A 70244-nucleotide genomic window follows, 5' to 3' on the forward strand; every position below is an offset into this window, starting at 1 on the left:
CACTCTACCCACTCTCTTGAACTCTGATCAAAACAAATAAAAAATCATATTTTAAAAAAGCGCTGCACTATTGTTTTTTTTCCAGGGTCTGTTTCTCAAAGGCAAGTGGTGGGAAGCCTGGGGAGCAAGTTCTCTGGGCGTTGGGCTTCCTGCACAGCTGGAGAGTTTGTCCCAGTGGTGAGCAGGAAAGCTCCCTGGGAAAAAATAAGTATTTCAGGGGAAAATATTCCCTGACTTCCATCATATCATGTTTAAAATGCTTTCCTTTCCAATGGCAGGGGGGTGGAGGGCACAAGATATGGTTGAGGCCGGTTGGCTGGGGAGCTGGGGGTCTGACCCAAAGCTGGGAGGATGGTGTGAGAGCTGGGGTGTGCATGTTCCCCCCAGTGCTGCCTGTGGTTAGACTTTGGTTTTTTAGTAAAACTCTCTGGCATTTCTCCGCATACAACATGAACGAAGCTTTCTGCTGCTCTAGGGGTGACCAGAAAAGGCTTTGCCCAAGACACTGGCTTATACCACCCACCATGTACGCTTCTTCAGCTAAATCATGCCTTAGGGAGACCCTGGTGGGAAGAAGGACACAGGAGGCCCTCAGCCCAAATGTCCGTGGCCATGCGGTAGAGGGAACACATGCCAAGGACAGGTTGGAGGCAGCTCGACCCACACTGCTGCGCTGCTCAGCTGTTACAACGACCTCCAGCATCACTTTGGTCACCCACGCAGCTTCCAGGCGTGACTTAGGATTTACCCCGGTCCAGACACCTTTGCAGCAGGGAGTTTTGGTTGTGGCAACCCTGGTTCTAGAGATTTAATAGCACCTAGCCGACCGTGCCATGGCACTCAGCCAGCAGCCGTGTGTGTCCAGGGGACCGTGCTGTCTGCTAGCAAGGAAATTTAAGGTGTAGGGACTTCATTTGGACCTCCCACCCCAATTACCAGTGGGAAATAGCAGGAGAAGGAAATAATTCCAGTGCCATAGCCAGTTGTTTTTCACTCCTGAAGGAGTGAAATTCCTTCCCCTCTTCCCTGGGTTCCCTGAGCACCATCTGGAAGCTGCACCAGGGACTTGCCAGCGGGACAATCCCTCCAAACATATTGCAACCTTGAGAAGGAAAGTTGCACGCCTGAATTTGCTGCTTTCAGCTGAATCCTCCCTCTCGCTCAGAGAGTCGGAAGACAGAGGAGGCTTGGGAGCAGCGGGCTCGCAGCTGCCGTGGCAGATGGATGGTTATCACGGGTCTTGGTGGTACAGGCTGCATACTTATGTCTTCCCGAGGAAGGAGCATATCTTGTGACCTCGTCGAGAGCATGTGAGGAAGAATCCCACAATGTTTTCAATGACAAAAGCTGGAACCCGAAGCCTTCACCCCTTTCCCCGAGTCCTCCCTCCACCAGAACTGCACAGGGTTGGACCCAGCCTGAAAAGATCTTCCTGACTCAGGAGACAAAAATAAACAGCGATGTAAAAAGCTTCCCTGCATTATCACTTCTCTATTTGAACCTGGAACAAGGGCCCTGAAGAGGAACAGAGTGTAATTGCAGTGTCCACAGAAAAGAAATACTAATGAAAACAGGCAGAGCCAGGAGAATTCGCGAAGAAGAGGCATAGCAGAGCAAGTATTTATTACCCTGGCACTTAACACTCCGGCTGACAGGTGTCTTAGGGAAGCAATAGCCAGCTTTTATTATTAGGTGCTTATACCACAGCAGCGCTCAGAGGGGGAACTGTTGATGTACGGCTCCTGCAGTGAAGGACATTTGGGAGCAGATAAATGTGTCTCCTGTGCCCGGACGGCCGCACAGCCCAGAGCCCCACTCAGCCGGGTGAAGGAAAATGTCCCCTGGGATGCAGTGCTCTTCCTCTGCCCTTCAAGGGTCCTCAGCCCCTGTGGCTATTCCAGAAACCTCTTCTACAAACCACCTCCTCCTGGGGTGGGGCAAGAGCCCCAAAGCCAGCCAGGAGTTAGCATTTGTGCATTTGGGTGGTGGGATCGGAAACCCCAACACCAAATCGGGGTTCCCCCTGTGGAAGGAGCTCTCAACTCTGCTTCCCTCTCCCCATGATGTGAGTAGGTCTGACACTGCAGGATTCCCACTCATGGGGCTCTTCCATCGCCGTGCTGCTGCCTGTGAGTGAACGGCACTTTTTTCCTGCAAAGCCCGGTTCCTCCTGACCGAGCTCATCCATCAGCAGCTTGTCGGCAGGAACATGATTTGAGACTTTGCGGTCGCCCCACTCCACGGAGAACGTTTGCGCTTGATGGATTTGTGGCTTGCTGGGATTCACTCTCCCTTAAGCTGTCACACGTTGGCAGGCCACGGGGGCCCCGCAGGGGGTCCCGGGCTTTGGCACCTGAAACACACGCTCCTGGGAACTGGAGGTGGCAAAAAGTGGCTGCGGCTTCTCTCCTGCCTGCCCCCAGCACCTTCACTTTTCACGTTAGGAGTGCAGGTGCAGCAGCCCAAGAAGCAAGGCGGGCTACTTCCCAGCATGGGCTTGCTCAGCTCCATCTGCGGATGCTCATGTTCCTTTGTCAGGCGGTGTGCCCGGAGTTGTGGGCATGGGTTTCAACCACAGGAAACCTCCTGGCAGAGGGAAAGCCACCCTTTCAGCTCCCAGAGAGAAAACATCTGAAAAACAGCACTGGGTGGTTTCATTTGGAAGGGGAGAGGCGTTGGAGCTAGCTGAGCATTAGGCATTTTATAAAAGCACTTTGGGATCCCTGATAAATAGCAATCTAGGAATTGACAGCAGTGGTTTCAGCAGAGGCGGTATTGCAGCCGTGATAGTCTAAGGACATAAGCGAGGCAAGGCTGGTAGGAAGCAGCAGTATTTTTTTTATTACCCAGATAGCACAGCCAGGGAAAAGAAGCCAGGCTTTCAAGACCACAAACTCCTCTTCTGATCTGGTGCCATAAACTTCAGGCTTAGGCCTATGAAGGGCTGGGCTGGGCTGGCTTTGGTAATGAGGCAACTGGGGAGAAAAAGCTCCTTGCTCCATGCAGCCTGGCGAGTTGCTTATAAGGGAAAAGGTATTTCTTAGGCTTTTGTGGGGAATGGGAGAGAACAGGAGGCATAATGGCACTGCTGAGTTTATTCAGAAAAAGAAAGAAAATCATGTGATGTTCATGATTTAAAACTAAATAAATAAAAGAGGGAGATAAAAATACATAGGGTACAGACAGAAACCTCCTCTAAAGTTGATGTGTAATTTTTCCAGCACACACAGGTTTTACATTTGCACAAGGAGCAGTAAGTCTCTGGTCGGATCCCAGCTCAGCTATACATCAGGCCAGCCCCATGCTGGAAAGGACTGTAATTCATCAGCCTATCTCCCGGCACTCGAGGGCAGTTGTTTAGGCTCCTCTTACAATTTCTCCTTGCTGTTGTGAATCTTTAAGTATCTGCGCCAGACTGTAATCCCCAGTTCGAGCGTAAAGCTGGCCTTTACCTTCACACTGCCTTATTACATCCAGCTTAAATTACAAGGGGCATTGAGACAGGGTTGATAAGGAGGATTTATTAAGCTTGAATGACCATCTACAGCAATGCAGCGCTCAGTGACTCCCACTCCCACTGCAATTCCAATTCCAATTCCAATTCCAATTCCTTCTTCTGCCTCTCCCGGAGAACAGCTGCTGCCAGAATACACTCGTTATCAAGTGTGAACCCTCAAGCAACCGGTGTTGGAAGGCTTCACTGAGAAGGAGAGGAGAGGATTGGGTTCAGCTGACTGGGGTTATAAAGGGAGGCATCTCTGTAAGCAGCTGGTTTGGGAGAGCCCTGCCCCAGAGGTGTGGGGTTTGTAAATGGTCCTGGGCAGAGGAAATCCTGGAGGTTTGTCATCTCACGGAGGTGGTGTGGTGGCCTGGGTGAGGAGCAGAGACGTGCAAAGTCTGGGTACTGGGGTAGGAAGCTTGGGTGGATTACGTGGTGGTCACAGGAGCTCAGGGTGGTGAGGAACAGCAAAACGCAAACCAGCTCCTGTGTGCTGGGCACACCAGTGGCCATCTGCTGGGACGTGCAGGTGGCTGTGCCACGTCCCAGGGTGGAAAGGAAGCCTGTGGCAGGGCAGAGCTGCTCCTCTTCTGCACCCCATCAGGGGTGCTGAGAGGAGGTCGGCCTCCTCCGTAGGGTTTTAAAGAATTAATGAGTAGGATTTGGGTGACATTTCCCTTCCTGTGCTAAGTTTGGAGTGTAATTGTTCTGCTGCTTGTTCGGGCTTTTTGCAGCCCTGCTGTCTGGGGAGCTCGTTTGCGTAATTTTGTTGGGTCCCGGCTAATAATGACGTCACTTAAAAACAATTCATTTTGCTGGACCGAGAGTGGGCTTCGTTGTCATGGCAACCTTTGATTCGGAGACTTGCGGGAAGGAGACAGGTAAGTGCTTGAAATTGCCGTATTTCAGCACGGTTTCAAATGCCTCAGAAGTCTAAGACTGGTTTTCCATAAATGAAATTTATGTGTTGAAATACTTTGTAAACAAAATTCATTTATTGCCTGAGGAAAATGGGGTGGAATTTAGTTGGAGAAAACACTTTTCTAAAAATGAAGGTTTCGTGAAGCGTTCTGCCAACTAACAGGAGTTTAATGCAATCAGGATGCTCTGATGCCACCTTGCTCCCCAAAACAGCTTGGTAGAGGAGAAATCCTTTTCCTGTGAGGGGTGACAGTCCCCCCTACGGCTGCCCAGGGAAAGGGATTTACCCTGTGTGCTGTGGGGGGCAGCATCTCCGGAGGTCATGGAGAGGGATGGATGCAGGTCTGATGGGAGAAATCCTTAATTGCTTTCAAAAGCAACCCCACGTTTGCTGTGCTTTCTATTATCTGGATCAAAGAAACTCTCTGTTCCCAAAATTTGGATCAATGTGCGTTACCTTAGCCAAAGTACTTTGGAAGGCTCCCTCATAGCCAGATATCTACGTGCTTATTACACAGTATTCTGATCATGAGTGCTTGTGGTTTCTGTGAAAATCAAACCTGGACGATGGTAGCCCCTGTGAATATGGGGTAGCCTGAACTGGGGTTTCAGAGAGACGCTTCTGCCAGGGAAGCCCTGGGCTTCTGGTGAGAGACTCCCAGTTTGGAGATGCCATGTGCCATCAGCAAAAGCTGTGTTGTGCTGACTTAATTTCAAAGTGAAAATCACTCTGGCCATTTGGTCAGGGGCTTTGATTCTGCAGCCCCCTAAAAATTGGCTATGGGGGCACCCAAAGGTCTGCAGGTGGAGTTGTTTGTGTAAGGAGAAGCCGGTGCACTGCTACCACCAGGATGTGGGTTGAGCATTTATCTGGACCCCCCTCGGGATAGCTGGCACCTGTCTGAAATCCTGCATCTCCTTCTTTGCCTGGAATAAGGTGGTCATTTGGGGGCAACTTTCCTTCAGAGGTGAAAGAATCATTTGGCACCTAAACTCAGGCACAGAAAGTCAGCCTTTAAGGCACAGGGCAAAGGCACAAGGTGCTATTTCAGCTCCGTAATCTGGCATCCCCAGGAAGCAGATGATGCTGTGAGGATTATGTCAGAGCTGGCATCCGCTCCTGCCTGTTCAAGACCCTTCCCCAACCGGACGGATGCTCAGGGCGGCTCCAGAGAACTGCACCGGCCACAGCAGGACGAGACCGTGTCCTGCAGCAGTGGTGGGGAGGGAGCTCTGGGGGCACGTAACTCCAGGGAGGGCAGGGAACTGGGTCTGCACCTCTCATGCTTGCAGGGAGCCTCTTGCTAGTGTATATAAAAAGTGCCTGAAATAGAAGCTTTTATGGAAATAGCGACAGAAAGGAGCATTTCAGAAGGACTCCAACCCTTTTCCATGTGATTTGCCCAACCCTTCAGAACAGTTGTTGCTTTTTTTGGTGGTGGAAGCTATTCAAGGAATTTGACCTGGATTTTTGCATCACTTTGGGTGCCTGGAAATTGCATGTATGTAAAGTAAATAAGTCATTTGCTGAGAAATTATTGCCCAGCTATGTGTGTGGGGAAGACAGGTATTCCAAAACTTAACCCAGCTTTAGTGCAGGTGATTCCCGTGCTCACAATTTATGGGCACAGAAGAGCTGATATACTGGGAGAGCCAAAATGCTTGTCGCAAGAGTATCCGGTTTCTGATAGCAGTCAAACAGCATATGCATGACAGTGAAAGCCTGAGATTATAGGAAGCATCTTGCAGAGCTTCCCTGGGGTTCTTTCTCAGCTTCCAGCAATCTGTGGCTCAGGGATTTGCCAGTAAAAGACGTGTCCTCGTGCTTAATAATTCTCACTGGATTTCCTGCTGCTGTTCTGTCAGTTGGCCCAGTAGCTTTGTAAACTCATAACAGCCATGACCACGTCTTGCAGAAAGGAGTTTCCCTGCTGCTTTGTGGTATGAAGAACCTTCAGTTAGGCTTTGGGTCTGTTTGTTACCTTTTCATTGCATGGCCACTGTTGAGCTTGCATTAGAAAAGAAGGTGAGCCCTGGATCCCTGTCCATCCTTTCCCTGCTTTGTGCAATCACGCACTTGGACTTGGTGCCCTATCCCCATGTGAGAGCTCTTCCAGCTGGAAGAGTCATGGCTCTGGGGGCTGAGGGAGCTGCAAAGCCACAGCTGCAGGATGTGACCGGGCAGGGACAAGCTGTGCTGAGCACGGCGCACAAAGGCACAGTGTGCTTCTCTTCGTACCTCTGAGTACAGCTGCTCCTGAGCAGAAGCTGAGAGGTGTGGAGCAGCAACATGACGGACATGTGCCCAAAAAGGTGGGGTTAATGTGGTACCAGTTCTGTACCGTTCAGGTGTGTACCTGTTGCCCAGTGTCCAACTTAGGGCTTCCTGGAGTGCCTTTGGTGATGTTTGCTCCAAGCAGAGCACTTGGGTGCTCCCATGCCAGGATCCTCTTGTGACCAGTGGGATGTGCAGTGCACCTGAGCACGGGTTCTGTGAATGGCAGCACTTCCAAAAATCAGACTGGATGACTCCAGAGCATACTGAGACCTCTCATGAGCTCAGTCCACAGGCTGTAGGAGCGTGCCCTGTAGCATCTCGGTGCTCTCCACCCCAGAAGGAGCTATAGAAGAGCAGAGCCTGTTCTGCAGAGTGCTGCTTTCTGCAGAAGCCGACTGAGTGTTGTCAGGCTGCAGCTCTCAGTTAGCAGCACTTGAAGTAAATGATATTTACATAAAGGAGGGACCAATGAAAGCTCCATGGGGGCAGCGGCGTGCTCGGAGCTGCCATCTCCAAGCCTCCCTCTGCAGCTCTGCCCTGACCCCAGCTTCCCTGCTGTCCTGGTCGGGGCTGCTAATGGTGCTGTCAGGCCCCTCCGTCCCCATCAACACCCAGCTATTCCCATCCTCCCCTTGCCCTTGCTCTGCTCAGCAGGGGCACTTCCATCTCACACCAAAGGGGTTTTACTGTTTTGCTCCTGGCTGCTGGCTGCCAGTCGTGCCCAACAATAGCAGGGAGTTTTAATGATGTAGATAAATATTTCTTGAGAGCAGAGAATTCGCTTTATTAGTGATCAGGACAGCTTTTCAGGGACAAAACATGGATTTAGAGCTTAATCCCTTGCTCTTGCTGTGTTGCAAGCACTCTCTAAAACCTTTGTGGACACCAAGGCCATTTTGGAGTTTCAAAGTTAAACAATCCCTCTCTCCCCTCCTTGTAATCACCAGGAGGAGGATTGGAGAATCAAAGCCTCAGATGTGAATATATTCAGCTCTTAAGGTGTCTCTCCGCCTTGAACCTGCTTGTATGGCCTGTCTCCAAATCTTTCTAGCTTATTTCCTGCGCTAAGGGCTTGAGCCGGTCAGGGAAGTTCAATCTCTGATGCATGGTATGTTGCAAATAAAAGTGACGATGCATTTTAGCATAAATAAATATTAATTTGTTTTTTCACCATTTCATTTATTTGCCATCTGTGATTCTCCTGATTAGAAAATCATAGCGTCATCTAATCAAGGACAGGAAAGGATGCGCTGGGGCTTCACTGGCCGATCCTGCGGCACAGAGATCACCTTGTGGATGGATGAACCCAGTGGCTAGTCTGTGGCTGAACACTGGTTATCCCAAGTACTGGGAAAAGAGTTAAAAATTTGCCTCGATGGATTCCAGTGATGTGGTCCAGCTCCAGAGCAAAGTTAATGGACCCCTTAGAAGTGGGGGTTCAGCTCCGGAAAGCCCTGGCTTTGAATGGCCCTCTCCTGGCCAGCACTAAACTTCTGGAGTTATTCTCCAAACTTAGTAATGAGATGCTTGGGAAGAGAAGGGAAAACACAAAAGGTAACCAATAAAGTAATCTGCAAGGAAAAAAAAGTCAGTGGACAAAAGGCTTTGCTGTGCCAGCAGTGGAACCACTCAGGCGGCCACAATAGCGTGCTGCCTCCCCATTCTTTGCGCCCCAGCTCTGTACGTTTGTGGTTATTATCTCGCCTGGACCAGATGGGCGTTGACAAACAATAGACCAGGTAGCTCTGATTTTCCTTGTGTGCATGGTCAAAGGGAAGGAGCCATCTGCCCTTCGGAGTCTGATTTGTCATTGTCCTCACACTGCTTTACTTCCTCTGCTCCACAGTGCGGAACAAAGACCTGAATTATGGCAGGAGATGAATGGGGGCTTTGGGAAGCCATTAGAACAATTAGGCACCGAAGCACAGCACGGAGGGAGGGCAGAGGGGTTGCCACTTCAAGAGCCTGAGTCTGGTGAGATCTGGGAAGGTTTGGAGCTGCTCCTCCTGAGGGAAAGCAGGAGAGGAATGCAGAGGAAGGTCTGGAGCGGTGGCAGCAGCTGCAATCAGCTGTCCTGTGACCAGACGGATGGATCAGGGAGCCCGAGGGCAGCCTGACTGAGCTGGGTGCTGCTGTGAGATTTTTTTTGGCTCTGCACCTCCATCCTGGGTGACCTGAGCCATGGTGGGAAGCATGGCTTGGGGGGCGGGGGGCAGAAACAAGGAGGTAATTTGCTGCTAGAAAGAAAGCAGGGATGGTGAAAAGCTAGAAAAGGGAATAAACCCCATTATAGCTCTGCCATTAATTTAATGTTCATCCAATGTGATGGGAGATGGAGTGGTTTACACGTTTCCCTTCTGCATTATCCCCAGGATGTAGCCTTCATCCATTAGTCCCGGATTGGAGAGGAAATTTTATTCCCCCCAAACCGGGTTTTGTGGCAATGGAAAATGAGCTCATGACTCTCTTGCTGGCAGAGTGGTGTGAAACAATGGTGATATAAAAAAAAATAGTCATCTCTTTAGAAAATAAAGGCCTGGTCTCGCTTGGCAGGTGTTATTTATTTTTCCTAGCAGAGGGAGCAAGGAGTTGCAGCTGGAATCTCTGGTTGGCTTCCCAAGATACTGCTGTGACATTTTAATGATCTAATTCCCTTCAAAGGTGGCATTTTCACTTGTTCTCCTGACCCATCGCTGTACATTTGGTGTGAGACAAACTGCGCCGCTATCAGCCCTGACATCTCAGGCCCAGAGAAAAAAAACTAAGGCTGCGATACTAATGCAGTGGATGGACTCTTCACCCTGCTAATCCCTCCGAGGATGTCTTCTCACCGTGCTCTGCGGCCACGGGCTCTTCAGGAGCACGTCGGTGCGATGCTGCTCGTCCTTGCAGCTTCCACTGGCGGAGGCTGTGCCTCGGTGCATCCGAGTGGTGTTTCCTGGCCCATTTACACCCTGCTCCTGCAGAGCTAGAGGTGATGTTTGTGCTGATGAGACCCTTTTCTCACTCTGTAGCGTGGCTCTACTCCATCGGATGAGCTGCACCAGGCTGAAGCTCTGTCAGAGATGGGCACGATTTGCGTGCAAGCCCTTCCCGTATGTCCCAGCCCCTCTGCCCAGCTGAGGATGGGGCTTGCAGAATGTCCTACAGCCAGGCTCCACTTTCCGCTCTCCTGAGATAAACTAGTTCACACGGGTGTAAAGTGCGTGCAATGAATAACACAACTGCAGCAAAATAGTTTATGTAAAGCACCGACGTGGGAGAAATTTCATAAGAGGTTTCATACCTCAGAAAGTCCCTTTGTCAAAAATAGAAGCATTTTCTCTAAGGAAAAAAAAAACAACACAAGTTTCTTGCACAGTCTTCCTGTTGTGCTGGTGTTCTTCTGACTGCTGTAGGGACCCTTTTTGGGAGTGAGAGCCGCTGTCACCACTCTTTTCTGGGAGCAAACAGGAGCGCAGCAGAGCTCCAGGATGGGGTTGTGGTGTTCCTGCTCCGGAGGCATGGGGTGGCTGTGGGGACCGGGAGAATCCAGGCGGAGAATCCAGGCCATGGAAATCAATGCAAATGACTCTGCTTGCTGAGTTTCAAGCCCATTTGCTCTGTAGGAAGCACGGCTGTCAGCAGGGACAGGCAGCGAGAGGGGTGGGATCTCACAGCTTGCGAGATGAGATGGGGAAGGCAGCAGATGCGGGTTTTTCTGGCTTTGGAGAGGGCGGCAGCTCCAAGCGGGCAGGCTGGGTGCAGAGGGACACGAGCAGGGATGTGGTGGGTCCCGCTGTGAACAGCAGCCAGCCGTGTGGGCAGGGGGACCAGTGCCTGCAGATGGGCTCTGTGCCCCGATAACTGCCCTGCCTGGTTCCCTTGTGCTGGGAAAAACTCTGCTTGTGTTGCAAATGATCATTTCTAGGTGTTGTAAAGAAGAAATCCCTTTTGGGAGGGGCTCTGTTTTCATTTGGAGATGCATGTGACAGGGTGTGTGCCTCAGCCCTCACTGTTATAGGTTGATTATTGTTAGCAATTAATGACCACTGCTCTCAGAAAGGCTTTTCCCTGCTGGTCAGGATGCATACAAGCCGTTCACAGCTTTTTCCTTAGGGACTTCTCTGGCCCCAGCAGGTGCCTTGGACTGTGGCAGGGGGTCTGAATAGTCCTGTGTGGTGTCTTTTAAAATTTATAATCTAAATACAGCTAGTGAACATCTCTCCATACTTGTGCAAAGCTTTGGGCAGGGTCTTCTAGACTAAGTCATGTGGATTTTGTCCTCCTTTTCATAAGCATCCCGTGCAGGGAGGCAGCTGGAACAGACCCGGTGAGGTGTTCAGTGGTAACACACCAATTTTCAAAGACGCAGCTGAAAAGCCTGACACCCGTAGTCATTGCCTTTGCTATGCTTACAAAAATGAAGAGGGGGAAGGAGGTATCAGGAGGTTCGTGGTGAGGCCACCGCAAGGATGGAGAGCCCCCAGGAGACCTGCTGGCCTCGGAGCCAGGCAGACTTGGGCACGGCCATCCTCCTGCCAGGAGACACTTCCAGCACTGGCCTCTCCACAGTATTTTTTTCCTTTTTTTTCCCTTTTTTTTCCTGGCAGATCCAGTCGCCAGCTCCTAAAATGGGGTCAGGCATATGGGATCATGGCAGGAACGAATCCGCCTGGCTCGAGTTCAAGTTCGTAAGAAACTCAGTTGCCTTTTTATCTTTTTTCAAACCAAATCCCAAGCATAAATGACGTGGACCAGGCGCTTCCTGGCACCTGCAGCTGCTCCCCAAAATTGACTTTCCTGTCCCCATTCCCGCTGGTGGCGCAGAGCTGCCAGCTGAGCGCCAGCCCCCGCCGCAGCCCCGCGTTGGCATCCAACAAAAGTTCAGCCAGCTCCGAGCGCTTCAGACTCAGCGAATTATTTTCTGACAAAATGTTGGTTTATTGGGAAATTTCCGGCTGGCTCTAATTGGGACAGCTGTTGAGGCGGCAGTTTTCCCGAGAACTAAAAGTCGCTTTCAGATGAGCGCAGCTCTTAAAACGGCTGCTGCTTTGATAACTGCTCGTTGCCTTTCTTGTCTGATTACTGAGCTTAGTATCTTCCTGCAAGCTTAAAAAAAATCCACTTTGCCTGTCTGATCTTTCTTTTCTCTTTTGTAAATATTATCTTCAGCCCCCCCTTCTTCCTTCAAGGAGAATGTGTCAGTTCAAATTTTACCCTAAACTTGAGCTTTGCAAAAATTAATGTATGTAGCATTTCAGATTAAGAGGGTTATTTTTTTAACCCCAAGCTTCCCAGTGTTCACAGACTCTGTCAAAAAAAAAAAAAAAAGTAAAAGCAAACATTTTCGTTGTTGTCTTAGTATGGGAGATCCTGCCAAGAAAATTAACGGGGCCTGTCTCCACAAAGGGAACAAGCTCATCTCGGTCTGTTGGTGGTACTGAGATGTGTAGCCTGCTAGTTTTCTGTAATGACATTTTTTTTAACGTAATTGTTTTTCCTTTCTAATCCTACGTGCATTTTCACCACCAAACCAAAGAAGTTGGTTAAAGCTTGCGAAGGTTCCCAAATAGCTCGTACAGTCCCGGAGTCTATGAGCTGGAAACTTGGTATTCTCGGGGAGCTGGGAGGTGCAGGGCTCGATGAAAGCCCTTGATAAAAGAGTATTATGAGTCTTGCTCTGATCTGCCAGCTCTCCCCGAGCTCATGCCAGGAACCAGATTGCCCCAGGCACTCTGCCGAGCCGCTCAGCTGTCCCCTTCACTCTCACACCAAGGGGCTGCAGTGAGCGGCTCCCTGGGGAATGCCCATTATGGATGTGGAAATTGCTCCAGAGCAGAGTGCGGGATGGAGTGAATTTGGTTCAGATTGAATTAAAAGCTTCCCCCCCCCCCCAATATGGCTTTCCTGTGAAATGGGGAAAAAATGAAAAAAAAATTCATCTTGTCATCTTGGTATTTTGTTCAAACCTAAACAGCGGTTCCTTTTCTACCCTTTTTATTTAAAGAAGGTCGGGTTTTAAATGAACGATGGTGTGCTGAGGTGGAAAAACTTGAAGCAATTCATTTAGAAAATGGGTTGGTGGGACATTTTGGTATTCTTAGAACGTTTCATTTCGAAACAGATTGGAAAAAAATGTTTTGCTGCTCTTTTTTCTTGGATTGTGGTTTTGTTTGTTCTGCTTTTAGCTTCAACTAATTGCCAAATTCTGCTTAAGTTTGCTAATTGTTTAAACGCTGCAAGCCTCTGTTGTGCACCAGATTTGTGGTTCATTTAAAACCACAGAAATGTCTGACTGCAAACCGCACGTATGCAAGGAGCTAACAGGAGACTCCTTACTCTCGGGTCCCTTGTGTTGCTTGCACCAAGAATCACTACCTGACAGCACTGCAACCTTTAACTCCCCTACAGGCAACGTGCAGTGTCGCCCTTGTTCCTAAACAGGCTGCTAGAAGCCCATGCGATGCCATCGCCACCTCCCTGGGCCCCGTGCTGGTGCCCCTGCTGCTCTGTGGCTGTTTCCCATGGGGAAAGAGCCCAGCAGCCCCCCTGGGGTCCCCAGCTGGTGGGAGACCCTTCTGCATGACCCCAGGACCTACGGGATACGCGCAGCGCCTTGTGCCCAGCCGCTGAGCACCGTCCTACCCTCGGTGGCAGAGGGAAGGGATTTAAATGAAGAGGAGTGAAGTTTATATTTAGAGCCGGAGGATGCTCCTTCATCAGATTACTACAGTTTTAAGTAGGTCAGGCTGGAGACCCGAGATACCCGAGTCCCCTTCAAAGGCATCCGTCCGTCACTTATTATTCCAGGCATTTCCCTTTCGCTCTGCCTTCCTTTCACAGCCCTTTGTCGCTGCTTCTGGGCTGCGCCGGCCCTTGCCGTGCTTCCCTACGCTTGCTCCTTTCACTGCCTTTCCTGTCCCTGTGTCCCCCTTGGCCCTGGGGCCTGAGACTTCAGTTCAACAAGGACGAGAAGGGTTTGCAGGGCTCACATTGCCAAGCTCCTATCCCCAGCCCTGTTGCTCTCATTTCCTGAAAAAAATGAAATTCCCCTCTCCTTTCTCTCCTTCGGCACGGGCAGGTCTCACACGGGAGCACGGCTCTGACCCTTCTGTTCTGGCACCAGAATCAGCAGCGAGCAGCACCCGCTTGTTTTCGTTGAGCCCTTCCCTCTATCTCAGCCTGTTACATTTTTCAACTCTCGGTGGGATTTTTTTTATTTTTTTTTAAACTCAAGGCCTCCTTCGAGCTGATCACAAGAGAACGCTGAGTGCTTGTTTTTTAATATTCTGACAGGTGCTATTTTGCTATTTGCTTGTGATGATTCAGGACATTTGCATCTCTTTGTCCTTAATTAAAAAGCGCTTCACCCTTGCTGCAGGGATATGGCAGATTTCTCTTGATCTATTCATTTTTGGGGATTTTTAATCAACATATCCACTCCATCAGTGCGGGTGCATTTCTGACAGGGGGGTGAAGCTTAGCGCAGTGTGTGGAGAGCTGTGTGGGTGTAATTATGGCTTGCTTTTTTTTTTGCCTTTTTTTTTTTTTGGTGGATTTGACTGCTGTTGAAAGGCATTCTCTAACAGCCTCCTGGAAGGCAGGAGTCCCCTGTCCACCAAACCCATGTGTGAAGACAAAGGGGAATTTGCTGCCAAGCTCCCCCAGGAGCTGATGGTTTGCCTTCCCAGGCTTCCCAAAGTACCCGTGGCAGGTGATGAGTACCTGGCTCTGGAATCCACCTCTGTTGCAGGGTGCTGGCTGTTTGGGAATACCCGGAGGAGAGAGACCCCAGCACTGCACCCCATGGGGAGCCTGCTGTGTGCTCCCACACCTACTTGTCCACCCCATAACCCCACTGCCCAGCCTGGTATGCTTGGTTCCCATTGCCGCTTTCCGATTCCAGCCTCAAATCGTCTCTCTCAGAAAACATCAGGCTAAGAAACAAGCCCTGCAAGGCTCCGGCTGCTTTCGCAGTGTTTATCTGTGCAGCTCTTGCAGGTCAGGGTGTGCGGGCTCGTGGGAACCTTTGAAGATTATTTCTCTTCGTTTTTTTTTTTTTTTGAAGAGGCTTCAGTTTCCTCTCGAATCTTTTTACTTCATCTCCTTTCAGCGCATCGGCCCGGTTTCCTGAGACCTGACAGCAACGAACAAGATTAAGATTGGAGCTTAGTGAGTATTAGGGGAAGATCTCTCATTCCCGACGTGCTGGCAATTACCAGGTCCGGCAGCCTGGCAGCAAAGGGCAGCCACCTCCCCGGTGAGCTCTCACTAACCCCTGTTGGGGTGGCTCTGTGAACAGCACCGTCCCACGTGCTGCCTCCCTAAGGCATGACAAAAATCAGCCCCTCCTAAAAGCATCCCTCAAGTTCAGGCACTTGAGAGAAAAGGGCATCAGGACATTTCCCTCCTGCTGGCGTGACACCAGAGCTTCGCAGGGAAGGGAAGCAAAGAGACCCTGCTGTGCCTCGTAGCTTCCAAGAGGAAAAGAGGTGTGAGAACGTGGGCTCGCTGCGGGCATCCGAACCCTGCCACACAAGTGAGCATTATTTACTACTGGATAAACATTCCCGAGGCAGTGTAGAAAGAAATCCCCACATCTCCAGGCAGAAATGCCCTAAGGGTATTAACGTAAAATGTAACTGGGACTCCCTCTCTGCCTCCCTCAAATCCTGCCAGGCTGGCGGATGACGGTGTGCCTTGGCTTCCCGGCAGGCACGGAGAGAGTCGGGCAGGGTTAGGGACTGCATGGGATTTGGTCCTGAGCACCATCTTCTGTCCTTGACCTTCCTGGTTTCTTTTCCCCTACCCTGAACTGATGTGGTGCAGGTTGACAAGGAGCTAGCTTGTCTCGGTCCAGAGGCAGGTGCCTTTCTGCAGTGACGAGGAGAAATTGCTCCTGCAGCTGCAGGAACCTTGTCCCCAAAGTTTGTGTCAGGAGTTGCAAACTATTTGGAATACCCTGCCTGGGAGCGATGCTGGTGGTTGCTCACCAAACTACCAGCTCCTGGTCCTGTGCTGGACGCGTGGCATCCCATGGACGGATGGATGGCATAGCTGCAAATTCCTGTTTGAAACTGCACTGAGGCACCTGGTGCTCAATTTGCTGAGATTTTCCCTTTTTTAGTTTTTAGCCAAGTACTGCCAACTCTCTTCCCCTCCCCACCCTCTCCTATGTACATTTTCTCTTCTCACGTATTGATCCCGAGGAGGAATGTAACATTTTAAGCCCTGAGCTGGGGAGCCTGCCAAAAGAGCAGAGCCATAAAGAAAAAGCAGGCAATGGCATCTTTCCCATCCCGGGATGACAGCAAGAACCGTTTTGACACCCAGGATCGGATCACATATCCATTTGGTGATCTTTTCTAACAAAGTAGCTTGAATGAGGGACTGTCTGTGGTGGAAGGGGATGTGGGGGCTCCTTCGGGCCTGGCCTGATGTAGCAGCCAAGGCTGAAAGCAAAATTCTTGCTCCCATCGCCCTCCAGGACAGCATGCACAAACTCTTGCTATGGCCTGGGCTGTCCTCCCACTCCTTTCATTCTCCTTGGAAAATGTTCACGTCACATTTGTTCAGGATCCAAACATTTTTTTTTTTTATCCGCAAGCACTGCCAGTTCACTCCTGCACCCAAAAATCAAACCGTGTCCTGTCTGCTTCATATATCATCGCTGTCCGTGTCGGTGGGAAGCCAGAGCCCAGCTGGAGCGGTTATGGATGTCGTGTGAGCCCAGATGAGCATCTGCTGCTGTGCCTGGTGAGCCTGAAAAGACAAAACCTCGGTGGTGTTGAACAAATGCCCTGGTACAGTAAACAAATGTTTCTGGTGTACAGGATGTGCCCCAGTTCGGAGAAGAGAGTTTAGGCTTATGGATGGGGTTTTATCCTAGAAGTTTTCCGAAGAGGCCCTGTAACCAGCTTCTCCTGGGACGTCTCCCATAACAGAGGGAGGAGGCCCACAGGAAGCCCCGGGGTGGGAAGCTGCGTGGCTCCCAGAGGACAGCACACGATGGCCAGGTCACAGCACAACCCTGTTTCGTTACCACGAGGAGAGCGAGCACCAAGGACAGTGGCTGGGTTGTCCAACAGCACCAGAAGGGACAAAAAGCATCTTGAATGAAACATTTTGTCTCCCGTTTAAGTTGGGAGAATCCCGTGATGGAAGACCTTGAAACAAATGTCTCTTCAAAGTGGAAAACAGGGACTGTTTCCTCCCCAAACACTGGTGCAGGACATCTCGTGCTTCTCGGCGTTCAGACTGAGGGTGGTTTGTTCCTGTTCAAAATAATTCACTGAATTTGAAAAAGCTTTCTGCCTGCCTCAGCCTGCGCTGTTGGTAAATAAGGTGTTTGTCTGAAAAGCAGCGCCCTCCTCTTGCTCTCCTACACACGCCATCGACATGTTTCCTTCTTCCCTTTGGTGCAAGTAGAAACCGAACCGGTGCAGTGAATTTCCCCACGTGCCACTTCACATCCTGCGTCTTGAGGGGGAGCTGAGAGCACATGTACGAACCCCTGGGTTTTCTCTGATCCGTTCAGGACCACAACCTCCCAACAGGTACGTCCTCCCTGCGGCTACTGATGCATCCCTCCCAACTTCAGCTTCATCTGGATCCCTGCAAAACTTCTGGGGCAATCGGGTGCCTCGCTTTGAAGTTTAAAGGGTTCTTTCACCTTTGCTGTTGCTTTGATTTCGTTATTTACTCTTTTGACATGTGCTTCCTATAAACCCACCATCCCAGAGCAGCTCCTGTGCTTGCACTAACGAGAAACATCATCTGCAGCTGCTCCGCTCCAAGGAAATTCCATTTGGGAGCTGCGCTGCCTGCAGCTGGCTCCTACGGCTTCGATGCTGCTCAGATCTCATGCTTGAGGGCTTAAGGTGATCATTGCTAGAATCGGCAAGGGAGAGCCTGCGTAGGAAGAGCCTTGAACAATCACCCAGGTGTGCTGCTGTTATTTACTGTTTGTGCTGCTGTAGCCCCCTCGTCCTCACTGAGACCGGCCCTGGCTATTAGACACTGAATGCGCGTGGGGAAGGGACATCTCCCCGTTCTCCCTGTCCTGCTGAGCAAACGAGGCAGTGGTTACACGCACGATGCAGAGAAAAGGAAGCGATTTGCTTGTGCTTGTGTGGGAAAGGCTCTGGCAGGGCCGGGAGAGCCACTTGTCCACGGTGCCACTGCAGTGCATCAGATGGCATCAAGTCCCCAGTTGTGAGTGACGGTACCAGATCCCCCGGGAGAGGCAGGACCATGCCCCTTGGGGGACAGGCTCCTGCGTCACACGGGCTGTAACCAGATGATGAAGGACAATTATTGCTCCTGCATGTAGCTGTAACAAAGTTGGGTCCCAGTAACTCTCACCCAAAGCACGCCGAGGAGGAATCTGCTATCCCTGTTTACAAGCTGGATGCCAGCAGTGAAAAGAACTGCCCGAGGCTGCTTGGAAACCGGGGGGAGCAGGAGCAGAGAGCTCAAAAGCCCCCCTGCAGCCCCGTCCACCCCCTGCTCCTACCCACACCCTCCCACCCTTTTTCCTCGGGCCAGCGGCCCTACAGGTGGGGAAGGACCCGCTGCGGGCTGCGTCTCCTCGGCGGCTCAGCGTTGCGTGCTGTAACAATAATTACCCTAAATTGTTTCTTTTAATTAGCCTTATTCCGTACGTATCGACAACAAGCGAAGCCTCCCGGCTCTGCAGAGGGGCAGGGCGAGCACCGCGCCACCCCCCGCTGCTCGCTCCTTGGGGGCGCAGCGCCGGCAGGTTTTTTCGGGGGGGGGAGGCTCGGCGCTGCCCGGCCCTCCGGGGGCGGGCACGGGCCCCCGAGCGTGGAGCTAGGACCCCGCACGGAGCCCCTCCTCCCCTCGCCGAAGAGATGCCCAACTTTCCCCTGCCTCCCCGGCGGCGCCGAGCGCGGAGCCGGGGCGGGAGGCGGCGGGGCTGGAGCGCGGCGCAGCGGGCACGGGGGGGGCCCCGCCGCCGCCTCCGCCGCTCCCCCCCCCCTCCCCGCCCGGAGCCGGTCCTCGCCTCGCCGAGATGCCCGGGACGGTGCTGCTGCTCTGCCTGGCCCTCGGGCCGGCCCTGCGCCCCGCCAGGTGAGCACCCCGCCGGCCGCGGTGCGCCCCGCTCCCCGCCTCAGTTTCCCCGTCGCGGAGAGGTGGTGGTGAGGGGGGGGGTCACCGGGCTCCGCGCCCCCGGCCGCTCCAGCCTGCCCGCCCCCGAGGCTCTGCGCCTCCTCCGGGAGATGCTTCGCACTTGGGGTCCCCGCTTTGGCTGCCCAGAACCGCGGGGACGCCCCGTTTCCCGACGCCCCGTTTCCGACAGCCCGCCGCCTCCTCGCTGGCCCAATCCTGCCGGGGGCTGAGCCCCGTCCTGGGGGGCAGCCGGGGCACGCCCGGGGGCGGCTCGGCACCTCCTGGCGACTCCGGGGCTCCGCGCATCGCCGGGGCATCCCCACGCGGAGCTGCGCTGGGTGGCAAGGAGCCCCTAGCCCCTCCTCGCGGCACCCCAGCCCTCGGCACCCCAAAAGCCCACCCCGAAACCCAGGCTCCTGCCGTGCTCCACAGGTTGGCCCCGGGTGCCGAGGGGGCGAGCGGGGGCGTGGGGCTGGCACATTACGGTGCTCGCCCAGGGCCAGCGGCTCGGAGCGCTGTAATGCAACCGGTGACGAAGGGCCCCACGCACAAGGGGTTTTTCGAGTTTCTTTTTTTATTTTTATTTTTTTTTTAACAATTGCTAGCCCTGCTGGTGAGTTTAATGGCTGGATCGGGGAAAGAACATGTTGTCAGCAGATTGTTGCCCCCGGGGCTCCGGGGAAGAGGGATTTCACTGGCTGAAGCTAATTGGCAGAATAAGCCGCCTTAAAGCCGATCAAATCCCATTACAAATGCAGGCAGGGGCAGGGAGCATGAATCCTGCTCCTGACGGTCTGCTCTGCCAAGGTTTCCCCGAACTCGGGTGCGAGCAGCCCTGTCCCTGCCGCTCCACTCCAGCGTGGAGGCAGCGAGAGCTGCCCCGTGGCTTGTACGCTGGTCCTCAGCCTCTCCAGCATGCAGGAATTGGGGGGCTGAGGGCTGCGAGGGGCTCATGGTGGTCCCGGCTCCTGTGCCCTGCTGTTCCTGCAGCACGGTGCCACCTGCTCTGCGTTTTGATGGGGTGAGTTGTAAGCGGTAAAATCAGCTGGCGGTGCCCTTAAGTCCTGTATTCACGTGCCTTTGAGTGGGAAGCTTTGCCCCATAACTGGCCCAGGTTCCCTTCTGCCCTCTCCCTTGTGCCTGCTTCTTCACCGAGCTGCCAGGAGCAGCGCCTGTGCATGGTGTGGAGGTGATGGAGCGGCAGAGGAAGCCTGGGGGAGAAAAAGGAGAAAAGGAGCAAGTTGTACCAGGGTCCCGTCCTGCATTTGCTGCATTTTCCTGGGTGCAGGCTGCTCTGCACTTGGGTGGGTGACCGGGCGGAGGAGCGTGGTGCAGGTACCACACCGAAGCAGCGTGTGCAAGCTCTTCTCCAGCATGTGCTGCAAGACCTGTCCCTGGTGCTGGGGTGGGCTGCATGCCCTGTGCTGGGTGACTCAGCACTCCCCAGACGATTTCCCCACCACAGAGGTTAATTCACCAGCGTTTCCCAGAGCACTGCCCCAGCTGGGACCGGGACGCCCAGCTCAGAGCCCTGAAGGCAGGACCCTGCACGGCATTACACCGCCAGAAAGCTGGGCTTGATGGATGGCTGGAGCTGTGCAGGCTTGACCAACAGGGCTTCGCTGAGCGAGCTGTGAAAGGAGAGGTATGCTGACATGTGAAACAGGTAGGGTACCGTTTAGTGAGCCCTCAGTCCCTAATTTTTCTGCCTGCTTCTAATTTAGATTAATTTGCCTGAACATTCCTTTGCCTGCAAGCCCTTGGAGGCATCAGTATGGGTGACAAGGACACATTAGCATGCAGTAATTGCGATTGAGCACCGTGCTTTTCACCCAGGTGAAATGTCCTTGCTTTTTGTCGCTGTCTGTTCCTGTAGAGCAGGTGAGGCTTTGAGCTGTTGGCAGAGAGGTGGGACAGTCACAGCCTGGGGTCAGCATCTCCTCCCGGACCTTCCTGCCAGGAGGTGGCTGCCAGCAGGGACAACTTCTCTGGCCCTGCTTTTAATCTGCCCATCGGTGTGCTCGGAGCCAGCAGTAAAACAGGTGCCTGCTCGCGTAACGCCCAGTTCAGGAGGCAAGGCAAGCAGTGCTGTCTTGTAGTGAAGCCCAGGGCTGCCCAAAGAGGGTTGTCCAACCCCATCTGTGCACCTGGACACATCCAAAAGGACACCTCCATGCCATGCTGCCTTGGCCAGACCAGGGCTGTCCCCGCACAGTCCCCTGCCCTGCCCTGCGGTGCCCCCAGCCCTCCCGTGCCTGCTCTCCTCCCAGCTGCATCCCGGCCCTGGGGCTGTGTGCGGCAGCAATGCAAGGTGTCTGTTTTGACATTTCCACAAGCAGAGGTGAGGAAACACTGCTCTGCCTCTCCTCCTGGCTGCACGGAGACATATGGAAGCTGGCTTTCCCCTGTCATACAGCCAGAGTCGCTTTGTGCAAGGAGACGGAGCCACCCGGACAGCAAGTGTTCACGGGGCATTGCTGTGGGTTTGCAGTGTGACGTTCCCAGATGCAGCTGGAGAGACACGCAGAGCCCTCTGTCCCTCACTTCTCTCCTCTGCAATAGCTCCTGGACTCTTCCCTTCTTGATTTGAACTGGGGAGGAGGTAAGGGACTCTGTAGGGTGGCACGAGAGTCGCTCCTGACCAGCAAGAATTGCTCTCTGTGTGTCCGTGCATGCACCCAAAAAGCATATTTTCTCCAGTAAAAGCTGGCTTGCTTATGCTAAAATGGCTTAGTGGGGTTTAGTAGCCCAGGATTAGCTGCATTAGCAAAAAAGGCATATCTTTGGTAGTGTCACTGCGTCTGTAATGGGAATGTGACTCCCTGAAAATGCTACCCCAAACCTCTGGGTGTTCAGCAGCAACAAGAAATGGGGGGAAATCTGGAAGTCTAAGATCGGAGTAACCAGTCTGTTTTTTTTTTCAGACCCAGGGGGATATTTAGAGCTCTGCTACAGCCTTTAGGGCTGCACGAGCTGGGTTTTGGTGGGACAGCCGGATAGGAAGATTTCAGTGCCGGCAGGTAACCCGTCCTGGGCTGGCTTCCAGTAGGGTCAAGCAACCACTGAAATGAGGTTTTGCTGTAGTTGTTCCCACTTTGCTAGAGGCAGTGAGGAAAAGGAGCTAGGCTGGCTTTCCCCTGCTGGGATGGGGGCAGAGACGTGTCCCTCCTTGTCCCTCCTGTCCCCAGAAGCCAGCTCTGGCCAGGTTTGGGGTGGGCGCAGCAGTGGTCCCTGTGCCTCCTGCTGCCCCCGGGCACCGAGGAGCTCGGCTGCATCTGGAAGGCAGTGAGCCCGCGCTGCGGCTCGGATAGGGAAGCACATCCTGACAGCCTTGCTTAAGACTCCTTAAGCCTCGTTAGGAAGTGCAGCACGCAATCAGAAGGGAAACAACAGGCTGATGTACCAACACCTAATGTGCGGCGGCAGGCAGGCAGCTGCGCGCAGCCCAGCCCTTGCCAGGGGCCGCGTCCCAGCGCCCGAAAGCTGGGGAGATGCAAAGAGTTTTAAAGTGGCTGTGAAAGCAACTTTCATCTGGGGGTTTAGAAGAGGAGCTTCTGATAAATTAACTGCAACGTGTCAATTTAATGCTTTCTCTTCTCTCCCAGCGCCTTTGCCAGGCTCTGCCTCCCCTGGCGCCGAAGGGAGCCGTGTACCCACGGTGCCTGCTCGGTGCTGCGAGGCTCCAGCTGGGACGTGGCAGCTCCTGCTGCGAGCCCCTTGCAGGCACTGCAGCAGGTGACACGTCGGCACGGCAGACGTTGAGGGGGGTGCCGGGTGCAGGATTGCTCGGCATCCTCTCCCACATATGGCTGTGTCTTTCCAGGGACGATCCTGCGAACGAGCTGCCCAGATCGGTGGCAGGTGGTTGGAGTTTCCCGTGTGACCATGTGGGCCTAATTTAATTAGAGGGTGTAGGAAAACTCCTTTAGGAAAACTAGAGGCACAAACGGCTTGGAGAGGGCATACTTAAAAGGCAGGGGGAGAAGCTGTTGCTCAGTACATTGCGTCTGAAGGAGGACACGATTTTTCTGGCCTGGAACTGGATGATCAGAAAGGTGGAGCATCTTTAATTGGGAGCTGGCTTGGGAGGAAGGGTTGGTGAGCACAGGGAATGGGTTGTGGCAGATCATGGCCCGAGGGCAGAGGAGTTTGCATAAGGCTTTAATTTCCCAGGATCTGTGCAGGGCAGATGGCTGGGTGCCTGGCGAGCCAGACGTGCATGCTGTCTGCTTGGTAGTTTTAGGACCCCTTTTCTCTGAAGTGCCTTTATTATGAATGCTCTGCTCCCCCAAAATGCTCTTTGGTCACTGACCTGAATCCTGCTTCAGGTGCAAGCGGCAGTGAGAGCAGCTGAGGTTTTGGAGCCAACAGGCAGCCCCCGTCTGGGGGCTGTGAAGTGAACAAAGGTGCCAGGTGAGGTGTCTTAGAGCATCGCTGTGAGGAGATCCCTGAGCTCCGTGCGCTCAGCATCCTCCTCCCCCCTTCAGTATCTCTGAAAGCCAGCTGTGCCCCCACTCCCACAGCGCACCAGAGAGATGTCACAGTGATGTCTCTCTCCTTTTGTCTCTCTGCTCCAGGTGTGAGAGCACAGAGGAGTATGATTACGATTACCTCAGCATCAATAAAACCTGGGTCCTCACCCCCAAGACGCAGGAGACTGATGCCACGCAGATCCTCAACTCACTGCTGAAGAACTATGACAACAAGCTGAGGCCCGACATCGGCAGTAAGTGTCCCCACTGACAGCCTGGCCTGGCTCTGTCCCATGTTCTGCATGCCTTTGTGGCTGCTGTAGTTGGGATTTTTGGTCCGATGGAGCCCCTCTGCTCCCTGATGCTCACCTACATCTCCCCTGGCCTTCAGCCCTTCACTAGCCAGTGATCCTGGCCCCGAGCTCATCCACACCTTTTTTTTTTTTATTTTCTCTACAGTCAAGCCCACGTTCATCGACGTGGATATCTACGTGAACAGCATCGGGCCGGTGTCTGTCATCCAGATGGTGAGTGGTGGCACCCCTGCGGTAGGGCCGGAGCGCGGGCTGCGGGGGCAGCTGGCCCACCGCTGGTGGTGGCGTCGTGGTGGTGCAAAGCTGGTGGAGTTGCAAGAAAAGGTGGATTTGTTTGCTTCCCTCGGGAAGAGGTGCTCTGCCAGGCTGATAGCTGGAGCTAGGAAGGCTTGGTGGCCATCCCAGGTTAGGGGCAAGGTCTCTGGGTGCCCTCGGTGAGCTCAGTGACCCTGACATCATCACAGGCTTGGGGAAGAGATGCTCTGCGTCCTCCCCCAGTGACAGACGGATGGATGCCTCTGCCTGCTGGCTCTGTGCTGCCCAGGGAGTGCGCAGGGCGATGCTCTGATAGCTGGGGGAGAGAGAGCAGTGGTTGCTGTGGCAATGGTCGGAAGGTGCAATATTTGGGTGTTCAGGCCAGCCTGTGGTGCTGGGAGGTGCAGGCAGGGTGCCTCAGGTGCAAGAGCTCCGCTTCTGCTTGTGCTACCTTAGATTGATGCCACCACGCCTGTGATGGCTTCTGCGTGTGGCTCAGGCCCCTGCTGCACTGGGAGCTCTGGAAATACCCAACAGAGGTGCTCTTTGCTCTGCAGAGCCTCCAGGCCATGACAGCAACTGTTGATTGCTTTTTTTTTTAACAGGAAACTTCCATTATTGTTTTCAGTGTGAAGTCATTTTTCATCTTTTCTAGCAGGAAACAAAGCTGACTTCTGTCAGCTTTGGCTCACAGGACAGTGGGGTAGGGAGGCGCTCTTTCCATGCAAAATGGAGTAGAAGCAAAAACAGCCTCTCTTAAGCCAAAAAAATAAAAATAAAAAATCTCATGATGGGTATATGTTTATTTTATTTTCCCAAGTAGAAAATTTCCACTGAGCGAAGTTGTCTGGGGATGGAGGAATGGCTTTGTAGACGTAGCGCCACTTTCACTCCAAAAAGCATTCAAAGCAGCCCTTTTTGTCTTTGTTCCTGTGGGCCTGGTCTCTGGGAGAAGACCCACAGCATGCGGGTCTAGCCCAGGCCGGGTGGGTGCCATCCCTGGTGCCCACAGACACCTGCTTTGCACCGCCCAAGGATGTGCCAAGAAAACCAAGCCAAACCACAGTGCATGTCCTCATGCCTCCTCTTTCCTCCTCATCTGTTTCCCTTCCCCTCTCCCACCCCCCCTGGAAACTCCGTTCCTCCTGGAGCTCCTCATGACTGTGCGGGGAGCAGAGAGTGGCTTAGAAAATCCATCCCTGCATCCAGAGTTTATCCCTTCTCCTAAGCGGGGCTACCAGACACTGCTGCTGTGCTGGTTTCCTAAGAAACAAAGCTTATGCCATGGTGATGCATATGTGAGAACGTATGTACATCCATCCCAGCCCTTCAGAGGTTTTTGATCCGCCGGGCTAATACCAGCCGTATCTGGCAGCAGGTGCAGGGGTTTCGAGCATATTCAGTTTCTCCAGTATTTTGTGAAGACTGTTGGAGAGAACAGCGATTCCCTCCGAGGACTCAACCCTTACTAGACACCAGAGAATCGGGGGGAGAGTGCCGCTGCCCGGAGCTGATTTACCCAGCCGCAGCCTGCCCAGCCAGGGAAGGTGTCAGTGCACCCAGCGCAGCGAGGAGCTGCGGGGCAGGGCAGGAAACTGCTGGGCATGGGCGTTGAGGGCTTGTGGGGTCCCGTGGGGCTGGTCCCGACTGGCTGCAGTCGTGGCAATGCACATTTCCATGGGAAGGGAACCAGAATTTGACTCGGAGCTAGGTCTCTCCAGAGCCCACGGTGAGATTTCTTTCAGATGCTTTGCCTGAGCATCTGCGGTGCCTGCGACAGGTACAGAGCCTCGGGTAAGCTGCAGGTCCGTTGGAGGGCACGTGTCCCATTGATCTTTTTCAGGTCACACTCAGCCAGGCCATGCAGAAGATAAAAATCCAGTTCTCCTTTTAAGAAATACAGCGCCATGGCTGTGGCTGCTAGCTTAGGCTAGCGTAGTCCAAAGCTGAATGCTGCGGGAGAGTCCTGACGCACTGGTGAAAGGAAGGCTCCAATCTAAGCAGCACGGTTTAGATATCGGTGTCCTGTGATCTTCTCCTGCCCCTCAAAGGGTTAACCACTCGCGGCTGCCTTCGTGCTGGTGATGCTTTGTCAGTGCTTGGAAGCTGGTCCTGCGTAGCCACTGCTCAACCTCCACATGATAAATCACGTCAGGATGCAAAACTGATTCCAGTCCTTAAAAATGAATAGGTGATTTGAAAATGTCCTGCGCCGGGTGCGGATTCTGCATCCCCGTCATCAATCACTTGTCATAAATAACATTAACATTCAGGAGTCAGCAGAACACGGGCAGGTTCGGAGGGGGAAGAGACGTAAAGTGATTTCCTGGTATCTGTTGTAGACCAGAACGGTAGTCTTGTTTCCCATTTAGGTAGCTGAGCTAATTTTACATTCTCTCCTCCCTGCAAAAAAAGGTTTTCTTTGCCAGCCCTGGGGCAGTAACCGGGAAGAAGGCACGGAGGTGGTTAAATGGCAGGAAGATGGTTTAGGGGTTGTGGTCCACAGAGGGACAGGGCTTGGCTGAGCAGAGAGGGTGGGCTGAGAAGCAAAGGGGTGCAGAAAAGCTGGTGTTTCCATCAGATCCCGGTCACCGCGTGGGCTGGGGTTTGCACAGGGGCATACACAGCGTCCCCGTGCCCTTGAACCCGCTGTGGCTGGGTGGCATTGGGGCACCTGGGGATGCCTGGGGCGGTGGGGAGCTGTGCTTGTGCCTTTGGGGAAAGGAGGTGCGCGGCCAGGAGCACTTCCAGGGCTGCCTGCAGCCGCTGGGTGCCGGCCAGCAGCACCTCAAGCCAAATGAGTTATCCCCCACAGCGCCGCAGCTTTCCAGGCTGTGCCGTGGGTTTGGATGCCCAATTAGACTCCCATTAATGCAGATGGGTTTTAGGTGTCCTTGACGTAACGCTAAGCCTGGTACAAAAACCCTCCTTGGTTCTCTGAGCGTGTTTGAGGGAAGAGGTGCCGGGGAGGGCTGCGGTACCGGGGACTGAGGGAGGAGGCTCTGGGTTCAGGTTTTTCGCTGACTGGTTGTTTGCTGGAGGGATTTACTCCTGGTTTTGTTTTGTGACGGCATTATGGCCATAGATTATAACCGGTGTCAAGGGCACCTAGAGTTCTTCCTTTGGGGATGACTCTCAGGAAATGACTCTGTAGAAATAGGGCAGTTGCCAAATGCTGGGGCTCGGTGTCTTTCGGTCCCGAGGACGTCCGTGAAGTGTCCGTGAGAGTCGGCACGGGTGGGATTGAAGGAAGTGCCTCTGTTCCTACCTTGAGGATGGAGCAGGTCCCGCTCAGAGCTTCTCCCATTCCTCCCAGAGCCCTCACTGCAGTTGTCCTTTTCTTCCTTTCTTGCACAAATCCAAGGATGAGGCTCGAGGACTGCAACACGGAGAGCGTGGTGCCTCCTGGCCCATGCAAAGGGACACGTGCTTCCCATCTAGGGACTGGCCTTGTCACTGCTTCAGGTGTCCGGGATCAGAGGTAGTTTCGGGGCTGGAGACTCCTCCGTGATATGTGTGAGGGTGTTAGAAGCAGAGGAGATGCCCTCGTGTGCCAAGTCCTGTAGCCAGGCTTGATGACAGCCCTTCTGCTGGGGTTGTGCACCACCTCGATCCCATTACTTTATGATACCAAGGGCAGACAGAGCAAATGGGTCTCTGTCATTCACCAAGGGCCACATTCTGTTGCCCAAGAAGTACCTGTGATTTCCACGGGGTTGGACTCAGCTCCTGTCCCCACTACTGCAGCATATGACCTTCACAGCCCCCCCTCCGAGGGGGTGCCTGGGGCCCGAGGAGGGCGATACGTCCAAGCGCACGTGTTGAACATCCCCCCCCTTCCCTCCTCGGGAAGGAGAAGCTGCGCACTACTAAATTCATGCTGCTGAGCCTGGCTGCAGTAGTTACCATGCAACACGCTAACGAAATTGAGAACGAAGAACGTATTTTCCCATGTCTGAAGTATCGCAGGATAGATTTAATAGATGTGCATGCGTGGTGCGTTTGTGAAAACCCTGGGAAATAAGGGCGAGGAGGGGGCGAGAAAAGGGGGAATGTTTATTCGTTATCAGCTGATGAATAATTAATTTACAAACGTTGTCTTGTTAAATATAAATTAAACCCTCATTTGACACACTTTATAATTTAGAAGTGTAAGCACAGCGTGACTGAGGAGAACTCCCCACTGACTGCTTTCATGTAAATCCCGAGGAGCTGGCGAGGGGCAGCGCTGCGCTGGGGGGGGGGCTGCTGCCACCGAGCCGCCCTGGGGACCCGGGGCGCTTTGTCGAGGTGCTTTCCGTGCAGGAATGGCTTAGCGGAGCGGGGAGGCTGGGGCTGTCCACACGGCCCCTTCCAAGGCCGGCTCCCTCCCCGCTTGGAGCTGCGGGTGGTTGAGAGGCTGGCTCGCGGCTCTTTGAGCGAAATCCCCGTCGGTGCCGCGTTATCGGAGCGTGCGGCACGTCGGCAGCTGCCCGTGGTCGGCTGAGCTGTCCCAGCAGTGCAGGAAAAGATCTCCGAGAGGGGAGCTGGGCTCTGCGGGGCTAAGCCACCCTCGCTGAGAGCCTTTAGGCACCTAACAGCAGCTCCGTGCCAAAGCAGAGCCGCATCCCGAGGAGCGGCGGCCGGGCTTTGTTGGAAGGCAGCGAGGGTAGGAGCTGCCGCGGGAAGCCCTGGGTTACAGCCCTGCTGTCCCGCTGCAAGGCTTGGGTTAATATCTTCATTTCTTCTTAATAGATGGGGAAACCGAGACCGGTAATAATTGTCTGGCTCTGAGGAACACTTAAGTCTTGATTATACTTAGCTTCGGCTGCTTTGGAATAAGTAGGGAGGAAATGAAATGAAAATGGCTCACTTTTTAAGATGCTTGAATGTGTTGCTCTGGAGCACGAGATAAGCCTATAGGTAAAGGAAATTTGTTACCTCCCCCCCTCCTTCCTCGATAATAATAGACTCCAGCAGTTGCACAGCACTTCTCAGCTGAAAGGACTTAAACACGCTTCGCAATTCGTCTGTTTGGGAGGCAATAGCCCAGAAGCACCCACGTCTGGGATGGATTGCAACGCCCAAAGCACGCAGCAGTGTTCTGCCAAAGGCTGTGCGCTCCCCTTGGCCTGCCCAGCGTGCGGCGAGGGCCGGGTGTCAGCATAAATCCCGGGGAGTCGCACGGGACGTGCACTCGGGTAACGAGCAAGGTCGGGTTTTGGTCCGTGATGAAGGCGTATATCACGGAAATTTAAAGTGGTGGGAAATGGCTGTGAAGGGCCATGGTGCTTTTTCTGGCCATTGGTTTCCACGCCTGAGTGATGGCCCCGCGCAGCTCCCAGCCGGAGCTGGAGGAACATTTATAAAGGCTCCACAAATACTCATGTGCTTGGAGAGGGCTCGTCTCTCTTGACTCCTTGACATTTGGGAGCGGTCACCTGAGCCCAATCCTGCATGCCCAGGTGTCAGGAGAGGGACCATTGCCCGTGTAGTTGCTCATATTCATGTGGTGAGGTCGGGCAAACACGAGGCCAGTGAGGAACAGCACCGATCATGTATGCCTTGTGGGACAAATCATGAGCCACACAGAAGGTCTAACGAAATAAATAAGTTACTCCCATCTTGAGTGTATCCCAAGAGCTTCCACAAGTTTCAGGGTCTGCTCCCAAACCAGAGAAGGGCTGATTTATTCACTATGAATAATTCAACCGGCTCCATTTATTATCCAGAACATACACTAATCCCCTCCAGATATTTTCTGTGTGGCATCCATGTTGGTATTTTATTTATAGGCTGTTTATTGTGCAGAAAACACAAGGAGTCTGTTATCAGGGACTATGAACAAAAAGCTGTTTTTTTTTCCCCTCTAAAATTTGGAGCAAAATAAGAAATTCTGGACAGCTGGCTCCTGGGGGGAAAAGTGCTGTTCTTCAGAGGCGTTTCTGGAGAGCAAAGCCCCGGAGTTAATTAACATCTGTGCTCCCCAGTTAGGCGCTAAATGGGGATGGTGGCTGTACTCAGCCAGGCTCCTTGCACTGCAGCATCAGCCCTGGCAAAGAGGTGCCTCACACAGCCCCTCGCTCTGGCAGCCTCCGGACCTCAGGCAACGCGGGGTAACTCATAATTGAGTGAGTGGCTTCTGTAAAGTCTTCCACAGATATGATTTCTGGCCTTCTGCTGGCAGCAATGGCTCAATTCCGCATTTATTTAGTGCCAGCCTCTGGATAAAACTCCCATTTCTTCAGCCAGTTTTAGTATAAGTTTTTTTTTTGCCCAGAGCCCTCGCAGGCAGGGAAGGATGCTCGCTGCAGTCAGCCTGAGTGCTCGCCGGCACGACCTGGGAGTGTTGCGATGTGTGTTTCCTCGCCCTTTTCCCCAGAAAACCTTTCTAACTGAGGTCGTGCCTGCAGCAGCTGCATCTGGGTCTCCCTTTCCAGAGGTCCCCACCAGCACCTGGGTCTCTCCTCACTCTGGCCGGGGCAGGGGGCTGGAGGGACATCCCCTGTGCTGGCACCTGAGCTGCAGCGTGACCTGTCTCTCGGTTCAGTAGGAGCTTTGCCCTCTGCCAGAACAGCAAAAGAGGCTTTGCCAGGCTGCACAGGCATGGGCAATGGCCCCCGTGTCTGGGAGGTGGGAACGTCACCTGGATGTGCCTGTGGGACACGGGCTCAGTGCAGCCACGCAGCTGCAGCTCATGGGGGAGAGCACGGATGCAGCCGTCGTGATTGCAAGCACATCAGTATCGGCTGATGGAGTTGCTCTCAGCACTGAGATGTGTATTTGTGGCCAGGCCAGGAAGGACGTGTTTGATTCTGGTACCGATCTGTGCTCTGAACCTCATTAAATTGATTCCTCCAAGTCAAAGGGAAAGCACTCCTGCGTCAAATCTGAAGGATATAGGCTCTGAGCTGTACCAATAGTTGTCACTTGGTGGGCTGAATTATTTTTAAGGCAGGGTTGATTTATCTGAGCTGAAGGCTTTAGATCTCTGCACGGGAGAGCTCTGGATATTTAAGGTGTAGGAGGTGAGAGCAAAGTCAGCGTGCTGGTGAGAGGCCGGGGTTTCTGGTCTGGGGTGCACAGCCACCATCTGGGGAGCATCACTTGCCTTCTTCCCCCACCTGGGACAAATGACTAAAGTTCCTCAGCATTTCTGAGGGAAAATGGATTTATGGACAATCAAAACATTTATGTCATATCCTCCAGTTGTTCTGATTTGATTTCTGTATATTGATAAATTGTGTCCTCTAACTAAAGTATCAAAAGATGTTTGAAAATAGAAGTTGACGTGAATCAGGTAAGGGTAAAGCAAAATATTATTTAGTTTACTGAAGAAAAAAAAGCTTCTAAATGAAATGATACGGTTGAGGTAATTCGTTTTAGGTTTTGACACTTTTAGTTTATTTTCAGCAAAACTTTTTTCAGTAGATGAAGCCGTCCTACCATCTCCCCTAAAAAGCTGGTGTGAAATCTGCCTGCAAGAAACGTGCAGGAGAGGCTGTTCCTCAGGATTCAGCGTCTGTGGGTGACCAGAGGCAATATGCGTCAAGAACCTCTCTATGCCTCGATGTCAAACACTGAATATTGTGCCTGTTACATCCCATCTCCGTGCGCAGGAAGGGCCGTGGTTCTGTGGTAGCCTGAAAAGAAGAACTGAGAAAGGACAAACTAAATGAAGCAGGGAGAAGGAGCTAAATCGAGGAACTGGCAGGGCCAGAAGAGAAAGCTGGCAAGCACAGCAAGGGGGCATGAGAGACAGCATGAAACAGGTTTCCTTGAAAGAGTCAGTGGAGCGGAGCACGCTGCCTCTTCATCCTGGGCCAGCAGAGAACAGCGTCAGGAGTGACGGTCTGTGCAGAGGGCACAACCCCTCGCGTTTCGTGGAAGTAGAACTTCCACAGATTTTTTTTTTTGATTTATTTATTTTTACCTGGAGGGTGAGGGTTAGAAAGGGAATTTTACAGGCCAACACTGGTTTTCCTCCTGGCCGGCACAGGCATTTCTGTACAAAGAGCAGCATCCTAGGGACGTGGGCAGCAGGGGTGCACGGTGCTCTCCGAGGCCTGTTTTGGTGAGAGGACAGTGTAGCATCAGGGTCTGGGACATGCGCCTGTCTCTTGGGTGCCTGACATTGCCCACCCATCCTTACCCCCTCTGGTTTTGCACCCTGCTGTGCCATGCCGTGCAACTCCTGTGCTGGGCGAATGCTCCCAGCTCTGATCCACAGAGAAGGTAAAGTTCTTACAGCTCCCTTTCCCTGCCACCTTTTCCTTCCCGTCCTGGCCCCAAAGCACGGCTTCTGTAGGGATTTCTCAGACACTAAGCCCGGAGTGGGAGGGACCGCTCTCTTTGCGTGACAGTTGGCACCCTGCTGAGATCATTAGGCATGTTTCAGTCCGCAGAGAGAGCGGTCCCTGCCCTGGAGAGCGGGCAGCCTTACGAGATGAAGCGGAGTCCCATAAGAAGATAGGAAGGGGGTGGGAAATTGTGCGATGCTTGAATAGGACCGTTATAATTTGTGCTGTTTCTGTTCGTGGTGGAGCCCGGGCAGGGTAGTAATGCCTTCTTGCTGAGGCAGAGTGGTGAGCTGCAGGCTGAGGGGAGTCTGGAGAGGAGGAAGGAGTAAGAAGAGTAGGATCGGGGTAAAGGGAGGTGCTGTTAAAGGAATTCCGGCTTCTCGGCTGAATTTTGCCAAGCCGTGCTGAAGGAGCAGCCTTGGGAGTTAACAGCGTGCAGTGAGAAGGTTTCCCTTCTAGCCCTCTCAAAGGAAATTTCTTTTTGTCTTGTCAAACACCCCAGCAGCATAAAGGACAAAGAAACAGGAGCACCTGCCCCAAGTGCTAGGTATTCTCTTCCCATTATCCTACCTGCTTCTGTCCTCACCTCTTCTCCCCCCACACCTGCTTTCTCCTCTGGCACACAGCTGCCTCAAGCCCAGCGTCGTGGGGAGCATTTCAGCATTTATCAGCAAGGTTTGACAGACAGACAAGACTTTGGGTATGCGTGGCATTGCTTTGCAAGCAGCCCAAGCTTTTTCTGGAGATCGCAGTAACTGGACCGCATCCTGGTGTGCATCGGGAGGTGTTCACACATAACTTTCCACCCAGACCGTGTCCTGTCCTGAGGGTGCTGGGAAAAAAATGAAAGGAGGCAGCTCCTTCCCTGTGATTCTTTGCATAATACTTCACTGAAGTGTTCAGTATCTTCCCCTGTAATTAATTCTGCCCCATCTGCATACAGCATCCCATGTCTGTGCCTCTGCCTTTTCAATAATAACCTCGTCAGGGACAGTGCAGACAGACCGTGCTTCTATAAACCCGAGTCTGGCTGATGTCATGTCTCGACTCAAGGACTTTCCTTGATCCTTTGGGTAATGACTGTTAATCAGATGCTAAAACGCACACGTCTAGGTCACACGCCCCTGGGGCTCACAGGGCCGGGCCCCATGTGCCAGGCTGTGCTCCCACGGAAAGAGGAACAGGCACCATGGAGATCAGCAGCTGTCTTGGGGGTTTCACGTGAGGAGATAGCATCACTGAAGGACAGTAAGTGGCGTTACAGGGGAACAGCTCAGGAGGAAGGGCTTGGGGGAAGAAAAACTCTGGGGTCCTTGGCTGTTGTCGGTACAAAAGCCTGCTTTTCCTGGTTAGCAGGGTCACTCCAAAGCGGGATGGCCAGCAAGCAGCTAGCGTTCAAACATGCTCAGAGCACTCTGTGCCAGGGAAACGATTAATCTGCCAGCCCTGGATGCTCTGCAGCACCGGGGAACGTCAGAAATCCAGTTACCTATTGTGGAGTTGGTACCTCTATGGTTCATCCTCGCCTTCGTTGCCAGTTTTACGTGAAGGAAGCTTTAACAGGACAGGGAGCTGTGCTTTGGAAAGGGTGTCTCAAAGCGTAGGTCTCTGTGTCTAGCAGTGACTGGGAAAGCTGCCCCTGCCTGCACGTGTGTGGGAGCAGCACGAGCAGAGGTGGGGGGGGGCTGGCAGGCAGAAATCTCAGAGGGCAGCACTTGGATTTGAAAGCCCGGTCCGGTTCCCACTTGCGGAGACTCCAAGGGTGAGCAAGCCATGACTGGGGAGTTTGCAGTCAGCAGCATAGCATGTACAGCAAGTCCTGTTTGAAGGCTCCTGGCAAGAGCGCAGGACATGGTGATGTTTTTTAACAGCAAGTTGGTATTATAAAAAGAACACTGTCTCAACCGAGATTCCCTGGGCAGAGGCGAAAGACATTCAGACAAGGACAGCACTGCTGGTGTTGTTGCAGAAGTGAAACAGATGGGAAGTTCAGCGTGTCACCTTGAAAACACAGATCAGCAGAGCTCTGCTCCTTTTGTCCTTGTGAGCTCCCCCAGTCACTACGGCGTCACGGTCAGAAAGCTCTCCGGGCTGTGACTCGGAGGGAGGAGGATCTTGCAGGCATAATGGAACTTAGGCTCTCATTCTTTCGCTCTTTGTGTTGGGAAGACAAAACGCAGCCTCCCTGCACGCTGAGGTTTGTACAGCCCTGTTGCCCCGGAGGCTTATTCCTTCCTTTCCAGCACGCCCTGCGTTGAGAAGCAGCACCTGGCCCGGAGCAGGGAAAGGGAGGCACCCCATCCACGAGCGAGGTGTCCTACATCTCTGGCGGGTCAGTGGCAGGACCGAGAGGAGCCTGACACTGCCTCTTGCTGAAGAGCTCGGTGGCAGGCATTACCTGTGCTGTTAGCAGATGGACTTTGTGCTCGCTGCCTTTTACCAGTGCTTGGGTGTGTCATGCCCGCAGCACACGTCTGCCCACACCCTGCGTGGACAAGAAGTTGTGCACCACATTCGATGAGTTTTCTGAAATAAGGTCATTTTATTGAGTTCTCAGAGCGTGGAGAGTTTCTCTAGACCTTTTTTGTGTGTTCCCTGTGACGTGGAGCTGGCTGCGGCGAGCAGCCCAGGTGCCGTTAGAGCTGTTTGCAGGCGGGGAGGGATGCGTGGGAGGTCGTGGAGAGAAAAACGCTCGCCTGCACAAGGCTGTGTGGGTGGGGAGGTTTGGCCTGAAGGAGAAGCTTCCTCACTTGCCTTGAGCCGTGCAGGGACACCCGCCAGCCCTTGAAGGAAATATATCCCATTCCTGGGTCTCCTCCAATAACTCCTGAGATTTCACTGAACTGCAGCATCCCGAGGGGTTTACATGAAATAGTTGCTTTGTTTAGCAAGTGTTTTATCAAGTGACAGCACGGACCCACCAGGTTCACATCGGCCCACCGGAATACTCGCCGTGCTTCCCAGGCAAGCAGCCTGCTTTATTGCGCTGCAACCAGGGATTTGCTTGGAGGTGCAGAGGGAACTGGGCGCTACGAACAGAGAAAAATATCAGAACAATAAAAGCTAGAATGAGACTGGCTAGGGTATTAATCTCTCATCCTAGCTGTTATTTAGGATTTTTCCAAGGTTTCTCTCAAGTAGAGGAAAATGAAAGAACCTGTTTCCAGATTTCTGTCTCCTCTATTTGGAGGTTTTCTTGTTGCTGTTAAATGAAAGCGAAGTTAAAAAAAATATCTTTAAATCCCTAACTTTATCCTTATTTAGGAAGACATCTTCATCTTGTGGCTTTCCTGTTCTCTTTGGCATTTGTCGGAAAGTTGAGCTCTTAAAGAAAACAGAAGAATATCATAGATGAATACAGGGGGACTATCGGGTACCAGTTCCTCTGTACCCCATTAATTGCACCCTTTAGGGGTGGCAGCTGGATTGCACACACAAACTTGCTCTGAGCCATTTGCAAATTACACAACACAAGATCTCCTGGCACTGTACAACTGTGTTTATTTGGTGTACAAGGTAACCTGAAAATACAAAATGCGGATTTCAGGTTGTGTCATGCTAACCCTGTGAGTTGAAGCTCTTAGTCTGAAACTGGATGGCCCTAACTCACATCATCTCTGAATGCAGGGTGGGACTTGACCCCAAGCAGAAATGCTGGGAATGAAAATGTCAGCTTTTTCTCTTAAATGACTTTTCACAATTACATTCCATAGCTTTTCACTTAGACTTTTTTTTTTCTTTTCAAGATTAAATATTCCTGTATTTATGTGACACCCCCTTATTTCCCCAAATGCTTTTTTACAGGACAGATTTTTTTTGTTAATTTAATGTTTTGAATTTTACCTTTTTCTGGAACTGGGTTTCCACCAGCATCTGTGCCGTCCACATGAGGAGAACGAGGACTGATCAGTGACGTGCGGCAGTGCCAGGTGATGAGGGTGACCAAGAGCCAGCAGGGACATGCTGTAAGGCTGAGCTGGATCCAGGCCCACACCGCCGGCAATGCTGATGCTGCAGGGTGTTTCTTGGCTTTAGATACACTCACGTGATAGTATTCGGGGTAGGCAGTCTTCAGTGTTTGCCTTGCTGGCAATTTGTGTTGTTATTTTATGACTGAAGTTTGGTGTAAGATGGCATGCACGCCAACATGCGCGTGCTACTACACATGTGATCCAAATGGCACAGCCTAACTCTTACAATGATCCCTCTTCTTTCTCTAGTTCCTTCTGTCGAAAGAACTAAAAAGCCCATGCTGTTACAGAGAAGTTAACAGCCTCCATGTGCCGCACAGCAGATGGTATGGTAATGTTGGGGGCGTATTTTACAATAGCCTTTTTCCACATGGGGAAATTGAGGTATAGAGAAGTCTCCTTCTGATGCCTGAGCATGAAGCAGTGACAGAGAGAACCTGCAGGTGCAGGAGTTCAAGAAACAGCACCTCTATAGGTTTTAGGGCTGAGCTCATCCTGCCCTCAAGTCCCTAGGAGAGCAGCAGGTTGCTTTCTGGGTGTGTAGCTCTGAGTGCATCTCATTCAAACAGTGTATGTGAGACCTCTGAGGCAGGATCTGTGCAAAGAAAAAGCATCTCTCCGAACTGTTTTTGTTGCCCAGGGCTGGTGCTTTGGGCAGTTTGCAGCCAGCCACGTAAGTCACCTGGAGAGAGCATGGAGATAAAGTCCGAAGGTCCTCATACGACCACAGAGTGCCCCCCTCACTAGCCAAGGTGTCCACAGAGGCCTCCTCAGAAGGAGGAGGAATATGGCAAGCACGATGTCCGTGAGTCAGAGGACTGGCCATCCAGGGAAGGCAGTGAATTATGAATAATAATAGCTAGAAGGAATTATTGGTGAGATGCCCGAAGGCCAGAGCATGCGTGTATAAATTTTGCCTCGGCTAATTCTGAATGAAAATCCATTTGTAAATACTAACATCTCCCAAAGGATTCCTCACATAAAGGCAAGGCACCTACCTCAGCCAATAAGTTCTTCTTCATGTATAACTGTGCTTATAATAGCCACCAAAATTAGATCAAACAACAGGACAGTGACAATAACAGCTCAGATTTTACAGAGGAGCTGAATGACTTGTGTGCTGCGCTTTTTGCAAAGGCAGGCTATCAATGGCGCAAGAGGAGCTCTTTAATGCTGATCCCTTCTGAAAGCCTGGGCTTGACAGCAAGTGCTAAAACCCTGGGATATCTGACCCTCGGCTCTCCCAGGACGTTAGCACTGGTTATCCCAGACCTGACTACTGAATTTCACAGCAGGGCCTCTGACCTGAGCAGCCAGCTCTGAATTGAGCTCTCACAGGTTGTTCCAGTTAAGAGGTGAAAATGATGGTGGCATCTAACCTGGATTTATCATTGCAGTTTTGGTTGCTTTCTCCTATGCCAGAGGTGTTCCTGAGGAGGAGCAATGTAAGCTTATACTGGCTCAAACAGGGTTTGTCTGGGTGGGGGAGAATATGTCAAATGTTGGATTATTTTGTCCCCAACAGCTGGCAAGGAAAAGAAAATGGCCCCAAGCAGAATGAAGTCAGATTTCACCTTCAATGTCATTTTCTTGGGCTCCCACTACCTGATCGTGTCCCTGCTGTGCTAATGTTTCTTTGCCCACCTATGGGCTCTATCTCACTGTTTCACCACTTAAGACGTGTCTCTGTGTCCAAGTAGCACCTGGCTTTGAGGGCTGCTGTTATCCTAGCTCTGTGCCTCAGAAAGGGAGTGCTGTGCCTCCTCATGTCTGTTTTGAATCATTTGTGGAGGCAATGCCATCACTTTTATCATGCTTTAGCTTAACGTGCAGCATCTGTCCCTATTTAGAGCTACATTAGGACCTCATCCCCATCGCTTTGGTTCATCCCTAGGTCTAACCAGGGTGAAGTATCAGCCTAGAGAGTGAACTGACCGCCTGATGGCAAATATTCTTTTCTCATGATCTCATTTCTATGCAAGGGACGTTTTTGGTAGCAATCACTCATCACCGGTTGGCTGACAGTGGAACGAGGGCAAGGAAAATGAAGCGGGAGTCGTGCGCTGCCCTGCTCTGCCTCCCCCAAGCAGGACACGATGTCCAAGGGAGAGCCCTAAGAGCACCACATCTATTTTAATGGCACCGTTTGAGGAAGCCAGCTCTGAACCAGCAGTGAGGGCAGCGGAGGGAGGACGTGCTGCAGTCATAAAAAATTCCACGGGGATAAATCAATAGAGGGTCGAGGAGAGTGGGAGGGAGATGGCAAGTCAGGCTTTGTTCGTCTTTGCACACAGGAGAGGGGGAAACAATGCCTCTGTGGTCATGGCTGTTTAACAGGAGTGAAAGGGAGCAAAGTCCAAGCCAGAGAGGAGCTGGCAGAAGCAGGTGAAAGCCTATAGTATGGGCTGGTGGACCTGGATTTGGGGGTCTGGTTCAGACAGCCACTGAGTGCCAGACATGCTCCTGCACGGCACTAATTAGCACCTTCTCAGGCAGGCTGAAAAAGAGGGTAAGGAGCAAATTGACTCGCAGCGGCAGCGAGCAGCAGAACGGTGGGCTAATGATGTGGACCAGTGCCAGTCCAATCCAGATGGGAGCTGGTGAGCCAGTGCTAGCTAGGTGAGCTCAGACACCCTGCCTCTCACCAAAACCAAAGGTCCTCATTCTGCTGGAAACTCTGTTTTCTGCCTGCAAACTACTCAAGCAAATTTTGAACTGGCTGCACCGAAAAAAAAAGGGCTGCGTCAATAGCAGCTCCTCCCCAGCTTTCTTCTCTAATCTTCAGCAAGAGGTATCTGCCCAGGAACCCTTAGTGCCTTAGTTTTTTTATATAAATGATTTACACTATAAGTTCTGTAAGTTTTTATATAAATGATTTACACTATCAGTTCTATATTCAAAGGTTTGATTTTCACCAGGTTTATGTACACCAATACTATTGCTACTTGTACGGAGCGCTGCTGAGCTGTATGCTAACAAATAATAGAAACATACTGGCTGTGCATCTTCTCTGATAAGCTGGCAAGCAGTTTCCTTGCCTGTGTGTGAGATGTGTAGCCTAACTTAGGACTGGGTTCAGCCAGCGTGCACTCTGCCCCTCTGTGCCTGTGTTCCGGAGTGTTTTCTTTGTGTTACCTAGCAAGAGGAAGCCCAAGCCCTTGTTCATATGGTCTGGGCTGTCTGTGGGTCAGGCCAAATATGTTACGGCTCAGCCCACCAGCCAACAGAGTGCTTGGGCCTGCTTAAGTGTGCTCTGCATGTCCTAACCCTGAAGAAGAGATAAGCTAGGAAAGCTGTCGGTGGTTACCAACACCAGCTCCCAAACTTAAGAGGCAAACGCTCTGGCTGTGACTCCAAACCGGTGCCCTCCAGACCAGGGCACAGGGCGCTGCTTTGCCTGAGTCCCTCTCAGAAAAGTGTGTTTTTCCTTCTCTTCCACAGGAATACACCATTGATATATTCTTTGCTCAGACGTGGTACGACCGGCGTCTCCGTTTCAACAGCACCTTGAAGGCCCTCACGCTGAACACCAACATGGTGAGCCGCATCTGGATCCCAGACACCTTTTTTAGGAACTCCAAGCGGGCTGATTCCCACTGGATAACCACTCCTAATCAGCTCCTCCGCATTTGGAACGACGGCAAAGTGCTCTACACGCTCAGGTAGGGGCAGCAGGCACCATAGCTGGGCTGAAGAGGTGAGGGACCAGGGAGCTGATCAAGGCAGAGGAGAGATCCAGCTGTCCTGGGACAGAGTAGTGGAGATGCCTCCCAGTGCTGATGTTCTCACACATTCGGTACTGCTCACAGAATGGGCCTCCTCTTCCCAAGACAAAGGGTCACCCTAAAAAATCAAACTATTTTTCTGTATCATACCAGTAGAAAAGTCAAAAGCATCACAGGTTTCCCGAACCAAAATCCTTGAAATGTTTGTGTTGGTCAGTCCAGCTATTTTGGTTTGATAATAAACTTTTGGCTTTTGTTCCCATAAATTTCCACTCTCATAAATGAATCTGAAAAGCTCTCTAAACAAAAGGCTTTTTGAATGTGAAAATTAGATGGTTTTCCTCAGTTTGAAAATATCCAAACATATGCTTTGTTTTGCTGCTGTTTTGAAATGTTCCTGCAAACAGACTGATCTTCAACAAATTAGTGTCTCTCTTTCAAGGAAGCGAGAATCCCTTTGTCACATTATGGTGTTGAAATCAAACCACCTTCACCAGCACAAAATCTGAGCCTTCCTCTCCCTCTCTCTCCTTCTTTTCTCTCTCAGGCTGACGATCGAGGCCGAATGCCTGCTCCAGCTGCAGAATTTCCCAATGGACACTCACTCCTGCCCTTTGGTTTTCTCTAGTTGTGAGTATCCATATTTCAGAAATAGTTTTAGAAGGCAAGTAGAGAAACTTCAGTAGAGTAAAACTCTCTTCAGAGGAAACCATCTTCCCTTTTAGCTACGTTTTCACCTGATCTCTACGTCCCTCTTCCTAGGCCATTACCCACCATTACCTGGAGCATCCCCGCAGTCCTGGGCTAGCAGTTATTCAGGTGCAGATTCACAAACCTCTGAGTTTCTTCTTAATTAGGGCGGACAGTTGGAGGTGTTTATTTCATTGACCTTCTGGTCACTCTGACCTCCTAAACGTGATATATCCCTTCAGCTGGCAGACCAGTGACACAAGTCCTACATTGCATCATCACTCTTTTGCTCTCCAAGGGAACAGCTTGGCTTTCCAGACCAAGGGAGACACCACCCTCAGAGAGAAACCCACTTGCTGTACCAAAGGCAATTGAAAGGAGGAGGACTCACACACACACGCACACACCCTCAGTCCCCGTTTGTACATTCTCATCAGTAGACAGGGCTGCCGATGTTGGCACATCTCCACTGGTAATTTTGCCTTTCTGCACCAAGAGATTCCTGCCTTCGTGCGTTGGCTGGAAATCTGATTTAGTCACGGTGGCCCTGTTTTGGCCGCTCCCACTTCCCCTGCCACCGAAGAGATGCAGCTCACATGGTGCTGAGGTGCCTCAGAGGGAGGCAGCATGCTGAGGAGATAACACCACCGCATCTCCCGCCACCCCTCGTTCTTTGCTAATTAACAGTGCACGCCATACATTCTTGATAATTAGAAGCACACTTTTCGTTAGCTGCCAAGCTTTGCTCCTTCCCTCCTCTGAGGAGCTTTCTTGTAGGTGTTGAGGTCCCTGCCTGACAGTAGGCTCGTGTCTTTGCCAAGAAAGCCAGAGCCAGGAGACGCCATGCTGCAGCCTGCAGTAGCCAGGTCTCTTTCTCCATGGAGCAAATTCGGGGTGCATTACCTCTTCTTCTCCTTACAAACATCAGCTCCCAGGGTGAGAGGTGCAGAGACTGTCGGAGCAGACCCAGCCATGCTTCTTCTCATGTTTGCAGCTTTGTATTCTCGGTGTATTCATGCCTGGGAAGGAAGGGTAGCCATGAGGTCTGGCAGCCCCTTGCTGCCTCAGGATGCTAAAACACTTAAAGATCTCGGGCTGGCAGAGTGCTTTTACGCAACCCGAGTCTACTTCCCACCACTGCAGTCCTTAGAAAGGCTCCGTTTCTAGCATTATTTTACCCTTCCCTAGGACTCAAAGTGGCCCCCAAAGGGAGCTGCAGTCCCTGCTCCCATTGCATGTGGGGATGCCTGAGGTAATCTGACCATCAGAAACACCTGCCTCAAAACTTCATGGTAGCAAAGCATCTGGAAGGAGACGCAAGTGCTTTTGTAATCAGGGTGGTGTAGGGGATGGTTGCACATGATTTATGGTTGGACTCGAAGATCCTAGAGGTCTTTTCCAACCTACATGATTCTATTCTGTGATTCTATAATGTACTCTATGTCCTTGTCCCTTTTCCCAGACGGCTACCCACGTGAGGAGATTGTCTATCGCTGGCGGCGCTATTCCATTGAGGTCTCCGACCAGCGCACCTGGAGGCTCTACCAGTTTGACTTCACGGGGCTGAGGAACACCTCGGAAGTTCTCAGGACTGGGGCAGGTGAGGCAAAGGGAGACAGCCCACAGAAACAGCAGGGTGTCGGAGACCTCGCGGGATGCAGAGGAGTCACCAGACAGCTCCGTGGGTGGGAAGAGAGGTCACAAGAGCACAGTTAGAGGAACATAAGAATGAAAAGATGGACCTTTGCTAGAAGGAGCAGAAGTAATGGAGATGAAAGGTGAGGGGAAGTTAAAGCAGGTGTAGGTCAGAACTACAGACATCTGTGAACTGTAGGGGGACAATGCTGATGTGAACGAATCCCTAATCAAAGGGTCAGAAGGGAGAGGAGATGGAGTTCAGACCCCCTCTAGCTGGAGTATGTGCATGCTGTGTAGATCCCTGGGTGACTGTAATTGGAACACGGATGGAGAAATCAGAACTTGCAGGTCTTAATCCTGTCTCAGTCTTTCCTTATGTAAAGTGGTGTGGGGCTGATAAACACCTGAATTTTAATTTAAGAGCCAAAAATATTGCTGTGTGGGTGAAGAAATGAGGGGATGGGGGCCCTTCAGCTCCTCCTCATAGTAGCTCACATCCCCTTTCCTTCCTACAGACTACTGAGGAAAGCCTCTTTGGGTTCCTTCAGGTGGGGTCATATTTTGGCTTATATTTTTCAGCCCTCTGAAGGAGCAAATTCAAGCAGTGTTTCTCCCACCCAGAGAATGTTGCTATTGCCAACACTGGCGGCCAGTCTTTAACTTGGGCAGCACAAACTGAGAATAGGAGTGGTGCAGTGAAAGCGTCTTGAATGCGTTAGTGTTTGTCTGATGTTTGTAATTCTGTTTCTTGGTAATTGCTTGCAAGCTCCATCTTAACTCTAGAGCTGTCGGGTTGCTTTCTTTCAATACACACTGTGAGTCTGAAAAAGAGGAAGAACCTCAGCTGTAAGTTGCCAAATGAGCAATTAGGATGTGTAGCACCATATGTCTTTTCCAAGGGTAGAATCAGAGTCAATGGAAGCGATTGAAGGACGTCTCCTTTGTCGCAGCTCAGGTAGTTAGTTGACAAGTCAGGCCATGTAGTCTGCTACAGCTAAATAGCTTTCTATAAAAAAGAAGCCCTTGCAGCGATCAGCTGAGGTTGAATACTGTCTTCAAATTCTTCCCTGAAACTTTCCCAGATGGTGTGCTGCTCAGTGTGCTTGGATGGATACAGAGCAAGGCCAGTACAAATGCAGCCTTGTGGCCACATAACAAGCTAGACAGTTAGGCAAGCACAAAGTCAGCTCTTAAATTGGTCACAAAATCAGAAAGTCAGGCAGGCACAGAGCCAGCTTGCCAGACAGGTAGCCACAGAAACACTCCAAATTCTGAAGCGTTCTTATTCCTGTGTTTGAGGAAGCCACGTGTTATGATTCCAATGTCTCTGTCACTTTTTCCTAGGGGAGTACATGGTGATGACAGTTTCTTTTGACCTAAGTAGACGTATGGGTTATTTTGCCATTCAGACCTATATTCCCTGCATCCTGACTGTTGTTCTCTCCTGGGTTTCCTTCTGGATCAAGAGAGACTCTACACCAGCCAGGACTTCTCTGGGTAAGAGATAGATTTTTGCATGCTGACTGCTGCAAGGCTAGCAGACTGATAGTGTTGGAGTATGGAAACTCCTAAAACACTTCAGCATTATTCAGCTTAATAAAGGGTACCACTCGTCCATCTGTTTGTAGCAATGTTCTCAAGCTCAACTAAATCCCTAGCTGCTCTTGCTTGGACTACTGGCTTATTTCAGGGTGGCACAAGACTCTTATTTCTTGATCTGAGACCTGAACACGGCCTTTTCCAAGCTGACAATGTGGTGTTCTCATGCTCCAAAAGGGAGAGGGAAGGAGTGTGCTGTGGCATTGCAATGCTGGCCCCTGACACATGCATGTGTTCTGTGTCTCCTCGTGACTTCCCAAGGGCTCGGTAGGTCCAGTGACACGAAGGCTGCAGGGTAAGGAGCAAAGCTGCTCTGCCATATCCACAGAGTCCCAAGCTCTGGCAGGAGCTGCAAGCCTGGCAGGAAGATCTACCTATTGCTTAGATCTGCTCTGCAATCTGCGGTGGCTCTCTGAGGTAGAATAAAGCTTATGTTGATTGAATCCTGCTCTGATAGGAGCTAGAGAGGGCTTTACAAATCTTTAAAGCGCTTTGGCTGTACCTGAATTTTGCAGCAAGCTCTGCTTCCCAGCGCTGCCCTTCCTACCAGCCCTGCTGACTTTCCCTTTAATTGGAGGTTGTATTCCCAGCCTGCCTGCAGGCTTCTGCGGGCAGGGAGAGGAGAGGAGAGGGGCTGCCACCATCAGGCAGGGCTATTCAGAGTCCATCCATTCTGACCAGCCATCCTCACCTCCCTATCAAAACCAGTTCATTTTGTGTCCATGAACAGGGCAGGAGAGGAACTGGGGTGTTGTTTCCAATGGAGGTGAAGGTATGTCATAGTCCATGGCTGGGGAAGGCATGAACAACAAGAGGCAAAAAGACACCACTGTGGTGCATGACTCAAAAAACAGGCAGGCTCCCCCAGAAGGCAGGCCTTCTCTGTGGGAAGTGACCTCTGCACATCAAGAGTAACGTATTCTCTCAACAGCCCCTGTTGTACTTTATATAAATGATCCCTGGCACATTTGAAGCCCGTCAGCCTGCATTAGGGAGATGTAAACCGGACCAGTTCCATTGGCTTTTCAAATGTATGGGAAGTCACATCGCAGCTGCTAATGCAAATACCTCAGGAAAATACGGAAAGCTCTTGCTGTGCCCCTACCCAGAGCTGTTGGGGTGAGCACAGAAATGGGTGGCAGGTGGATTTAGAGGAGCGCTAGTGTGCAGGAAGAGTTGCTGCTGCTCCTCCACATCCTAAAAACAGTGGAGCATGGTCAGAGGTCACTGCAGGACCACAGTCTGGCTAAGCAGAGCAAAAAAAGGGACCAGACAACCAGAGGCATTTCTCTCCCACAGAAGGGAAATGGAGGTGTTCTGGGGACTGGGTGCATGCAGAAGACAGAAGTGTTCTTCTTTACCCAAACCAGCTCTTTTTCCTCTTAGGCATTACCACTGTGCTAACAATGACCACTCTGAGTACCATCTCCCGCAAGCACCTTCCCCGTGTTTCCTACATCACAGCCATGGACCTCTTCGTCTCTGTGTGCTTCATCTTCGTCTTCGCAGCTCTCATGGAGTACGCTACACTCAACTACTTGGTGGGAAACAAGAAACCACTGGAGCACAACAGCAGGAAAGCCAGGCTGGTAGGTTGAAGGGGCTAGCAGAGCTAGTTATTGTTACAACCCCAAGTCATTTAGAAATATCCCTCCTGAGCCTGCACTGGAAACTGCTGAAGCTGTTTAGTGCGTGGGCTCTGCCATGTTCATAGCGTCCTCAGACCAACGTGTGTGCTGGGTCAGAGCACCTGAAAGTGAGACACAACAACAAAAACAAACAACAACAACAAAACAACACCAAGGCTCCCATAAAACAAGGAGGTGTCCCCAGCAGGTGAGAGCAACCAGAAGACATCTGCACTGTGTGCTCTGCCTTCAGAGATAGCTGAGATCAGAGGAATGAAGGAGGAGGCCAGCACAGTTGAAACCAAACAGCCCATTTGCTGACTATCAGTGGCACAGCTGGGGAATCAGAGCAAGCAGCTCATTGCTGCCTAAAGCCATGCCCTAGGATGCCAGGGAGGAAACTCGCATTCATGCAGGGAGCTGCCAAGTCTTCACAGCATGCCAAGGTGGTTATCTACAACCAGGTGCAGAGATGGGAGGGGATCAGTCACCTCCCTCCATTGAACTGTGCCTATGTTATGAACTAATTGCCAGTTGGATAAGTTTGGATGTCTCAAACGTGATCTCTTGCCTTTTTCTTTAATCCACTTATATCTCTTCATTACAGCCACCTGCTGGCGCACAGGTGATGCCATCCTTCACTGCCATCAACATCAACAACATCATGCATTGGCCCCCAGAGATAGAGGATGATGAAGATGAAGACCCTGGCTCCCCGTGCCTGGAAGGAAAGGAATGTGAGAGGTTCTTCTGCTGCATTGAGGACTGTCAGACAGGGATGTGGCGGGAGGGGAGGGTCCGCATTCATATCTCCCGCCTGGACTCCTACTCCCGTGTCTTCTTCCCCACCGCCTTCCTGCTCTTCAACATTGTCTACTGGATTGCGTATCTCTATCTCTAGCTGTCCTTTGTTCTCAGCTGGAACGGACTGGAAGCCAGAAGACAGGCTTTTCAAGGAGCATAGAGAACAGTGTCTCTTCCATTTAGTCGATTGTCATTCTGAACAATCCAACCTGGTGAATTCCTTCATCCTGCTCTCTCATCTCTTCTGAGAAGAACCAGACGGCTTTTTTTTTTTTAGCCCCCAATCCTATCTTTTTAGATAATCTTCCCATCCCAAAAACCCTCTCTCCAGCACCACCAGCATTTTACTCCTTGTAAGATTGCCCAGAAAGTTCTATTTCCCAAAACATTAGGGATTTTGTCAAGAACTAAATCCTTAATGTTTAATTTTTTCATCCACTCCCACTGCAAAAATTCATGGGAAATGATTATAAATGGAGTTTTCTGCATAGCTAAGCCTGCAAAGGAAACAAAGCAGATTTTACAACTTCTGGACCATCTCAGCCAGAATAGACTTTGTGTTAGAGGCTTGCCTGGGGGCTTCTAGGTCAGAAGGAGAGAAGGGGGGTGAACGAGGGTGGCAATACAGCTTTCCCACAGTAGCTGGGCTTGGTGAAAATGTTTTGAACCTGCCCAGAAAGCTGACAGTGGCACAGACAAGAATGGAGTAGCTGAAAGCCTCCACCAGGTCCCCATAAGATGTCTGTGGAGTCTTGCTCGTGGATCACCTCACTACTTGTACCAAGCGGCAACCAAGGCATCCACTCAGTGAGGCATTTTTCCTCAGACAGTGGTGAAAAGCACCTCGTAAGTTTGGAGTGCCTATCTGCCTTACTGGAGCAGACTTTTCAGGGCCCATGCTGGTATTCTGCTTTGTGATCAGGACTTGGAGTGGGGTATGTAGTTTATGTTCAGCATAGCCAAAACATGTAGAAAATTCCTTATGCTGTGAAGACTAGAAGCAGGTTCATAAGTCCATTGAGTGGTAGCTGTCTTTGGCCTGTTTCGTGTGAGCTGGGCCCTGTTCTACCATGCATCATGGAGGGGCAGTGCGCTCTTTCACAAGGACACTTGTTGAAACCATCAGATCTGTGCATGATAATAGGTGCTAACCTGAGAAAGCAGTACTAGAGAAGGGAACACTATCAGCAGTGCTGCACCTACTCGTGGTGGGGAGAGAGAGTTCCTGCAGCTCAGATTATCTTTTTTTTTTTTTTTAATATTTAAAAGAAAAGATAGACTTCAATAAAACTGTATGGCTTCTTCCACCTGGAGGGCCACCAAGTCCTACCCCTTTTCTTCCCAAAGTCAGGAAGGGGAGCAAGTGTTACGTGGTAGTTCTCAGGAAGGTCTGACAGAAAGAGCTGGTTCCTAGTGGTCTCGTTTGCTTGTCAGGACCCTGTCCACTGCAACAGGATTCATCAACAACCCTGAAGAAAAGGGCTAGAGAAATGCAAAATACTGACTCAACTGTATTTTGAAATCGTATAATGTGGAAAGGCAAATTCAGGTCCAAGGTCCATAATGTGTACATCAGCTGCCTCCCCATTGATACCAACTGCTGATGTGGCCCACAGCATGATTGTGAAAAGCAATGTGACATTAATATTTACTTACTGTGTAAATTACAAACAAAGACATTATTTTTAAAACACATATTAGAAACAATTGCTACTTAAAAGGCTTGTTGTGAGAAGAAAGCTGGCATGGCTGCAAAGAAAAGTTAGGAACGGCTGGCTTGCAGGACATCTAAAGGGCAGGAGGTTTTATGTATTCTTAGACAGCAATTTGATCTGTTTTAAAGATGGATTTTGACACTGTTAAATCTGATCTGAATAATGAAGTGTCATGTTTAATTCATTCATAAATACAGCCTTACCTTGGTTGCAGAGGAACAGCTAGAGCGCCTAATTAAGTATACAATAGTACAACACTCAGCTAAGTATAACCTAATGGGGTCAGACCAGCATAGCTCTGGAAAGGGAAATTGTGCCTGTCTAACCTGTTACAGTTCTTTTAAAATACCAAGTAAGAGATAAAGGTTACCCAGAAGCATAATTTGCTTAGCTACTCCGACAGCTTTTGAAAGGATGGAAAGAAATTATGGCGGGTGGTTCTAACTGAGGAAATTGATTTAGCAAAAGAATTATTAAGGAGGTTCTAATTAGAGGAAATTAACTGAGGAGAGGGGGAAAAAGAATTGTTAAGGAGGTTCTAATTAGAGGAAATTAATGTTTTAGAGAGAGAGAGACAGAGAGGGAGAAGTCTAAGAAAAGAATCAAAACAACTTCCAGACAAGGAGGGCTGCTGGGTGACAGTGCCGACTCCCAGCCAGGCGGGTTGATGTTCTGCTCCTGATAGCAAAGTGCTATTAGATGTGGCAATAGAAAAGCCTCCTATGACTCAACTGTACACTGACAGGGAGCTGGATTAAACAGGGACCTGTGATCTCTGCAGGGAGCCAAAAGGAAAGAGCATCCTAGATTAAAATTGGCTCACACGACAGCCTCTGAGTGAAGCGTGTCTCCACATGTCAGAAGGCAGCTGCTGGTGTGTGTGTGGGAGGGGGCGCCCTGGCGGTAAACCAGGGCCTGTGCCAAGTATGCTCATTAACAGTACGATGGCATAAAAGGTGTACAGGCAATGGAGGCTGCAGTGAAGGCAGGCAGCAAAATCTGGAAAGGTAACATGCAAGAAAGGACTGCTGGAAGGGGAAATTCAATGTACATGTCCAAAAGAGTCCAAACATCTCCAATTCATTGGAGCCTCAGAGCACTTGGGAAGATGAAGGATGGATGGATGTGATCGTCATGGACACCAGAGGAAAGACTTCAGCCTTGAGAGCAGCAGCACGTTGAAATTAGACCTTTAACAAAATGAGTCAGGAGAGAAGCACAGTGTACAAGCGACCTAAGAGGATGACAGGGACTTGGGCAAAGTAGACTTGAAAGATTATAAGATTTCACCCCAAAAAAAAGATAAAGCCAACACACACCTAGGTAATTTAACCAATGATGGAGGCTTTGACAGAGGAAAATAGCCTAGCGTGGGCTGGAGCACAAGGAAGCTGATTACTAAGGCTGGGGAAGGAGGAGGGAGGGGGCTTTTTGGCTTAGGGAAATCTGTGCCCATCATAAATAGCTCAATAAATAAAGGCATGCACGAATTCAAGTATGTTGTTAAGTTTCAACAATATCTCGAAAAAGGAAAGCCAAGAAAAGACAGAAAGAAAAATCCACCATTTTTTGAAATTACTTTGCAAAGCTCCAGTCTTCTGAAAACATGCGTAAGGAATTCAGGGCACAGAGACACTCAGCAGCCATGCGTGGCCCTGCTCAGCCAGGCAGGGGGAACCGAGCCCCACTGCTCCCTTCCCAAAATTGCCTTTCCCTGCATGCTGTAGCTTCTGCCATCACAGTGGGGTGGGTTGTGGTATTGTAGCATCTTTCAGACCGGGACAAATGTTGCCTTTTCACCAGAGTCTGACTAGCTCGCTCCAGGGGACACAGCCTGAGAACATCTGGCTAATGAGGGGAACTGGAAATGATTATCTCAGCATTTATGTTTTATGGCTTTTGTTTAGAAGATGAAATAAGTCAGGGGAAAAAAAAAAAAAAGATGATTTGTCATATCTCTGTCTTCAATTCCTATCCTTCCCTCCAAATTATACCAGATAAGGGACCATTTTTAGACTGTAAGCTCTTCAGGGCAGGGACTCTCTTATTGTATGTTTGTATAGGGCCTGGTACTCTAAGGCTTGATCCTTAACAGAGTTTTTGGGATGCTATTTATTATAGATAATAAACAATACTATGGACTATCTGTCTCCAAGAATACTGTCTATCCACATGGTGTAAGAAGACTACAAGTTGTTCCCCATCCCCCTCCCATTGTAATTACTGGAGGTGATTAATATTTTCATTTCCCCAGGGAAAAAAAAAAAAAAAAAAAAGTTCTTACTATAAAGTGTGGGAAAATGTTGGTAGTTGGGAGAATTTTGAAAGAAAGGGAGTGTTGATGCTAACTGAAAAGCTCTCCCCCCCCCCCAAAAAACACCACAGCAAAATCATCCTAACACAGAAAGCACCACATGGGGCCTGTCTGGGGACAGGCCTTGTTTTCTGGCTTCCTTCCTGCCCCACACCGCTCCCGGGCTGCCCGGAGTTTTCCCGATACGATACGTCAGTGAGCATTTCGCCATCCCCAGGACAATTTCTCCCACGCGCGGAGCAGGGCCGCGGCAGGGCCTCCCCATCGTCATGGAAACCATTAGGCCCAGGAGCTGCTGCCAGTGCTCAAACTATAAAATCATTGTGCTTCTAACGTGATTTTTTTTTATTCTTTTTTTTTTTTTTCCACCTTTTGAGTGCTAACAGGAGGTGTTGTTATTTTTACTTGAATTGCGGCAAGGGAGTGCTGAGTTTCCGAGCAAGGCCGGGCTGCCCACATGCCCTGGCAGTTGCCAGCGGCCTGCTTGCCCCAGCCAGGCCCACGCAGGACAAAGGGTCCCACAGCTCATGGCCACTTCTCAAGTGAATTTCTTTTTCCCCTTAATGCCAGACCAGCATGACAGGGCTGCACAGATGGTGCCTCATACAAAGGGAGGTCATTGATAAAACGATGTTCTTCCCTTTCTGCTGAAATGCACTGTTTTTCTACCCAACCCTAGAAAAGCAGAGCAGGCACAACACACGGTCCTTACTTGCCGGTGGTCTTTAGTTCCGGCTGTTCCTGATCTAGCAGGACTGAGAAGAAGGGGAGAAACTCTCTGCAACCTCAGTTCTCACCATCCCAGGAAGGGAAAACCTCCTTTCTCTCTCTCTGGCACACATTACATGACTTCAGGACTTCAAGCTTTGACAGTTCTCAAAATGTTAAAAACATGAGATTATGGGGAGGAATCTATATTAAGTCGTTACTTTTTACATTGCTAAAATATATTCGTAATGTCTTCCTCTTAATATCTCAGATTTATGGGCTCTGGGAAGATTGAATTTAGGAGAACGAGCATGGCCAAAAATTTTTCAAGCTCTGTACTGCAGGGCAAGAAGGCAGACAGAAACAATTCCACCTCTGCAAGCACGACAGGGTTTGGGATGGGTGCTGCCAACCCAGACCTGTGTCCAGATGACTGTTACACACAGCATTATATTTGTTTTCTCTGCTGCAATGTGTCAATGGAGAGAGGTGGCATGACCTCTTCTTCCCAGCAAGAGAAACTCCTCTTGGAGAAAGGGCATTCATTGCCTGACAGCACCGCGCAACCTATGGCAGCCCATTAGTAGCAGGAGGTGCACTCTGAAGTTGTAGGGAACATGTCTAAGCTCCCAATGTTGCCATCACACTGGGTAAAGAAACCAGGAGGAATGCTTTATTGCCTGCAGACCTTCAGGGAAGATGTGTGTTTAGGAAAAAAAAATGTTTTTTGAAAAAAATCTGTGCAAGAAAAAATTGACCCATTTTTTTTTTTTTTCCAGAGGAATCTCAGTTCTATGCAGAACTTTTTTTTTTTTCCCCTCCTGTTGCAGAGTCTTTATCTTACTGTCAGCCATGACTTTACCCCTACGTTTTTTTCCCCTTTCTCCCCACATCTTCCAAAAAAAGTAAATAATAGAGGCCAGGTTTCATCCATACCAGCCACGCTTCTGGCACCATCTGAGCCCATATGACAGTAACAACACTCCAGGATGGGAGAGAGCAACCGAAACCTTAATAGTCGCTGTAAGCAGGTCGGCATAGCAACATCTCCAGAGAGAGCTCTCCATGGGGTCATTTCCATTCACTTTAAAGCCCACTTGGGCTGCTAGAGTGGTATAAAATGGACTCAGAAAAGCTGTTAATTAGGATTAGCAGCTTCAGGAACATCAAGCCACAGCGCTCCAAGCTGAGCCATTTATCTGAGAGAACTAAGGCCTCTTGAGTGCCTTCTAAATCAAGGCACAGGACACCACGTGTCAAGGCAGACAACTTTGGCATCAAATGGCAGAGCCATCTGGTTAACCACAATAGAAGGTTCCTACCTTGGCTCCTGAATGACACTGCAGCAATCTCCTGTGATCAGATCACTTTGCCAAACTCAGATGGCCGTCAGGTCTAAGATGTTCCAGTTAGCTGTACAGGGGCAGGGGGAAAAGCATGGGCCCTTCTTATCAACGCATATTGCACATGGTGTGAAATCCACAGGACATATGGTGGCTAACCCCAAATGAAGTTTCTGGATGATACATATGTCATAACAGGTTTGTAGGGCTCCAAGAGAAAGCAAGCACTGTGGACAAGAGAATGCACCCATGGTTGTCAGCATGCTCTTTCAAGCCCAGTCACAGACTCCAGGGAGAAACAAGGTAGAAACAAACCTGTGTTTTGCAACTGCTGGAAAATGTCTTTTTTTTTTTTTTCCATAAGCTTCCTTCTCTTCATTAGTCTGCACCAGGAAAGGCCCAAGGAAGGCAATATGTGCCTTATGTGCAACAGTAATACAGAAAGCCAACTTTGCAATAGCTTCTGTCACACATGAGTAAAACAGACTGTGGGGAAAGTGCGCCATTCCCAGGCTGTCGCTGGGCTGGTTTGTGTCTCTTATGTGTTACTGGCCCTGACAAACATCCTAAGGCATTCTAGTCTGACACTTCCCCTTTCCAGATGCAAGGTGAAACACAGATAATTCCCTCACATTATTCTGCTTTTCTTGGTGTTTACATCCCCTCCAGGGTAAATCACTACCTAAGTCAGAGCTGAGCTGGAAACAAAACTTCCCAGTTGGGAGAGCAGTACCAGCTGCCTTGCATATCACTCTTCCTGGAGAAACACATTAGGTCTGGTCAAAGACATACCCATGGCACCAAGGCAGGCATTGACACTGCAACCTGTCCTTGCCATAATGGAGATCTTCTGTTGTTCCTCTCACATAAATGTCCTTCACCAATCATTTTAGCACAGTTTCAGCCAGCCCCCAGCAGCATCCAACAGAGATCAACGGCTCAGGGAAGAAAGCCAAGGCAAGGTGTAAGAACAAAAAGCTGCAGGAAGAATTTTGTGAGCTAGAACTATCACACCTCAAAAAAGGAACATGTACAATGCTAGGTGACTACATCTGTGAGTCAGACCAGGTGTGAGTGCTTCGGCCAAGCAGGTACTAAACCAAAAAGCAAAACAAACCACATAGGTCTTGTGGAACCACCTCAAAGTCCCTGTGTGCTCCCTCTGACACTGCGATACAAAAGCCTACAGCCTAGTGGAGAAACATGCTAAGTTTATTCAGGTATTTCCCATTAGTTTCCCAAGATCTCTCAATATTCTGTTTTCAATATATTCATCTAGCAACAAATTATAGATGAGGGAAAAGCATCTCTCCCTAAACCATCCAGAGAACACAAAGCAACAAAACAAAATTAGACAGGGAAACTTTTGAGAGTCATCAGCTTTCCTTTCCCTCTCCCATTCCAACATTGCTGATAGCCCCAGGACTGCTCCATGCAGCCTAGAGCCAGAAGGTACCTATTTCTGCTGCAGGCATAAACCACTTCACTCCAGAGGAGAAAAGAGGATTTTTTTTAAACACAGTTAGACTTTTACTTTCATTTTACATAAGTAACAGAAGAAAAGAGCAATTGCATACTTGTGTCTCTCTACTTATCCACCTTGTATATGCTCTTCTGAGTTTGATGGCCCACTTATGCCAAGTGCATGAAATAAAATAACTATCCCTTTCCCTAAACTTTCGCTGTTGCGCCCAATATTAAACAGACAAACACCACACAAGTGAATACAGCAAAGAGAATACAAAAGCAGTTGTGAGCAGTGCAAAGCAAGCCAGGGTGGCTACATATATATGAAGTCAAATGAAGAACAGCACGTCTGCAGAACAGACAGCGTGTTTTTGTCAGACCTTCAGATCCATGTGTCTAAACTGCAAGGCATTTTCTGCAGCATTGATTTTGCTATATCCTATCACATATTTCAAATTTTGGCTTGGTCACCATCTTTTACTGATCGAAAAAGAAGATAAAAACTTACTCTGGGCTGATACATTTTAAAGAAATATTTCTGATTTCTTTAGCCAAGTTTTTGGAACAAATACATTTGTCCTTGAGATAAGTTTTATTTGATCTGCATTGATATTCACAAAGTAGCCCACTTCTCCCTGGCTGAAGAGACTGAATTGTTTGCCACAGAGACTTCAGATAAGTCATTAATTCATGTTGCTGGTTTCAGGGGTTACAGAGTCACCATTTTATGTGGACTATACATAGCCAATATTTTTACAGTACTTAGGACTTGAATTTAAATTCAGCACCGGTCCACGTGTTTATATTAGGGGAAAACTTGGCAGGCTGAAATATAGTTCAGCATATTTCTAACATGGTTTCCTCACTGGGTTTGTTGTCTCCCAGGAAACCTCTTTGGTCTAAGGGCAGGATGAATGTACCTCATCTGCGGAAGCTCTTCTATTCCACTTCCACTGAGTGCATAGAGACTTCAGGCTCATGTGAAGAAATTACTTGGTGGCTCCTACAGCTCCCCAAGTCATTATAGGTGTTGGTATTCAAAAATCAGAAAAACCAGAAGATTTTATATTGGATTAATTTCAGTGATAGGTTTTTGTGCCAACGTCATTATCAGACTCAATAGTATGAGTCTCCACAGCCATAAAAAGCAAGACCATGAACTGTCACCTTGTAAACTGAGCTAGTGGTATAAAGCCCTGCCACTTTATGTTATAAAGTCTCATAACCAAGTTTTTATTGACCTTGTAGGATCACAGCTCATGGCGTGACACACAGTGATCCCCTTTCTTCATTAGCTCAAGCAACAGACACAACTAGTTTGGAAGTCTTGGCTTCCAAATATACAGAAAACTGGGTCCACATACACTGTCCCACTAGTGAAAAGATAGGAAAAAAAAAACAGTTTCCATGCACAGCATTTCGGAAAAGGAAGCCCATAAATTCAGCCTGTCCCCAGTGCCTGCCTTCTTTCTCAAGGGAGCAGAAATGTATATAAGTTATACATGAATTTACAGGAAGAGCAAAATATGAGTTCATAAGAAGAAGTTTTACCCCAAAAGGCCTCTGGTAAAAGCAGTTAAAGCATCTGCTCTTACATGTAGTTTATGACTTGGGGTGAAGCAAGCGGAGAAAAGAAATATCCCAAAATAATGTAAAATTTTGACCACCTAAAAACATGTCAGAACAGAAGCAATTTCTCACTGTGATCTGATTCTAGGGCAAATCCAGGCCTCTCTTTGGACGATCAAACTCTTTGTAGGCCGCTTAAAACAGACTTGCGAGTGTGAAGAATGGGGACCTCACTTTCAAGCAAGTAAAGAGCCTGCTGACCCTAGGCTGCACATACTAGCATGCTGTGATATTTCCTGGACCCCTGGCCAGAAGAAGGCAGCAACTCCTACCCCATCTCACTGCACGCAGGCAATTGAAAATTGTTCCAGAGACCACAAGCACCTTGGAGCAGTTTTTTGTGTTGTTTTTTTTTTTTTTTTTTCCCCAGCAATAGTAGCACAGGTCCACACTGTGCTCCAGGGCAAATCTCTTAATCTGTACACCGTATTCAGGCAACCTGACCCAAAGCAATTAGATTGTCTGCAAAGGGTCTAGATTGAAGAGAAAATATTAGATTCGGGCTTTGAGACCTTGTGTTAGGTCATCCAGGCATAGCACTTCCCCCTTCTCCATACAAATAGCATCTAACTTCTCTGGGGCCGCCAGAGGTGGGACACGGTCCTTAGCAGGACCTGCTCAGTGCCTTCTCTCCTCATCCCAGTGACTGCTGCATTGTAAAGGCAGATTATTATATTGCAAAATTTATTTTAGCTATAACTGGGAAAAAGTAATCAAAGCAAATGTAACAGCTCAGGAGGAATCAGAGTAGGATTAGACATTTGTATGAATAAGAATAGCTCCTGTAGTTTGACTTGCTGTGATAAAAATAATAAGAACCTCAGTGTTCATGCTGCAGGGCAAAAACCTGATCTCTGAACAACATGTTAGAAAGAAATTAAAGAAAATTCTCTCCCAGTAGTAGTTCCCAACTGTCCAGGCCACTGCACAGGGTGCTGCCTCACTGGCCACTGCTAGTGGCCATGGCTAGGGGCAAAGCTGGCTGGGTAGCCAGCCTCCCCACCAGTGAGTCCGCAGTGGATTGCAGGGATCTCCTTGCTTTGTTTGGTTTGTTTCTGTGCGGAGATGGATCACTGCTGCCCCTCTGCCCCTTTGCAAGCTGAGCCATTAAGCTATAATGGCCTTAGCCCCAGCTGATTAATAAACTGGCTTAAGACTGCTGATCTCTCTGGACCATTAAACCTTTCCCCAGCGACTAGTCATTAATCCCCCAAAGAGTCATCCTAGATGAGGTTGTTGTTAGCCCCATCAATCCTTTTTAAGGCCTCAATTTGCAGCAGAAAGGAGCAGAGAAGGGGGGGGGGGACAGTCTGCATTTGTCAGGCCATGCCATCTGTTCCCTCAGGTTACAGACAGCTACACTAGCCCCTGCATGCCAGAGCTTAGCAGTTCCACTGGGGTGAGGGCTGTCACTGCGCAGCACAGACCATCTACCAAAGAGCAAGACGCTGCTGCACCAGACATCTGGAGTATTAAGCAAGACCAGGAGAAAAAGACAGCATTTGTTTCCTTAATTGCAATGCCTCTGGCTGGGGCCAGAAGGCACCATAACATATGGTTACCGTAGGAATACCTGCCGTATCAATTTCAGCAGAGATGCTTTCCAACAAACAGGTTTAGGACGTGAATTACCCAGAGCATTGCTACTTATAGTCATGAGCAAGTCCTCTTGTTTTCCCAGCTTCTGTTTCTAATCCCAGTGTCTTCATTGTAAAACAGCTCACATCTTCAGCCGGAAGACTGGATTTGCTTTATTGATGACTGGAAAGTGGCACTTCCTCCACCCTGGCGATAGTCCCCACACACTCTTTCAGCCTCATCCCTGAGTGTCAGCACACTGTCCCCAGTTTTCTTTCCTTACCTCTTCTGGGACTTTTTGCTGTCCCCAAATGTTGTTACCACAAGCCATGCTTGCAAGCTTGGTAAGGGAGTAGTGGGAGCAGAGGTGTCAAACACTTCACAAAGTAACCTCCAATGCTCATCCTGGATGCAGCACAGAAATCACACCTGCAAAACCACAGTCAAACGTTTCTGGCTTTTCACCTAAAAATTCACAGCTGTTTTTTCCTCTCCTGTCTCTGGGAAGTCACAGCTCTTGAACTCTGGATTTTATGTCATTGTGGGGTTTTGAATGAATGAATGGAGTATGCTTAAGTTCAGATTTTATAGAGATGCAGGTGGAACCAAGCTACTTTTGTAGGACTCTGAGCAGAGCAAACTGTATCCCAGTCTGGTCTGTGCCGCTGCACATTGTGCTGCTGTTAATGGCCTGCAGGAGCAATCACGGAAGGGGAGGGAGGGATGGTACTGGTACAAAATTTACGGTATGGACAATATTTATCCTCCGCAACTAGTTGTGCCAAGGATGGGAGCTGTTGAAGTCCAGTGTTCAGGCAGCATCAGAGAAGACAGAAGAGAGAAGAAAGTTTAGAATGGTAGCTTGAGTTAACCATGCCAGTTCTGTCATTTCAGTATCAAACTTCTTAGACCGTGAAATACGTCTTAACATCCACAAGCAAAACCTTTACATGTTCTCATCAGAGGTCCCGGTATGCTCCTTTACTACCAGCACAGACTATGATTTGGCTCTCTAGCCAGTACTCACCAGATTAATGTGAACACGAGTCTGCAGAAATCATTTGGGCTTTAGCAATGACTTGGCTGGTGCTAAGTGCACCATACACAGCCAGCAACAGCTGGCCTCCATGGGGAGTGGGGAGAAAAGAAAATAACCACACACACATGTAAAAACCATCAGTTGAGCTCCTGTTAAATGATTAATGCGGTGCACAGAGGAAAGCTTTTCAGCTCTCAGTTCTTCACATGGTTATATAAACCTTAACTCATCCAGCTACCAAGGGCCTGTGTGTGTTTGTGGGCATTAATAGCTGCCGTGGTGCTACAATTAGACCAGAGAATGAAGAGTCCCACAGGGAAATGGAGGAAACCCCACGTTGCTCAAATCATTTAGACATTAACGGAGATAAAACACCGTGGAGAAGTTCTGAAGGGAGGGAGCAGTGCTTGGGGGAGGGAGGACTTACAGCCACCACAAAAATTGTTTCTGCCCCTCGTGTCCATGCAATTAACTATGGCTATTAATTATTTAGGATGCTACAGTAATAATTAGTGCAAAGGAATCTTCTCAGCCACTGAAATAGCCTCTGAAGATCTCACAGGGCCTCACAGATTCCCATGCAGGACAGAGGGACGCTGAGGGACTGCTAAAGTAAGCCCCTCTGGGAGCAATGGGGAGCTGTGGCCTGGTCCTGCCGGCCCTGTCCCCCAGCCCTCTGTTGGGCACCTGTCAAGAATATCTTGCCTGTGACCCCAAAATCATCCCCGGAGAGTGGTTTTCCCCAAATCCACCATCCATTTTTGTGCTGGTTACTCCCATGGCCTGTCCTAGGAGTGCTCACATAGCACGTTGCTGTGAGCTCTCCCTCTGTCCCCCCAGCCATGGGCCAGGAAACATCTGTGGGCATTGTGCTGATGCCAGGGTTTTTGCATCATCTCAGGGCCTTGTCAGCAACTGTATTCCTCAGCGGGCAGCCAAGGGCCGGAGGTCACTTCCCGGCCCCAAACGTCCCACCCAGAGGACAGGAATGCCCCCACTTCCCTCCAGCCCAACTTCCATTAACTGGCCCCTGCAAGTAAGGATTTAATTCCACACAACATTAAAAAATTTCACAACGCCCACACCCTGAAGAAACACTGGCGGGCCCACAGCATCAAAGAAAGAACTCTGAAAACCAAGAACCCCCCACCCTCTTTCTCCACATTCTCTCCATCCTCCCCCAGGGCAGGTCCCAGCTGCTGCTCAGAGCACCCTCAGTGCTTGGAGCGAGCCCACAGGCCTCCTCGCCCAGCCTCCCCGGGACTTGCGTAATGGGAAAGTGTCAGAGATTAGAGACAAGAGAGCAGCGACTGCAATATAAAAGCAAACTGAATAATTAAAGAGAGGAGCTGTTCCTCGCAGAGAACAAAATGAAAGAGTTGTGTGATTTGAGCAGAAGTGACCTTTACACTTCATTACAAGGAGGTGGCGTCCTTATAGGGTTATTAATATTTCCAGCTGAATTAGCTTAGGTTAAAAATGGCTCAAAGGAATGAAGAGGGAGAGGGAGAGTGTGCACAAAAATATATCATTCTGTCTTTTTCTCCTCCTCTTTGCTTTTTACCTCTTTTGTAATTTGTTGGATTGAAAGCAGAAGGGCTGAGTGGCCATCAGGAACAAGGGTTCATTAGTAAGGGTGAGAGCCACAGGATGACCTGGCTGAGAGCTTTTCCCTCCCTGCTGGCTCTGCTTCAGCAAGCAGTCTGTGCGATGCCTCTGTGGCTGTTTCCCCACATTCTCACCTGGGGTACAGAGCACACCTTCGTTCAACAAGGTGCAAACACATCATGGGACTGACGGCCAGGGTTTTTCTGAGCCACTGGTGGAGGTTGGTGCTGCTGCAGTTGGGTCCGTGTGGAGGATCACCAGGATCATCTAGGGCGTTGCAGGTCTCTTGCCTGCTCTCAAGGTTACTGCTCACTTCCCTCTGGACCAACTGATTTCCCTTCCTGCTGTCCCATGAGACACCTTCCCACCTTCATCAGTGGGGAAACAGACAACTGTGCTCGGCAAGCTTTACCTCATCAGGCTCCGGGGGCACTTACACTCTGACATAAGGAAGGGACACATATCCTCCCTCCCAAATGGAGATGCTGTAGATGACGGAAGGTCATACACACAGACACTTTTTCCCCCCCGTGTGAGCACAGAAAAGGATCTTTCCTTCAGCACATCCCAGCAGACACAGGTCCATACAGCTTTACAAAAGCGTGACTGTCAATAATGTCCCAAAGCACTGGGTGAATTAGATAAGCAAAGCTGAACTCAGCAATCTGAACTTAAATCCAAGCTGCAATTTTGCTGCTCAGAGCCTTGAGGTGTACACAGTTCTGCTTTTTGCTCAGCTCACTCGGTTTCGTACTAAACCCATCCTTGTCATTGCAGACACAAAATTGCTGCTACCTCCGAAGCCCATCCAGATACCTGTTTGCTTCTCCCCAAGCCTGACCTAAACAATTTCTTTTAGTGCCTCTCTCTGCCCAGCGATCAGAGGCATCAGGAAAACCCATCCTGGCAAACAAGAAGAAAGAAACATGAAAGCAGGTGCACATCAATAAGGAATGAGGGTGCTGCGGTGAGCCTGCAATCAGCCCCTTGGGCTGCGTCATTATGTCAGTGGTTACCTCCACACCGTCCTCCCAGGAGCCACAGCAGACCGCCTTCCCTGCCCCACATCAAAAAGAGAGTTTAGGGTTTTGAAGTAATCATGAAACGGACACGGTGGCAGCTGCCGCTTCTCCAGCGGCTGCTGAATCACAGCCCCTCACTTATTTATAGGTCTCCCCTGGGTGCTTGCAGCGGAGTAGATGACAAATGCCAATGAACATCTACTTTCACCCCCACTAGGTGTTGTGATCCCGGCTGTAAGGGAGATGCAGAGCAACTAAATGGCACACCGTCAGCTACACCAGCCGGATGTAGCCGAGGCAGGCAGCGGACCCAAGGCACCTCACGGACCAGCCGGTCCTTCCAGCATCATCTGAGTAATACACAGCAAATGCTCAGGCTCCGGTCTCTCACACCACAAGATTTAGCTGGTGCCAGTTCCTGCAGCTAAGCCCCACAGTTTTTAATACTATTTTCATTCTGATGAAGAGCAATGTATTTGCGGCAAGGGAAAAGAGGACACAGAGCAAGCAGAGAACTTACATGAGCTCTGAACCAGGCAGCGAAAAATCCCAGGGATGGAGACCAAGATGCTGATGATGCAGAGGGATGAGCAGGAGGAGATATTGAAGCCCCAAAATAGCCAAAGTTTTCCACTTTTTGCTTGAGACAATTGAACTTAGGCCAGGCAGTGAACACTTCTGAAGGCAAGAGGGGAGAAAAATCAGACCTAAACTGGTCTTGGCACCAGAAGAAAGCATGAATGTTTAAGAAGGGAAAGGGAGAGGCCAATTATTCCCCAGGCTGGGACAGGGAGGCAGGAATGCCTTCCAGGCATAGGGAAGTGAGTTGTACCACCCTGCTGTCCATAAGAGCATCCCTCCAGCAATCTGTGCTCCAGAAGGAAGAGACTTTTTCCATTGCCTGAGCACCAGGGAGCTCTCCCTGCCTCACTCTTCCTCAGGCTGTTCTTGCAGCCTTGAGCATACGGGGAGCATAGCATCCATGTAAAAACAGCCTCACCTTCAGAAGCTGTGCCCCCAGTACAAGCACAGGTGGATCCCCAGCTCCTGGTGGTAGCAGCATACTACATATGCTCATATTCCCACTATTTGCCTGCCCTACATGTATTAAAAGTGGAAGGAGAATGCTCTCCAGACTCCTGCCACAGCCCCAGAATTGTTATCCAGACCCCAGTTAGAGGAGAACTTGGTGTGAAGTGTATCCACAATCTCTGGTGCTGTACAGCTGGCAAAAGTCGGAGTCAGCCAGCAGGATCGCCATTATCAGTGATGATTCACAGCACATGGAGATCACAGCTTGACTTGGAGATGTCACTGGGACATAGCAGTCAAGGAAAAATATCTTATTTGTAAACGGGTGAATTGAGATTGCTGAGGTATTGCCCACACAGGAGCTGATGCCCGCCTCTCAGAGCGGAATGACTTTGAACAACACAGGAGGCTGCAGGACTCCTCTGTAGGGTTGAGAGCTGGGACAGGGCCACCCGGGCAGGGTGTGCAGAGCCCCATCTCCCAGACTAGGTCTGGCCTCTCTGATCAGCTTCCCGGGGTTGGCTGGCACATGCTTCTGTAGCTGGTGTTTATCTGCCTTCTCTCTTATCTAACAAGTCTGAAGTGGCTATTTGGACTAGGCATGCTTTCTGTAAGAACTTTCTCGAGGGCTGAAAAAGCAATGGGGTCTATAGGAAAAACCCACGGACTTGTTCCAGGGAAACATAACTGTGGAGCAGTGGGGAGAAACAAGAAGAAAGGGTTAGGATAGGGAGATATGAGGTGCAGAAGACCCCTTGCTCATCTCAGTATCCAAGCCAATAACTTTAACTCCAATAACAGAGAAAACATTAACAGCAGTAGCTCATCATCTGAAAAAATGTGACATGAAACTTATCTTTTCTCCTTGCTTTCACAGCAATTTTGCACAATGTTTGATAGCTGATGTGCTTACCCAAATTCATGCAGCCCTCCCATCCCTCTCTCTCTGCCTACTCACACTCACCCACACTCCTTTCATGTGTGAATCAGGATGAAAAGTGATTTAGAAAAACGCAGGGAACGTTTACAAGCCACCCACTATTTCACCCTTAACCTGGATGGCCACATTAGCACCTCCAGTTTGCATTTAGGGGCCAGGCTGGCCAGCGTTTGGGATGAGTCCCTGGGACAGGCATTTCCCCTCTCCCCAGCCCTGGCAGACACAGAGCAAAGACACACAAACTGTGTCAGTGATTGCTGTTTGCTGGGCATTGCAAGGTTGGATTTGCCTTCAGACAAGGCAAGTGTTGTGACTTCTGGCTGCATTGTCCATAGGCTGCATTGCAATACTCATTCAAGAGTGGCCACTGCAGCAGACCCAGTACATCTCCTGAATATGGTCCCAGGATAAGGAGGTACCTCTGTCAGCCGGGGAACTGTAGGAGGGTGAGAGACACACAGCTTTGGAAAGCCACTGCCTGTGCCTTTCAGTAAAACTGGGATTGTGTAAACATCTGCAGTTTTTTCTGGGCTGCCTGAGCGAGGTGTGAAGACCCGATTCTGTGAACTCACCAGGAAAATACCTGCAGCACAGGAGCCTGGTGCAGGTGCCACGGGCACAGAACAGGCAGCAAAAGCTCCCCTGGCAGCAGCCGTCAGGGACTGACAGGGGACAAGCTAATCAGGTTTGGGTGAAAAACTAAAGCAAGGCTCCCCCTCTCAGAGGGCTGCCAAGCAGCCGTGCAGGGGAGCGCGTCACCACTAACATCATCGTGTTTCCATGGGGACCAGATTAACAGCACGGCGAGAGAAACCGCACGCCTAATCTCTTCCAGAGAAAAGAGCTTGCTGATACAAGAGATTTTCAAATGTCTTTAATCCAAACTCAGGGTTCTCATTTCCACGTTCTCTCTGATCCTGCTGGAGGTTACCACCCCCTTGCAGCTCCCAGCCCAGCACAATGGCACCAAGCAGCCCAGGTACCCCCAGCCTCCACAGTCCCATGCTACAGTAAAATCTGCCCTCCATCTCTGCAGAAGTTCAGCTGTCTTAAAAAGCAGCTCATAAGTACCCCAGCTCATCATGGACAAGTGGCCTGCATAAAGACGTGTGCGTTGGTGCGCTCAGCGCGCAGTCTGGTGACGGGATAAGGCACTGAGGGCAAAGACACGAATGCACCACCTCCATCAACAAAAAGGAGAAAAAAAAAAAGGAAAGAAAAAGAAAGATCCAGGTCCTGTCTTCTGTATAGCATCAGGCAGCTTTTATTGACTTTCTTCCCCTGAGCTTTAGTCCTAGCTGCGTGTCACCCCAGGTAAGAGCAGATCCCACCACAGTGCCAGCCAGTTTGCCCAGTGTAGTTTGCCCAGTGCCCCCCCAGTACACGGCAGTTTTAGAATCATAAAATCAAGTAGGTTGGAAAAGACCTCTAAGATCATCAAGTTCAACCTTTTAGCTAAAAACTTGCTGATAACAACTTCCACAAAGATACATTTGATCAGTATCACTACAAAAAACACCTTACTATACCTATAGTCACACATGCACTTTGGTTGTGTTTTCTGGGGGACTGGAGACCAGAGCAGTTTCCAGCCCAAGTGGTAAGAAGACAAAGCCTCTGATGAGATGTCGGGGCTGGAATAGTAAGGGCTCCTGAACCCAGCCTACATGGGCCAGGAAATCCTCCTTCCTAAGCCCTAACCTTCCCCAGAGGAACACCCACACCCCAAATTTAATTCCAGTTTGGGAGGTTGGAAGATAGTTACCATGTCCTCTTTTTCTCGTGGCCCTTCAAATTTAAGTACAGCAGAATGAGGTCTGCTTCCCTTCATCTGTTTTTGGTTCGATGTGACCTTTTCCTGACAGACACCTTCATATCTCTAAATTCTTTGGGAGTTCTTCCCAGCCCTTCCTCCCCATCCAAGGCAGGCACCCACATTTTCAAGCCATCAGGAAGGGTCTTTGCCACACAGGTTTTGATGATTTTTTCTTTTTTCCAATGGGTTGCATGCTGTTTTACCCTCAGCTACTTCTCTAAAACCCCCTGCAGGTGGGATGCTGCACACCTTTTTGCTTTTCATCAAGGGGGTGCACTGAGCACTACAGATGTGGCCCGTACTCTGCTCCAGCTGGGCTGAATCAGAGCCGTGCAGAACAGCTCTGGCTGCTGAGCTGAACAAGACATTCAAGGCTCTGCCAGCTCCCTGTTGCCTTCAGGAGTTAAGAGGAATTTGGCTACTTGCTTTCTCTTCCCTTCACCCTGGTACCTTGTCAGGAAGTTCCTGACAAAGTCTGACGGTGCCAGAAAGAGATAAAGGAGGGAGTGTGACCAGGAAAGTTCAGTTCAATCTCAATTTCATTCTTGTTCCCTTCGCCAAAGGGGTTGATGGTGTTCTGCACATCCAGAGGCATAGTCATGGTTATGTGTTTACACAGCCTTATCCTAGAGGGCTGGAGCTTGTAAGTCAGCTGTAATACAAGGTCTCACCTGAGTCAGCCCTCTGGCCTTCCCCTGGGATCCTGTAGGTGCTGAGGTTCCGCTTTGCAGACAATATATATGCAAGCCCAAAGTTTCCCAAAAGCAGAGCTCTGACACAGGCACAATGCCCTTGGAAAGGGCCAGGCATCAGCAGCTGTGAGCAATGAAGGCTTGTTTTCCTCTCCAGCCTCAGTGGAAGCACATTGCAGAAGCACCAGACTACTTCTGATGAGCATCTTTGATTACAGATGAGAGCTGCTGTGGGGTACAGCTGGCTTGCAGGACAAGAGGGAGCAAAGTTAAATGCAGCATATTTTGGGGCAGGGTTTAATCATTCTACTTCCACAAATCCTTTGACTTAAGGGCCCCTGCAGTTTAGCTCATGCCTGGGCACGGTGGCTGGAGTGCAGCAGATGTGGAAGCAAGGGGCGAGTTAACACAGACAGCTGTAAAGGCTGTATTGATGGCAGCTACATCCACAGGTGATTTTTATTTTTGGCTGGCCAGATGATGGGCCCCTGGGCTCTGCCTTGTATCCACAGCCCCTCTGGGTCCGACAACCAAGACTATTTCATCTGAACGTGACCCCAACCTCCTCTAGCTCATCCCTTTGGCCAGTCTCTGGCGAAAGCCCCGATGCCCAGCACAGAAGACAAAAACGCAAAATGTTCCTGTTTGTGTACAAACAGGTTGTACCATCACCACCAAGGCCATGTCTAGAGGCCCACGGACCACAACTGAAGACTTCCAGGAGGATGATCTGCAGCCTGATGGTGTCCAGTGCGGCCAGCACCGCCCCGCGATCTGCCCCATCAATCCTTCAGTGCTCCCATGGGAGCATGGACAAGAGGAAGGGTAGGGAAGAAGCTGGCCTGAGCACGCCACGTAGGTGGAGGAGGCAGTATCCGCCTTCTCACCTGCAGCTTTTGGGCACCTTGGTTGGCCTCGGGGAGCAGAAGCAGCAGGACATCTGATGTGTCCAAGGAGCTGGTGGGGACCGGGTACCTCGGAGCTCCCTCCCATGCTCCGGCCGGGTGCCAGGGGAGCGTGAGCGGGGACCGGCTTTGCTGACTCGGTCCCGGCTGTCGGGCCCGATGTGTCTCCAGCGGGGTCTGTCACGCTCCGCCGCCGAGGCTTGTTTTTGCTGGCGGGCAGGAGCTCAGCAACGGACAGGCAACCAGAGAGAGGAAAGCGGGGAGAAGAGGGGGCAGATGAGATAAATAGGTACTGTGAGGATAATAAAGGAGGACAGCTGGCCTAGAAAGCTCAAAAGATAAATCGGCAAGAAAAAACTGAAGCTAATTCCGTAGTGCGAGGCTCCTGCTGAGCCCACAGGAGAGAGGCTCCCGCTGTGCCTCCCTGCTGCCGAGCGGAACCGGCGGCCTGTGCCTGGCCATGGCTGGCAGCTGCCGAAGCCCTTCATGTCAGCAAGGTTTGCAGCCAAGGAAAGCAGGTGGCTGCACGGCCTTCCCCACGAGCAAGGGACCTTCTCTGCAGGACAGAGGTGGCTGTTGGACAGGCAACACGCTCCCAGTGCAGACTCAGGGATCTGGGCTGTACCAAGCCTCTGCATGCCAGCAAACAAGGCCGAAGTGGGCTGCAGCGTCTTGTGGCCTCTGTACTCCAGCCCTTTCCTTACAGTGTCATTATCTGAGACACTCAGCTCCTCCAAAGGAGGTAGGCAGGAGTCCTGGTACTACCTCAGTGCAGCACTAAGCCCCACGAAGCCCTGGGGAGGCCAGAGATGAAGGCTTGCCACCCTCACCAGGGCCAGCGGGGCTGCATGAAGCACTGAAGCAGTTCACCATCAGTCACCTAAACAATTCGGGCTAAAGGATTTATTACCACTCAGGCCCCCTGATGCACCACGGCACCAGAGGCAGGCAACAGAGGCTGTGGTGCCGAGGCAGCCATGTCAGTGTTCCCTAGGATCCCACAGGAGGGCCAGGGCCTGGGCAGGGAGGTAAGCCCACATCTCAGCTCAGTGATTTTCCTGTCCGGGTGAGGTCTGCTCATAAACACGGAGCACTGCCACTTTCACTGATGGCATCAGCAAGCTAGGTCGTTTTGCAAGGTTCCAGACAAAGATGAGGGAAAATTAGGGAGGAAACAAGGGAGCGGGGAGCAGGCTGTGCTTCCCAGGTTGGTGGAAAAGGGGCAGGGGGGCTAACAAAGAAACCAGAGCCTTGCTTTAATTCCCTGCCAGCCACCACGTCCACAAGCCTTTCTCTCCCAGCACAGGAAAGGCTGCTCACACTTAATCCTCCCCACACATATTCACACCCCTACCCTCAGAGCCTGGAGCCTGACTTGGAGAAGTGAAAACAGCCGCTGCAAAGTCAAAACTAAGTGGCAGCTTCCCATTTAACCAGCTCTAATTGCCAGCTGAGCAGACGGTTAATCTCCGAGAACGTGCTGTGGTACGGGTGTTGCTGAGTCCCCGTAATTGCTTAAGAGCAGCCATTGAGGATGCCAGGAATCGGCCAATTATTCTGCCTAGTTTCTTTCCTTCTTTTTTTTTTTGTTATTTTTTTGTTATTTTTTCCCAGCGTTGTGAATTTGTGAAGAACTTTCTTTGCCCAAAAGCAGCCAGCGCAGGATCTCTCAGCAGTTCAGTAGGGATGAAGAGATTATATCTGGGCTGGCTAATCCTGTGTGGGCAGGAAATGGGGGCAGCAGTGGGGACCCCACTCTCACTCCCACCATGGGGAAGGGGGGGTCCACTGTGAAATCCTTCCATACTGTTACTCTGGAAGTGAAGGGGAGGGAAGGCGGCAGTCACAGAGGTGACTCCCTGAACAGAATTCATCCCAGCAAGCCACTGCTGGCCCTGAGTACAAATCACATCCAATTTCCAGTTCCTCAATGGCTCTATTGAGCAATAAATCAGCTCGGCGTCCAAGCTGGCTGAAGCACTCGAGTTTGCGCAGTTATCTTATTCAGCCCTGAGAAGCTAAAGCCTTCTTTCTTGCCAAGGCCAGCAGGCTGGGGAGAGTCAACCATCCAAATCCCTTCAGAGCTCACCAATAAAAAATAAAACAAAACAAAACAAGCCAAAAAAAAAAAAAGACAGAAAGCAAGTCCCTGAACTGCAGATCACCTGCACATCTCCATTTGTTCAGCTATTTTTCTCCACACCAGAAGAAATGCATTTGCCAACCCCTTTCCCAGCAGCAGCAGCAGCAGCCAGTGTGACTTTCCTGTTTCTGCTGTGAGCAGAGTGGTACAGACACGTGGCACTCAGCTGCCCAGGGCGCCCTTTGCCTGTCCCCGTACAGATGCAAAATTCAGAATCAAGTGATTTCCTCCAGATCCTACAAGGGTCTCACAGTGAACTCCAGGCACACATCCTAACCCAGCTGCAAGCCACAGCAACCACAGCATCTGCAGCTCCACCACCTTACATCGGTACGTGGCTCTCCATCTTGCAGCCCATCCCTCCTGTTATTTCCACCTTTGAAGACACCAAGTGGAATCCGTCACTGGCTTAGTGTAGGGAATCTCTTGGTGTCCCCTCTCAGCTGGGATGGGACTGGGGAGCTAACACTGACCCCCAGAACACAAATCCACCCCATCCGACTCAGGCAGGCTGGAAAGCTCCCTCAGAGCTGAAACAAGAGAGGATGTGGGATGTCAGCAAAGGAAAAAAACAGAGCAGAGCAGGAGAAAAGATGACTTAAAATCCCCCGGTACACCTTCAACTCAAGGAATGCCAGCTACAGTCCTAAAGCCATTATCACAGCAAATTGAGGAAGGCACCTTCGGTAGCACGTCTGATCTCTATGCAACATCAAAACATGCCCTACAGATGCTGCCAAACCTTCTAGGCAGAGATGGGAGGGACCACCCTGCCAGGGCTGGGCTCTGCTCGTACCCACCAGCCAACCCCCCAGGAGGGGCTCTGGAGAGCGCAGCTGCCCTCGGCATGGGTCTGTGAGTGACCGGGGCTCGTGAGCAGCCACAAGCACATCTCCATCCTGCCTTGCATATGGATGCAGCAGAGACTGCATCAAATGATGGACCATGAGCACAACAGCAAGTGACAGCCTTCCTACGGGAGGATTTTGTGCTTACACAGCAAGGCCTCTGTTGTGTTGGAAAGTGACAGTCCTGGGGCTTCCCAGGAGCTCTCTGAGGACAGGAGAGAAACCAGGGGAACACGAGAGCAAAGGTCTGGAGGGGTCCCATCCCAAATAAAAGGCTCTCTTTACCCACAGCATGCCCCTAATCTCTGCATCCCCTCCTGGGCAGCCCTCTCCTCCCCCTGCATATCCCTGGCACCCACCTTGCTCTGGGGCTGCTCACTTCACCCTGCAGACATGATGCTGCAAGAGCCCTAATCAGCCCTGAGACACCCTGTGCATCCAAGCCCAATGCAAGGAGGAGGTAAATCATACATTAAAGTAATGAAATAACAAAAGCGTGATTTTCCATCCAAAGTCAAATTGATCCTATCTGTTAAGACTCTCCCCTCATGGGGAAGAGCAGAGGGGAACCAGCCCAGGGCATGTGCTCGCCCTGCCTCCCCTCCAAAGCCACACAGCCTGGGGAGCAGTGACTTCTCCTTTCTCCACCACACACATTTACCATTCTCATGCTGACACAGGGACTAAGCACCCTTGCAGGTGAAGGTCCCAGCCCCACTAGTTACTCCGTGGTCTGTGCCATAGCCCCAGGAAATCTTCCACTTGCCACCTCCCCTTGGCTCTAGAGAAACCAAGTCCTAACCTATGGGGTTGCTCAGGCTGGTGCTGGAGCAGGCTGTTCCCGCGGGGTTGAAAGGATCACAGCGCTTTCATTTTGCCCAAACACGAAGCTGAGCCCAGCACTAAGGCCTCCTCCTCCCCCTGCCTTGCCCAGCCCCGTGCCCACGCCACCTTGCTGCCACCCTCCTCCCCGGAGGCAGCTGCACTCCGACACCGTCGCACCTGGGCAAATGGGGGCAGCCACAGTGGGGCTGCAGCGGTGCTTCCACGAGCTGCCCCTGCCCTCCTGCTGCCTCTTCTTGCCAGTTGTCCAGCTGTGGATATCACATTTGGCTGTCCAGGGAGAGAACCACTAAGCCTGCTCACAGCTGCTCCTCGTGCAGAAACCTTTGCACAGGGCAGCGTTAAGGCAGGCGACCATATGCTCCAGCACGGGGGGACAACGAGCCACTCGCTGCGATTAGCACCGCCGTGATGA

At 50.6% G+C, this 70244-nt stretch overlaps 1 protein-coding gene across 4 annotated transcripts; it reads left to right on the top strand.

Annotated features, from left to right (window-relative positions):
• The first annotated feature begins 3700 nt into the window (after window positions 1-3700).
• On the top strand, window positions 3701-50044 carry LOC310880577 (gamma-aminobutyric acid receptor subunit gamma-4). 4 transcript variants are annotated; one of them, XM_083796648.1, is made up of 12 exons: window positions 3701-3838; window positions 4234-4380; window positions 14794-14852; window positions 16288-18773; window positions 23390-23538; window positions 23744-23811; window positions 39545-39765; window positions 40376-40458; window positions 41981-42118; window positions 43501-43653; window positions 45142-45344; window positions 45991-50044. In XM_083796648.1, exons 4-12 carry the CDS (start codon window positions 18715-18717, stop codon window positions 46282-46284), a joined length of 1368 nt encoding a protein of 455 aa, XP_083652774.1. In that variant the 5' UTR covers window positions 3701-3838; window positions 4234-4380; window positions 14794-14852; window positions 16288-18714; the 3' UTR covers window positions 46285-50044. The 4 variants fall into 4 exon arrangements, with proteins under 4 accessions (XP_083652774.1, XP_083652776.1, XP_083652775.1 ...); XM_083796650.1 differs by lacking the exon at window positions 4234-4380 and having other exon boundaries at window positions 3778-3838; window positions 14794-15219; XM_083796649.1 differs by lacking the exon at window positions 4234-4380 and having other exon boundaries at window positions 3778-3838.
• The last annotated feature ends 20200 nt before the right edge of the window (window positions 50045-70244 follow it).

The sequence above is a fragment of the Anser anser genome, assembly GCF_964211835.1.
Source record: "Anser anser genome assembly, chromosome: 13".
Taxonomy (NCBI): Eukaryota; Metazoa; Chordata; class Aves; order Anseriformes; family Anatidae; genus Anser; species Anser anser.

Bases quoted from the DNA above. Each gene is read 5' to 3' on its own strand.
- LOC310880577 (XM_083796648.1), top strand. From the start codon at position 18,715: ATGCCCGGGACGGTGCTGCTGCTCTGCCTGGCCCTCGGGCCGGCCCTG. The intron at 39,766-40,375 runs GTAGGGGCAGCA...TTTCTCTCTCAG, and splicing joins AAAGTGCTCTACACGCTCAG to GCTGACGATCGAGGCCGAAT. The intron at 43,654-45,141 runs GTAAGAGATAGA...TTTTCCTCTTAG, and splicing joins ACCAGCCAGGACTTCTCTGG to GCATTACCACTGTGCTAACA.